General features: G+C 30.0%; 6 protein-coding genes across 9 annotated transcripts; 4 read left to right on the top strand and 2 right to left on the bottom strand.

Moving 5' to 3' along the window:
* Positions 1–17682: 17682 nt before the first annotated feature.
* On the bottom strand, positions 17683–18668 carry Tctp (translationally controlled tumor protein). Its single transcript, XM_040710093.2, has 4 exons — positions 18495–18668; positions 18344–18414; positions 17970–18273; positions 17683–17911 (listed from the first exon to the last, which is right to left on the bottom strand). The coding sequence occupies exons 1-4, from the start codon at positions 18520–18522 to the stop codon at positions 17796–17798; spliced, it is 519 nt and encodes a 172-aa protein (XP_040566027.1). The 5' UTR covers positions 18523–18668; the 3' UTR covers positions 17683–17795.
* Positions 18669–19018: 350 nt separating this feature from the next.
* On the top strand, positions 19019–19666 carry LOC121116604 (uncharacterized). The gene is made up of 2 exons (XM_040710869.1): positions 19019–19376; positions 19500–19666. Exons 1-2 carry the CDS (start codon positions 19019–19021, stop codon positions 19664–19666), a joined length of 525 nt encoding a protein of 174 aa, XP_040566803.1.
* On the top strand, positions 19500–22057 carry LOC121115908 (fanconi-associated nuclease 1). The gene is made up of 2 exons (XM_040710091.2): positions 19500–21398; positions 21457–22057. Exons 1-2 carry the CDS (start codon positions 19700–19702, stop codon positions 22002–22004), a joined length of 2247 nt encoding a protein of 748 aa, XP_040566025.1. The 5' UTR covers positions 19500–19699; the 3' UTR covers positions 22005–22057.
* A 199-nt stretch (positions 22058–22256) lies between these two features.
* eIF4EHP (eukaryotic translation initiation factor 4E homologous protein) lies at positions 22257–23546 on the bottom strand. Its single transcript, XM_040710092.2, has 5 exons — positions 23225–23546; positions 23081–23162; positions 22801–23016; positions 22456–22745; positions 22257–22397 (listed from the first exon to the last, which is right to left on the bottom strand). The coding sequence occupies exons 1-5, from the start codon at positions 23245–23247 to the stop codon at positions 22355–22357; spliced, it is 654 nt and encodes a 217-aa protein (XP_040566026.1). The 5' UTR covers positions 23248–23546; the 3' UTR covers positions 22257–22354.
* Positions 23547–27115: 3569 nt separating this feature from the next.
* On the top strand, positions 27116–35231 carry LOC121115906 (transient receptor potential cation channel subfamily A member 1 homolog). 3 transcript variants are annotated; one of them, XR_011779815.1, is made up of 14 exons: positions 27117–27393; positions 27471–27543; positions 27606–28301; positions 28356–28645; positions 28712–28895; positions 28994–29211; positions 29270–29644; positions 29715–30004; positions 30075–30205; positions 30288–30884; positions 31001–31084; positions 33028–33326; positions 33379–33505; positions 34835–35231. XR_011779815.1 is itself a non-coding variant. In XM_040710086.2 (13 exons), the coding sequence occupies exons 1-13, from the start codon at positions 27230–27232 to the stop codon at positions 35018–35020; spliced, it is 3630 nt and encodes a 1209-aa protein (XP_040566020.1). In that variant the 5' UTR covers positions 27125–27229; the 3' UTR covers positions 35021–35231. The 3 variants fall into 3 exon arrangements, 1 of the variants encoding a protein (XP_040566020.1); XM_040710086.2 differs by lacking the exon at positions 31001–31084 and having other exon boundaries at positions 27125–27393; XR_011779816.1 differs by lacking the exons at positions 33379–33505; positions 34835–35231 and having other exon boundaries at positions 27116–27393; positions 31001–31104; positions 33028–33163.
* Positions 35232–46096: 10865 nt separating this feature from the next.
* Tango9 (transport and golgi organization 9) lies at positions 46097–58075 on the top strand. 2 transcript variants are annotated; one of them, XM_071887903.1, is made up of 8 exons: positions 46097–46154; positions 46846–47134; positions 47199–47337; positions 55141–55446; positions 55525–55665; positions 55740–55968; positions 56024–56202; positions 57531–58075. In XM_071887903.1, exons 2-8 carry the CDS (start codon positions 47058–47060, stop codon positions 57939–57941), a joined length of 1482 nt encoding a protein of 493 aa, XP_071744004.1. In that variant the 5' UTR covers positions 46097–46154; positions 46846–47057; the 3' UTR covers positions 57942–58075. The 2 variants fall into 2 exon arrangements, with proteins under 2 accessions (XP_071744004.1, XP_040566019.1); XM_040710085.2 differs by lacking the exon at positions 46097–46154 and having other exon boundaries at positions 46486–47134.
* The last annotated feature ends 1428 nt before the right edge of the window (positions 58076–59503 follow it).

Genomic DNA, 59503 nt, shown 5'->3' with positions numbered 1-59503 from the left:
TTTTTTTGTGATTTTTACGTTTTTATTAATGGAAGTCTAAGAAAATATTTAAATGTATGTCATTCTTATTTTTGAAAAATTATTTAAAATAAATAGTTGAGTCAAGTTTATAATATTTCGAAAATATTAATACATTTTTTGCCAAAAATGGGTAGATATAACAGAAAATAACGTATACAATTATTGTACTACAGGCCGCACACCAAGATTGATATGCACCTTCATTCTACTGGATAATCTAGAGACTTAGATCATTAGAAAGTATTATTCAAAAATGATTATATTTTAGATAAATGTCGTATTGGCATTTAATGATGTGTTTGATCTATACTTTATTTCCAAAAAACTATGCAAAATCATCATAAAATGCATTTTGGAAAAACTTAAAGGCCGATAAGACATACAATACATAGATCCCTAAAAAAATGATTTTCGAGTTTCTCACATCTTAATGCATGGGAAAAAATGCGGAAACATATCCCTTTCAAAAGTTTATTGAGTAGTACATCGTATTCGTACCAGTCTATCACACAGCTACAGCTACACTACAGCTATCCCATTTATAAAAAACGGTGTTTACTAGAATGTCATATATATTTATAGTTCAAAAAAATATGGCTTAAACTCGTGTGAGATTTTTGTCTAGTTGGCAGCCTCAGGAGTGTTTTTTTATTTTAAAGAGCTATTATCTTTATTGTTAAGAAAAAAACATCTAAGTACAACGAAATCCCTAGTGTTTGTGCTCATTAATGTAATAGTCTTATACATGGGGAAAATATTTAAGTATTTATGTATATTTTTGACCAACAAATAAGAAGATTTTCATCAGCAGGAACGCATTTTGTAAGCTTGAAAGACATTAATCATGATTAAACGATTTGAGAAAAAAATGCATCTAGTTTGTATATCTACTTAAGTATCTTTACCATAGTAGTCTTTTTGTGAAAAGAAGTTAATCATCTGATTTTTCCAACTCTTTGGTTGAGAATGAAGGTACCAATTCGTTATCTCTATGTTTTTATCCATAAATTGAATGGTTTTGTAGATATCATTGTGTATATACAAATTAAGGAATTTTGTTTTAACTAGAAAATTTAATATTTGAAACTAATTTTTCAAAAAATTTAGTTTTCTGTGAATAACTATGTATTTTTGAAATTTTTCTCTAAAATTTAATATATATATTTTTTAAGTCTTATATAAAAAAATTTCTTTTTGGAATCTTATATTTTTGAAGCCCGCTGGGGATTTTTGAATTTTTTTTCCAGAGAAATTTGATGTTTGAAAAAAAAATTACTTTTGGAAAACAGCCGGGAATTTGGGATTTTTTTCTTCAAAAAAACTTTAGAATAAAGTATAAATTTTTTTTTGAGAATAACCATATGTTTTTGAAATTTTTACCAAAAAACTTATTCTTTTGTGAATAGTTGTGAATTACCCCCTGGAAACCTAATAATAGAAAGACTGTTTAGGAGAAGACCAGCTTTGATGTCATGATGTTTTGTTAGACTAACTGCACACAACTATGAGAGCAATAAAATGAACAACAATCCCACACCAAAATCTAGTAAAGACAAGGGGAGAAATTACTCCGATTTCGATCCTCAATTCTGCCTTTCTCCAATAGGACTTACACATACAACTTCCAAACCAATCCTCTGTATTACTCTCCGTCTATCATAATCACACGTACTAGTAATTGCTTTATACTGAAATGTTCTCTTTTCAAAAATTAAGATAATGATAACAACTTTAGAAAATAAAAAACACTCTTCCGAATACCAACTTTTAAAAAATCTCGCAAATGTTACGGTCATATTTTATACAACTCTTTTTCAAATAGAGAATCAACGGAAATTATATTAGATTTTTATGAAATATGACTGGTTGGTATGCGCAAATATTAGAAATTGAAAAATGGCATTGGTAACCCTGTCAATTTGAAGAATATTTGGATAAAGAGCAACTTACCTGTCATGACATTTTATAAGATTAGTTGCAATCAGCTATGAGAGGAAGGAAATAAAAACATATATCACACTGTATTTAGCATAGACTTACCGAAAGAGACGTCCAGGGCGTCAGGGACCTCACGTGACGTCTCATGCGCAGGTCTCATTTTCAAAAGAGAAAAAAAAGGGGGCGGGGAGAGGGAAGAAAGAACAAAATAGTTTTTTGTTCCTGATTTAATCAACAATAAAACGGATTCATATTTAAATGTGGGTGTCTGTAGGAGGTGGGCTGAAGGGGCTATAGCCCCTTCCCTAATTTAAGGATTTTTTCCTTTTTTACTAGATTTTTTTTTTTTTTTACGAAAACTTAAATATTTGGAATTTTTTTACTAAAAAATTAATTTCTTGTCAGTACCTATGGATTTTGGAATTTTTTTCAAAATTAATCTTCGAAATTTTTTTTAAAAATTAAATTTTTTCTGTAAATAACTCAGGGGTTTTGTAATCTTTTTAAAAAATTAAATTTTTTATCCAAAAAGTTATATTTTCTGAAAATAGCTATAAATTTTTTTGGAATTTTTTTTATTTCAAAAATCAAGCCGCCCCCCCTTCCTTAAAAAATTGAAAAAATGTAATCATCCAGACGCCACCTGTTAATTGAGTTGTTTTTTTTGTAATTTGTACACATTCATATACCGGTTGATCAAAAAACTTGTGTTTTGAATCACCCCGTGTATGTATTGTCGCACTTAAAACAGGCTGTGACGGCCCTAACGTGAGAGCTCCAGTACGTATATAGTATTTACTCTAATTTCAATTCTCAAATCTACTCTGAGTCCCACAAGGACTTACAATTATAAATCCCCAACCACTCTCCGTCTTACACACATTAGTGATTACTCTTTATTTAGATGTTTTCTCTTCAAGTTTTACAGAATAATCATAACATCTTTGATAAATAAATACACTGTTCAGATTGCTTATTAAGAAAAAAAACTCCCGTCCGTTTAATGCATACTTTATACAACTCTAATTATAAATATCATGAATAAATGACAGTCTGCTTGGAATGTCTCTAATTTTAACATTTAACACAATAAACATCTCTAAAAAAAACCAATGCAGTAAGAAGGAACTCTGTTAATGTATATAAATAATTAACTAGTGGGAAAAGTATAAACGAAATTGTTCTGCGCAGTGTAATCACCTTTTGAATATGAAATACGAGTTTCCTTAGCTAGACATCTATATATCAATATTATTGTTGTAACAAAGTATACTTTTGGGACTATACCACAAAAATATATCATACATTTCAAACTTCAAACTTTTTCCGTTCATCTGCTCTTTCCTGGAAAATTTCAATCCAGGGCACATTTGTTATACTCTTTAAACGAAATAACGATCATTTTTGAATTCAGTTTGACTTGTCTACAAAAATCTTTTTTTCTTCGGGAAATATCAATTTGAGATACCACAGACTACGTCACATAGTGAGGCTAAAACTTAACAATATTGAGGACTTATGACACTCAAGGTTACAAGTTGTACAGCAACAGAATAAAAACGCTAAAAAAAATATATCGATAATTAAAACAGATTGTGAAATTTCTGATCAAATGAAAATGATATGTGATGAAATTGAAATTTTTTATTCGAAACTGTATGGTTGTTTTGATTTTAGAAAAATGAATAAATCCTGTAGGCTTTGCATACTTTTTATTAGATATTATTATATTATTTTATTTTTAGATATTTCATCACTCTAAGATTTCATCTTCATTTGGCACATTTTGTTCAAAGTTTTTGAAAAAAATGATAATTTTACCTTATTTTGGCTAAATTTTATGATAAACACATATATCAGATTTTTTTAAGATACAGTTGTTAGATGTTAGTACAATCTACATCTAGTATTTACAAAACTTTTTTCTAAAATGATAGTTTATTCCGCGAGAAGGGAGAATACATACGATTTTTTTGATGGCTCACGTATAACGTGCACCTGTTTTAATGTACTTCAATGAATAATTTCAATAGTAATTCATTAAAAAATTAAATTCTTTACATTTGATAGATAAAAAGATAGCAAAATATATAATATTGGTAAATATCTATTTAATGACTTCCACCTAATATATAATATATTTCATACAAATATGAGTTTTTATCATTAGTTCTTCAATAACCTAAGAAATTGAATCTAAGAGCACGATTTACTGATTTTGAAACAGAACAATTGATTTACACACTAATTACTATATAGGAAATGTACACAGTTTTTCTTTGTTCCTTTGTTTGATCTCACAAAAAACTGCGATTAATATGTTTATTCTCAATACTAAACTGAGATTAAGTTAATTTGAAAAGTGTATATTGTTACAATGTCAGAAAAAACCCACCTTACAAGGGGCACAACTGATTGTCCACTTAGAGGTCAACTAAAAGATTTTCCATCAAATGTACTTCAAACCATCGGCGATACATTAAGAAATTATTTGCGGTCTCGAATGCAACTAAGACAATACCGAAGAATCCGTCAAATAAACTCATTTCTAAAACACTTATTTGGAAACTTACAGGTATATGGGAATCATCGTCGATACCTATCATCTCTAAAACAAGAATATTTCAAAAGATTGACAGCCTACATTATCAATATAAAACCCTACTTAAAGTGAGCAAGGATAGAAGAAATTCGGCTAACTATCAAAAAAAAGTTACCACTATACAAAAATGTATTAAACCAATTATTATATATTGCTTCACGCAAATATCATGATTTTGAAGAATGTGAAAAAAGAATAAAAGTACCGAAAGAAGAAAGTAGTTTTATAGTGGATCAACGTGGACTTAGATTGATGTTTATTGGTGGAGTGTACGACAAAAATTATGGATCGATTCAAAGTAGAAAAAAAAGTCACACAATATATAAGATAAATAGTATAATTTAGTAGAAAAGAACATTGAGCTAACTCATCTTATGTTTTAATCTTCTAAAACCTCAAGTTGTACAAGAACAGTCACGTCTGATTAGGAAGAAAGTTTACGAAACAGATATGTAAGGAATTATATAAATAATAATTAAACTAAAAAACTACTAGCCTTATGCGAAATTTGTGACAAAGCAGCAATTTCTAATCATGTTGCTAAGTTGAGAAATAGGAAAACAGTTTGAACAACTTCAAAATTGTAAAATGCAAACCCATCAATTTCAACTTTTTTAATAACTTCCCTAATATTAATGACTTAAGTAATGACAAACAATACCTATTATATATTTGCAAAGCAGTATCTGAAAGTACATGTAACAACTCACTTTCCAATAGAAATTGGTATAATGAATGTATATGGTTTGATGTGGTTCAAAATAATAAGTAACCCATTTGTTATAAACAGATCCAAACACATATTTGCGTCAATAAAAACAACTAAGAAATTTGTGTCCTCAAACCCAAAAAATTGTCAAGCCAATTATACAACGAAATTGTTTACGATTATAATCGAAATTCGAAAAAGTTGGAAATTAAACCGGTCTAGTAGAGAATGCACCTTTTTGATGTATAATAGAGACTATTAATCATTTCTAGTGGGAATGTCCTCTTTTAAATGTAATTTATAGACATTTTCTCTCGATTTTAGATAACTATTTTGGGTGCAAGCTCCAAAGGGATGAATTTTTGACCATTTTTAGCGGGGGGTACAGAATATTTTGTACGCCCTAATGTCACGGAAAGAGAAAGACACTGTAGGGATTTTAAATATTGAAAAGCTGTACGCGAATGTTTTAAAATATTTATAATACCTAGTACTTTTTCATACGTTTTTCTTTTTGTTTGTGTTTTTGTCTTCTTTTTTTTTCTTCTTTTTTTTGTTTAAAATTTGAGAATATATAAGAATGCCAAATAAAGTTCAAAAAAAAAAAATATTGCTTGGGCTATACAACTAAAATATTTTATATATTATCAGAGCCCCTTCAAACTTTTTTTATTAATCATTAATTCCTAGCCAGGGGCTCATTCGTTGATACTTTTTATGATCATGTAATCATTTTGAGTTGTCTACGAAAAATCATTAGTCCTCGGGAAATGTCAGTTTGAGATACCACAAATGACATCATTTTATTATTTTATCTTGTGACGTATACAACTATTCTTCCATTTTCCGAATTTGCCTAGTGAATTCAATTAAAAAGGGTGAATGCATAGTTAGTTACAAATAGAATTGACATGTTTGCAATGAAAAAAAGAGCGCGAGGAGAAGGCGAGAGTGAGATATATGGTAGTTCTGAATTATGACCCTTCTTAATTTCAGATCCCTGTTACAGGATTTTTGGGGGAGAAAAGGAGTTATTCTTATAAAAAGGAGAACCTTCTACATTTAAAAAAAAACTTTTATTCCAGGGAAAATATTTTTATCATAAATAAATTCATATATATTTATTTTACTATACATTTATAAATCAATTTCCGTCAAAGATAGGCCATAATCCTTGATTAAAGGGAGAAGTTAACACCGCGACCAGCAATTAAATAATGAACAAAAAATAAGAAAGAGCACAAACAATAATCGGTTTTCTTTTTGCTTTTCTAATGTTGAAAGGTAGATTTATCATTAAAAATATGTCAATTCTAGTTATTAGTTAAAATAACTCATGGCACCATCAGCGCAGAACCTATTGGACAACAAAGAGACATCGTAGCCAACCAAATTTGAACAAGAATTCATCACGTGGTTGTCGTTTGCTTACACCAGCTATGGTCCTTGTGTAAAAGTTGTCTTTGGGTTAACAATAAGAAAAGATCCAAGAAATAAAGTAAAACCATGAACGATGGTCATTTTTCACTCAATCTGAAAGCCTGTAATTTAAAGTGGACCAACATTTGTAAGCAATTTTCGAGTAACTGGATCTTTTTTTTTTTAAGATAATTTTTTCTATATATAGTAATATCCAAATAGGTATCATTAACCTAATAATGATCATTGTTGCAATTTATAATGGGATCCATGTGACTTTACTTCTCGTAATGAGAAAAACACATTCCAAAACCAAGTAGATAATTTGTATGTATCTACATAAGAACACAGCTCTAAGTCATTACCACAATGCCAAAAGAACCTTTATTTTTTTTAGAAAATACATAATTAATCCGTATGTGTTTAAAAAGCAGAGCACAATATTTACTATCCTTATAAACCTTTACACTAATTAATGAGATAGTTTCTCATTAATGAAATATTAATAGGCATTAATTAGTTTTAATTACATATTATGAATATATATAAAACACATTTATGCATACATAAATACATATGTAGTTATAAAATTAAGATAAACTTCAGAACTAAAGTTAATACATAATTAGAGATGTAATAGCGCGCAAAGAAAATGCATAAACTGAACATATGGTACTACTGAATTAAGACTTTTGTTAATATCAGCTGCCTGTTGTATGATTTTGGAAGGAGAAAATGAATTACTGCTATAAAGAGGAGAACCTTCTACATTTAAAATACCTTTAGTCAAGAGAAAATATTGCCATTATATTTAAATTCATAAATATTTATTTTATTATGCATTTTTGAATCAATTTACAGCAAAGATAGGCCAGAGTCCTTCATTCAGAGGGAGAAGTTAACACACATATTACTACATATTGAATATTAAATAAAAAAGAAGAAAGAGCACACGCATCCACTGTTTTTCCTTTTCCAATCGGTAATTTTAGTTTTTTCTTCACACTGATCTCTTCTTTATAAATAAAATAAACTACAGCCAGTTATGATACTTCATCCATAAAGTTACGTTAATTCAATGTATAATATTATAAGCATTGTTTATTAAAATTATAAGCATTGTTTATTAAAATTATAAAACAAAAATAATAATTAGAGTGCATTGCCAACAGGTGAGATTAATGAGACTATGCATTTGAATGGCCACTAGGACAATGCTGCATTAAACCTACTTACCTTATTTGTTATTGCTAAACTAATAAGATACTAAGTTAAATTATTAATATGATATTATTAGAGTTGTAAATATAAATGCCCTTAGCCGCGTGTAATTTTTTTTAGTTGGCAATTGGAACAGTTTTTTTCGTTTTTTTCTTTTTTCCAGGGGGAGAGAACATCTACAGAGATTCAAAGTATATGGAACACTGATATGATAAAAAAAAAGAAACTAAAAATCAATGTGATCACCCCGACAATTTGTACGCTGTCAGCAAGTTCAAAACGTTGGAGAGGAAGAAAATCTATTTCAAAAGGGTCAAACTGCACCCGGAGGAGTTAAAGTAAACGATTCTCGGAAAATCCCCCCCCCCAGTGAATTCCCCCTATATTAATAAACCAATTTCAATTTCAACTATTACATCTTTTCTTTTCAATAGTTTCGAGGGTAGGTCATTTCTTTCTCTAACTTTTCGGATATTTCTTCTCATCCTTTCAATTGTAGGAAGAGTAGCAGCAACATCATCATTTACGTTTCTTAATTATGTGGATATAATTTGCTGTGAAGTATCCATTGTTACTTGAACCTTTCTCTTAATATTGGTTGTCATAATATTCACTTGTACCTCAGTTTGCGATGGAGCGTGTGTATGATCGTTGATTTGTTCAATAAGTTCATTGTTTTCGTTGATCTTGATTGTTGCCTTACATTGGTACCCTTTTCGTTGCAATATACATTCAAACCAGTAGTCAAATCCTTCTTGTAGACATATAGTGGTAGTCCTAGATTTCTCATCAAATTGTGGAATATGTTCAATCAAACGGACGAAGGATTACCATGGACAAACAAAGATATGGAAGTATGACAGCGTCGGTTTTCCTCGAAAGTTTTTATTATTATGAATTATTAAGTGAGCTCAGACACACATTTATTCATGGTATTAATTTTGTTGAAATTATGCTGTTAATTAATACATTATATTTTGTTCAAGTTTAGATTTTAATGGAACACTTGGTACATTTATAACTGATACATCTCCCAATCTGTCCCATCTTCAGATGGGTGACAATAAAATAACTCTTCCAAATCCCCAAATTGCACCCAAGGTACACAGGATTTGTGTAAGATGACCGTCGAACCTTGAGAAAGGTTAAAACCCACTGTCATCTGTTCAAAGAACCCTCTATAAAATTGCACATTCTACAGGTCAAACGGGATGTGTAGTATAAGGTTGGGACCTCGAGGCAGATTAAAAACTAACATTGCCTTTTCGAGAACCACTCGGTATAATAGGGGCAAAAAAAAGTCCTTCTTTACCGTCGCTGGAATGTATTCGTAAGTGGAGAGGTCAAATTACATAATGGTGTCGTCATCATTTTTGGAATGGATAATATTTAACAAATAACTCTTTTTTTTTTTTTTTCACAAATTGAAAAAAAATCCTGAAATTGTGACATTTTAATTGTTTTAAGCAGGACAAATTCAATTATTTCATTCATTATAAATATTACACAAACGTTTTTTGGCAATAACACCTTGGTCCCTATGGTTTTGTCACGATTTTTTTGTTTGGATCAAAGTATTCTTAAGGATATATATCAGAATAATTCTTCTGTATGTCCTTGCCACATACGATGTGGGATTTATGTTTACTTATTTCCTCTAATAGCTGCTTGTAATTTATTTAGTTAAACATCTAATTTTATATGTTAATACTAGTACTTTTATTAGTTAAATAAGTACTGTTTATTATTAACTTATTGTCTATAACAAGAAGCTCATTGAATGAAACAAAGGAACTAAATAATGAATGTGCTCATTCACCTCAGCAAAATTCGTAACCCAAATTTTTTATAAATGTATAAAATTTAAGCATTTTCTTGTGTGTAACCTTTTTTTATGAAGTTTCTAATCTGAACAGGTTTTTTTTTCTTAATTTTTTGTGGTTATTCTTTAATTATTGAGGAAATAACTATAAAAATACCCATATAATAAAGAAAGTTACAATAAGGATTTATTAGGGAGTTATAATTGTAAGTCCTTGTTGGACTTAGAGTAGAATTGAGGATAAACATCTGAATAATTCCTTCTTACATCCATAATAGATTCAGAGAGGGATTATTTCCTTCGTCACATAGCTGCTTTTGGCTTATATAATAAAAGTCATGACAGCTAGGCTGCTGTTCTCATTCACATTCTTCAAATTGTCAGGATTACCATGTCATTTTTCGGTCTCGATTTTTTAGTAGACCAAAGGGTCATTTTTTAAACAACTCGATCAATAATTATATTTACACTTACAGATGAAACTTGAAAAAAAAAACCATCAAATATTATGGTGATGACCATCGTTAATTCAGGGAAAATATTTGAATAAATAAACGCAAACAAGCTCAAATTTGAATCAAAGAATCGTTTATAATCTATAAGACCAACTTTTTAATTTATTTGAATGTGGGAATTTTATACCACAAAAAAATATCTCTAGGACATACTTTGGAAAATTTGATTTACCAAGTACCTAATATATATATAATAAAAAATATACATCTAAAGGGAATAGTATAATTCACTAGAGGCATCACATCTAGTTCTCTCATCAAAATAATATAATTAAACTCTAATAGTTACATTTATTATATATGTATGATAAATTAAGATGGTGCCATCTTAGTTTGACATGTTTCTTGTTTGATTATTTCATAATATAATATTATTCTGTAATACATTATTGATTTTTAATACATAAATTAATTATTTAGTAAAAAATATATCCACCACTAATGTTACATTTTGATGAAGGTTATTCGAATCAAGCAAAATTATTGAAAAAAATAAATTAATTACTTAGCTTTTAAAAGCTTCAAAGTAATTAAATTGTTTATTTAGATTATTCGTAATTATTAGTAATAAAACACTTATCTAGTGAAAAAGGACAATACCGAGCGTACTGCTAAATAAAACATGTGAAAGACTCTAATTACTTTTTTAATGGTTTTTTTGGATTTTTATTTTTGTATTTTCAATTATCTTCAAAAGGAAAGGCAAAGTTAGAAAACACATAAACTTGTATCCTTTATAATGTTACTATTTATATTTTTGATTTTTTTCTTAGTAGTAAACCTCATAAACAGGCCCGTGATTGATGTGAATGATAGAATAATTCAGAAAATTGAAAATGCAACATCAAGTGTTGACGTTTTCACTGAATTGAAAAAAATGTTTATCCAAATAAAATGTTGCTCGTCGACAAGCAGGTGTAAGACGTGCCGAGAAAAGAAGCAGACAACTGAATGAAATAGAAAATGTAAAAAAAAATTAATACCTGAAAATGTTAAAAAATATATATGTTGGGCCAACTTTATCGAGAAGCAGACCTTTTTCATAGAGTTAAATTGAAAATAACGCGCCTCGATGATTTATCGAAATCAAGATTACAATGTTTACGTTTTGAAAAGAAAAATAACCTTTATAATAACTTATCAATCTTACTTAAAATTATTATGGAATCGAATGATCCTGAATTAGTTTGCAAAGAGATATGGTCTTTTTACTCCAATATGAATAATTGTATCGACTGCAAACATACATCAAAATGTATGAGATGTAATTTAAGAAATACTTCTTTCTGTGAAGACCTCGGAATCAAAGGAAGATATCAACATGGTTGAAGGTCACCTTTCAATAGAAGAAATTATATGTACTATTAAAAAAATGCAAAATTAAATAAAGCTCCTGGTCCATCGGGTTTTACCTTTGAATTTTGTAAGAAATATATTTCCTTCGTTCACCGATTTAATCTTATTTTATGAAAAGGTTCTTAGTGTTGGTTTTTTTCCCTGACTTCGCTTCAGAGGGATACATCGTCTTGCTTCCGAAACAAAAAAAGGATACTAGATATCTTAAAAATTTAAGACCTCTTGTTATGCAAAATTGTTTGTACAACATTTTTTCATTCGTAGTCTCTAATTGTATACAAAAAGTTTTAAGTAAAATTTTACATGGATCACAATATGGTTTTGTAAAAAACAAGATCATGGATAATATCCCTTTTACACCATAGACTCTTGTCGAGCCTAACAGTGACTTAACAGTAATGGCAGTGGATTTTGATAAGGCTTTTGATACCTTGTCTCATGAGTACATAATTAAAATATGACGAATATTGGAAAATTCATTTAGATGAATTCTTAAAGTGAAACCACGTGGAATTTCAGCTAAGCCCAGATTTGGGACTTTTGAATGCTTTTTAAAGTGTTGTCATTATACTCGGAGCGTTTTAAAATTCTTTTTATGGTGCTACTGAAGTAGTCAAAAAGTTTGAATTATCTTTACGATGGGAGATGCCAACTATATGTTGCATTAACCAAAATGCTATTTGTACCATAAACTCCGATATTGCTGCAGATGTTAACTTGACAGATTGTCTAATGAATAAAATTTTATTCATCTATTTTTGGACCAAGCATTTCAGTACAACGTCCTCTCGTCCCTTTTAGACTGAAATTATATTATACAAGTACTTCCATACGTATGTATACGCCAACCTTATCACCATTCAACGCATATTTGGAACGATGCAGCATTAAAAAAGGTAGTCAAGAAAGCCTTAAGGGAAGCACCAATAAGTTGTTTAGTTCGAGCAAAAGATGGTTTAAATACAGAATATTATCCGGGACTCTCGAGGTTGCTTATAAGTACTTTAATGACGAAGGGGGAATTTGCTTCTTCTGTCAACGCTCAAAAGGGACAACCGATCATATTTTGTGGGAATGTAAATCTTTATCTAAAATTTTGGGGACGTTATTAAAATGGTTAGTACATTATTCAATAAACAACTGGGTAAACAATTTTTCCTCTCTACTTCAAATAATGAAAGAGTTGATGCAATTATTATTAAAACGCAATATATAGTCTATAAATTACGGACAGTAAAAGAACACAACCTCGATGGAATTTTACATATTGCTAATCTTTATGCAAATGTTTTACTGAAGTTTTAAACTCTTTTTTTTTTAGTTCATCTTCCAATTAATGTTATTTTTAAATTATTTATTTTAAATACTCTTGATTGTGCCATATTTTATAATAGTCTTTTTTTATTTTCGTTTGCCTACATATTTTAAGGAATTATTTTTCGAATATATTGTGTTATATTATAATAAGATTGTAAATTTTCAAATGCATGCCCATGAAGGCCAATAAAAAAATAAAAACCAGGCCCGTAATTAAGACTAAAACTATGTGGTTAAGTTTGTCAAAAAAACAAAAACTTTTAGTAACAATTTTGAACTTAACAATATTATTTTCTTAAAACAAAATCCGGTTTCATTAAATAAAAATCCTAATAACGGCTCGGTCATAAAAGTTATAAAGAAAATATTTTTGGACCTCAAGGACACTAAATAGGGTGTTGAGTCATAAGTCAAAAAGTGAGTTGGGTGTCAAAAAACAAGATTAAGAAAAAGGAAGTTTTCTAAATTTATTAAATCTTGGGGAAAATTATACTTTCGTTTTTTTCGCTTTGTTTTTTGAGCTGTAAAAAAATGCAAGCAGACGATGAAACATTATTGGATTTGTAAATAAAATAAAGTTTGTAGAAATTTGTCTGCCAATTCATTTGCACATAACGCTGACACATAAAAACAGATGTTAAACTGAAATATCAGCCATTTTCTGAATATATTTTTTAATTTTTCCCTTTTTTTCACAAAACTTCAATTTTTTATTGGGATGTATTTTGGTCATAAAATCTTAAGCCCTTATATTACAATTATTATTATCTTTATTACGGAACATTTTATTGCATTTTTTTTTTCAATATTTGCAAAATGAACCAGTTGTAGAGGGCTGCTTTTTCGACGAAATTATTATCAATTACTATTTAGGATTTGCAAGTAAGAAAGAAATGTTGATAGGTTTGCGTTTCTCTTTACAATACCAATAAATTATATTAACAACTTTTTTTTTTGCAAAATTAATGGAAAAAAAAAAGATGGACTTTTCATCTAGACAAATTTTTTCATGCATATATGTAGTTTTTTTCATGTACTTTAGAGAGTTATTTTAATAGACTCAAACTCAAATTATCTTTTTTTGGACTTTCCCAACTCTACTTTGAAACTCCAGGAAGTGAGCTCCATAATTAATTTCTTTGTTAATTTTTGCTTTTTACTATACTTTTTTTCGTCAATCAGGTAAATTATGTAGCAAAGCAAAAAATATAATATTTTAATTTTTTTTCCAAAAAGTTTATTTTTTTGTTAATAAATATTAATTTTTTGATTTTTTTTCCAAAAAAAATAAAAATCAAACACTCCCCCAAAAAAAATATACAAATATTCCTGCGGACGCATCAATTCAATTGTTGTTGTTTTTTTACCCGATGGAAATTGTAATCTGTATTATGTATTTTATCCAAAGGGAAATGAAAATTTCTCCTGGATTTTATATAAGGTTATTTCTCAAGGAACCAAGAATTGGATGGAATTTCACGCTCTGTAATTTAACCAAAGAAAAGTAATAGAACTTTTATAAAACTTTAATTAAGATTTTATTTCTTTAACTTGGGAGGGGGGTGAAATGTAAAATTTCATTTATAGAAAGGAGCGAATGAAGAAGAATTTTAAGAGGTACAAAAGTCCTTAAGTTTTTAATATCAAGATTTCTTGAAATATTTATAAATAAAATAAAAAGTTATAAAAGATTTATTCATTCTTGTTTTATTTATTTAAATTTTTCTTTTCTTTCGTCATCTTTTTAAAAAAATGTTGATTCTTCAATTGGTTGATTTTTTTTTTTTTCGAACATAATTAAAAAAAAAATGAAACCTCTTAAAAAAAGATCAGAGGAAAGGTTATTAGATATACAAGGTTAGACCATAACGTAATCGGGCTTGTTAGATACACCCATTTGACCCCATATGTGGTGGCCAATGGGTATATCTGACTTTTCTTGCATAGTATTATTTTTTATTATTATTATAGATCATCTACATACATTTAAAGACTCTAATCTACATTTTGATACTAAGGATAATTATGTTGAAGGTAAACGTTTTGTGTTATAGTAGAGCATTAAAAAAAAGGTACTAAATTTATTGTAGGAAGAATTTACTATGTTTTATTTTTATCGAGAAAAAAACAATATCTGTAGGGTGGACTATATATAATCAGGGGTGTCCGCAGGGGATCATTATTTTTCCTAAATATTTAAAATATAATCCTACAATATTTGAAATTGAAAATTTATAAACCGAAGATTAAAATACACACCTTTAACCCAATGTTCTACTAGAAACCGCCATATCCTAGTGAACAAACAATTTAAATAAGTAATTTTGAATTATTACTTTTTGAAAGAAGAAAAATTTTGACAAATTGAGCTATTATAATAATTTAAAGTCATCATCAAGATTTTAAAGTGTTTTTTACTTCCCAAACTCATATAAATTTATAAGTAAAGTTAATACATTTAATGTATTTAAGTATTTCTTGATTAAATCAATCCTAATTTCTTTATAAGTAAATCATGGTTCTGGAACAATTAACAATATCAAATAACCTATAACTAAGGGGGGGATAGTTTGATCAATTAATTATGACTTATAGCTATGACTCAGTTAACAGAGTTGTTACACTAACATTAGTGTTGTTGTTTTTTTTTGGCTTTTTTCAAAAACGAAAAAATTTCTAAGCCAAATCAATCCCTCAAAAACAGCAACATCTCCGGTTATTGTTCTTCAAATTGGGCACTTATTTTAATATCAGTTAAAAAGTCAAAAATCCAAAATTTCAGTCTTTTTGTACTCTGGTTTGGGATTTAGTGGCTTCTAAAGTTTTGGCTTCGACGCCACCTACCTTATTTTGAATGTTTTTGAAGATATCGATCTACTTTAAAAACAATCAAATAGATAATTGTTTTATTCTTTTGTTGTATTTTATTGTATAAGCTATCAAAATGAGTTTTTATCTGTCTATAAGGTCACAAGTTGAATATTTTGACGAAAAAAAATCAAACATGGCAATTTTCAATTTCACTCAAATTTTTTATATGTTTTATATTTTTATTATCTCTAAAAACTTATTGTATATGTTTATGATAGTATTACAAATTGTAATAATATCATAAACATTTACATTAAGTTTTTAGAGGTGCATTTGATTAAATACTGTCAATACTACAGATGAAAATATTTGCGTAAGTGAAGTAGAACATATATATTAGATAATCTACCAAGGTTTTTGCAATATATATGCTCGGTGTTTAGTATGAAGTAAAATAAGGCTGAAATTTCGGATATTTGGAGTTTTTAACTAATGTTATAATATCTGCAAATTTGAAAAAAAAATTGAAGATACTACTGAGAAAAATTTTGTTTTTTTATTGGGTTCACTTGGAATGACACAGACTGAACATCTATTTTGGCCAGGGGTGTCCACATGGATTATTAGAGTCGGAAAAATATAATGTCAGTCGGAAATTAATTTGGATTATTTATGTAATGAGTTGAAAAAAATTCAACGCCGCGGATAATATGAGCTCATATTCGAGCAAGAAAAAATAAAATAAAATTGTCCTAAAAGAAGGTCTTTTCAGAAATAGAAAGAAATATTTGTTTCCAAAAAAGTATCATTTAATAAATTTAATTAAGAAATGCCCTTGATTTTTTTTAATTATTATTGCAATGATAATCTTATTCATTATAAGTAACATAAGTACATCCAGGCACCATAAATTAAATATGCAGATATAAAATGTGGTTTTAATCATTTTTTTTTTTACCACATTTAGAAATTGCAAAGTTGACAACTATGGTTCCTTGCCTGGAATATTTTATTCTCAACAGATTCTGAAAGCCAGATGTCACAGCTTTTAAGTTTGGAGTGTCATTTTGATGGTATATTTTGTTTTGCAAAACTATGCTGCTCATACTCACTGTGCACTAACACCTTCATCTTGTTAGAGCAGCGAGGGGCATAGGTAGCGGGGGAAGGATACATCCTTATGATTTATCATAGACTATGATCCGTATCATCATTCACCGTTAGGCTTCAAAATTAAAAGAGCAAAAAAATATATAATATAAAATGTTCTATTAATTTCAAATATCTTTCAAAGAACTATCTATGATTTCATCAACGAATTGTTATTAATTCAACACAATTTAATTTTTTGTAGTATGAAGTAACGCATATTCCTTTGTAATTACTGAATGTTCCATTTTTTTCAGGAAACCAATCGTAGGAAGAGCTCAGTCAAAGCTGCGTTTGCATGATTTCCTCAAATAAGATTGATTAAAATATTTTACCAAAAAATAGAAATATTCCACCGAAATGAATTATAAGACTTTGATAGATATAAACATTTAAGCCACTACCTCAAAAAATCACTGCTTTAAAACCGGTGTTTCTTATTTATGTTCCTAATGCCACTAAAACACTGCAATTGAGGGATTTTAATAGATAATTATTTCCCTCAGGTCTGAATACATCATTTAAGACTGATGAACATCCCAAATACAACGAATATAGTTATTGCAATATATTTAAATGAAGCGACTACTCAAATAATGAGTTAATCCTAAGCAAAAATACGGTAAGCATTCATGTGTAGTCATACATTTAAAATGAAGAGAAAGCCGCTAAAAGTGTACTAGTCTTACAAGTAAATAACACTTTACATATATTCATATACAGACGTGTACGTTTAAAAATGGAATTTAGTTATGACGAGAAAATTCCCAAAAATCGCATTAGAAATATGAATACAACATAATTTAATTAGGTAGTTCGCATATTATTGTCAACGGAAATTCTTTTTTATCTATATAAAATATATTGTAGATATAAACATTTATAAGAAATTGAGATGAATGATGACACTAATGTTTAAAATTTTTGTTCATTTAATCCATGTTTAAAAAAGTAGAGGACGGGAATATCCTTTCCATCAACTTCCTTGTATTCAAGCATGATGATCATGGCCTCAGGGTCCATCGTTTCTCCTAGAATGTATGTTTAATTTAAGGGATACCCTTTAAATTAGAATGAATTATTAATTACCAGTATAGAATTGAAGATCCTTAAACCGTGGTAAAATTTCCTTCATGACCTTGTTGATGTTGGTCTTGAAGGTATCTACTTCGGCTTGTTTGCCACTTCCTTCTAAATATCTCACTACCTTCTTCATGTAGTCCTTAAGGTATACGGTGTAGTCCTTCTTGGAACCGAATCCAGTTTCGACCAGACGGTGGTTAAGGACAACATCGACACCAGAGGTGGAAGAGGAATCACAGTCATCCATGGCCTCTTCAGCAGATGCGTTGGCTCCATCAAGAACCACATCTCCATCAGTCCGTGTGACATACTACAAAGTATCGAAGTTACGCGAAAATTAATACTATATTTAAAAAAAGAATGACATTAGGAATCCTCACCTTTCCATACACCTCGTACAAGCAATCATCCAACAACTTGAACTTGTAGGTGTCGGAAAATAATTCATCTCCTAAAAAAACAAAAAAAAAACCGCCCATTTATTAGAATTTCATATCTTAAGATATCCCTTGAATCCAAATCCACACTTACCAGAAAATACGTCCATAAAGATCTTCATTTTGTATAAGGCAGGAGTGTTTACGGGAAGAGTCCGGAGTGAAAGTGAATTAGAACTAGGGAGGAATTGAGTGGTCCTTGAAAGCCGACAACCTCACAGAGGAAAAGGAAGACGCGTCGCTCCTGCTACTAAACAAAAGATACTACAAAAATATTTACATAAGAGGAGTTGAATAGATAAAATCACCCAACCTATTTGACTGATTCCAGTTCATAATTATTTATATGCTACAGACTGACAAAGATCTCACGAATTATCCGAACATTTCAAGTAATGACTCTCTATATTCTTATATATTTTATACGATAATTATAATTGATTACCTAAGTATCAATATTTTTTTAGATTTAAGGATTTATAAGTCGTAAGAAGTAGGGAATATTAAACTTAAGCTATTCCTCCGTTTCAAATGCTCCTGTAGTAGTGCCTGATAATTTATCTGACTGCACATTGTAGTGTGTACTTTATTATCAATTCTGTATTTGGGGAAGAGGCAATGTCTAAAAAAGAAAATAAAAGCGGGAATTCTTGTCATTGTGTTTCCAATCACAGCTGGAGCCGAAGTACTCTTGATGAGTTGGATTTCGAGCGTGGAGCATGGAATGACGCACTTTCTGGAGATTTGAACAAACTCAGAGAGCGTATATTAAGAAATCCAGATTTAACAAACGCCCTCGATTCTTCAGGACTAACGGCCCTACATTATGCATCCCGCTCTGGACATTTTAATATCGTGTCCTTTTTAGTTAATGAAGGTGGAGCAAAAGTGAACATTGCCTCGAGGTCTGGAGGAGCAACTCCTCTTCATCGAGCAGCTTACATGGGACATATTCAAATAGTTTCATTTTTAATAGGTCAATTCATAATTAGCGTACAAATCTTTCTTACATATCTACTGTCATTTAATATGTAGGAGTAAATATTTGTTATGCCATATTGATAATTAAGTATCTGACTAGTTTAATATTTGATTTTAGATCACGGTGGTGACCCATTCATTCAAGATTTTGATGGAAACAACTCCTTGCATAAATCATCTGAAAAGAAGAGCAGTGCTAACAAAGAAGTATACAACTTCCTTTCACTTAAATTTTCTTCCTTAGCGAGCATATCCAATAATAGAGGCTTAAAGCCAGTTTTTTAAACTATCATCAGTCATTCAATAAATATATAGACAATGAGTTCCAAACTACAAACCCATGCAAGTTGTCCCGTATGTAACAAAAAGGTTCTCCTTATAAAAATTAATAACCACTTGGATAATGGTGAATGCAAATCCAATTTGTCTTTAGAACTGTTTCCTTCTGATGATGTTTTGTTTGGCAAAAAGGTTGATGAGGAAGATGACAAAGTATCTTCAAGATTTTTATCTCATTTTAAACGAACGAAGAGCAGTTCTGAAAGTGAGATCTTGCCAAATAGTTTACCCCCTACTAAGCGCTCAAAACAAATTGAAGAGTCTATGAGAGATGAAAGAGTGAAGCCCTACTATTTAGCAAATTGGGAAACTATCGTACGTGGGGTATTAGAAGAGTGTCCGGATGATGCCAATCTCTTTACAGTAGATGAAATTTCGCTTGCTACTAAGTGCTTTAAATCGTTATCCTATGATGCTCAAAAGCTTTATGTGAGACTATTTCAAAGAAAGTGGACTTGGATTTCGATCAAAAAAATGTCCTATGCTGAAATTGTAAATGTAGAAAATACTCTTAAGGAGCTTGAAGAGCATTTCTTTATAAATGATCATTCTAGTTTAAAGGATATCTCCTTAATAATCAATTTGCTTCCATCTCCAGAGGTGAAAAAATTGTGTAAAAGTTTCAATATTAACAAATCTACAAAAAAGGATATCATCCTCGCTTTTGATAAACTCATTAAACAAAAGTCATTCTTCAACAAATGTGGTGTAAATGAAGTCCTTCAAAATAAAATAATCAAAAAAGCATTAGATAGTCTAGATCCCTGTTTTATCCTTTCAGAAGAACCAAGGCGTTTATTTAACCGCATTCTATCTCTACATTCCCTTACTCGTTTTTATGAAGATCGTGACAACAACAATGCAGGAAACTCTAATCTTACAGTAATGCTCCTAGCGAACCGAGGAGATCTTTTATTTCCCATCTATGAGATCTCCCGGAAGCAATCAGTTTTTAGGTCAAGAGAAGGTTTATTAGCATATGAGACAGCTCTCAACTTCGAGGCAAAGATTTCAGAGTTATCCGAAATCAAAGAGTTTAGAGAAATATGTGACAACATTTATCCTGAACTTAGGGATCATTTTAAGACTGAAATCCTTGGCAAGTTTTCTAAGGAAGATGCTGAACTCCCTGATTTCCTAAGAAAATTCACCGCTGGAGGAATTATTGTATACTGCTTTAGTAAATGTGCTGAAGCATTTGAAAAAGTCAGGAATTACGAGGCTGCTGTATCTATTTATAAATATTGTCTATCAAAAGAGCAAGTATACAATAAGGAATTGTCCTCTGGACACTGGTTTGAAAGACTGACATTGGATTTAGAGCAATGGCTGAAAAGAAGAGAGGAAGCATTCTTCTATGCAAAGGAAGCTCTCGAAAATCAACACATATCTCCAGCAAGAAAATTAACTTTGTGCCAAAGAATTGTTAAAATGCGAAAACATCTCAAAGAAGATTTAAAAAATTATCATCTTCAAGGGTGGATTGATCCTACAAAGTGTGATGAATTACTTAGGAATGTGGAAATTCAAGGATCCATGCTTGATAAAGATTTATCAGGAAATAATAAGAGTGTCTTTATTTTTGATACGGGCGAGCAGGATCGGGAAAAGTTATATTGCTCAGTTGAGGAATTTACCATTAAGTATTATCAAAATGAATATCCAATGGGTGTTCATGGCAAGTTTGTGATTCAATAATAAATGTTCAAGCTTCTTATTTCTTTTTATTTTTCCAGGTGAGGGCTCTGTCATTAACTCAATAGTTTTCGTTCTTTTTTGGGATGTGGTGTATGATTGTCTTGTTTCTGATGCATTTAGAGGACCTTATCAATCATCTCCTTTGGATATTGGTAGCCTTACTTTTTATGAATCACGCAAAAAAATAATTGAATCAAGATTGGAGAGTATTCTTAAAGAATCATATGAAAAACTACATGCCTTGTTAGAAAAAAACTGGAAATTGGGACAAGGAACTTCCTCACTAGTAAATTGGGATCTTTTTTCAGACTTCTCTTCATTTAAAGAATTGATCGACTGTTTTACCAAGGAACAACTCTGTGAAATATCTCGTCGCCTTCTGACAAGACATCGTTTCTTTCGATCAGGATTCCCAGACTTAACGCTTTGGAATCCTGAGAAAAAGAGTGTTCGTTTTGTAGAAGTAAAAGGACCTGGTGATCGTCTTTCAACCAAGCAAATAATATGGCTCAATTTTTTAAATAGCATCGGTTTGGATGCAATTGTATGTTATGTACAAGCCATTGGAAGCAAAAGTTTGCATTAATTTTTAAGCACATAGATTTACAGGATAGTTCCAAAATAAAAGTATTTAATTTATCTTTATTGAAAAAAAAAATCATTCAATTGTTTCTTAAAACGAAATCTACGAATTTTTCATCCAAAAATTTGAGAGAAAGCGAATGAGACGATTTGAAATAAAATGGAGATGAACATTTCATACTAAGGGCAAAAAAAAAATGTATTACACTTATAAATGTGTGAAATCAGAGTTGAAGGAAACAAAGATTTCATCAAATTTATCTGGACAAAGTTTAATTGCTTAAAAATATAGGTATATATTTTTTAAGTACACCATGTGAACAGGAAATTTTAATTTTATGTGTTTTGTGGTATTCATTCAATTCGATAGAAGTAGTGTCTATTATTTGCATGGTCACTAAAATGAGAAATAGAATAAAATCATAAGTCAATAAAAATTTAAATGTTGTAGTCACCTCATAGCCGTCGCATGTGGCTTATACTCAATGACTGTACCAGAGGGTAGTTCTATAACTTTACAAAAGACATCTCTTATTTTTTCTACTATGGCTGGATCTGTCGAAGTTTTGTTCCAAACGGAAATGATTTCTTCACTTGCACGTAGTGATGCGACGACGCCGCAAACTTCATCATCGATTTGAAACTGCTGCCCCACTAGCGCAAGTAGCGTATTTTCCCAGACTTTGTATCCAAGCCCATGTCTCACTCTTACTAACCATTTTCCACCATATCGATTTGCGTCATCCTATAGAGGGGAAAAGTGCGTAACTCATGGATCATAATATATTCATTTCTCTTACCTCCCACATGGGTTTGATTCCTTCTCGAAATATATACCAATCTGAGGGCTTAGGTAAGTGATGAAAGGGTTTGAAATAGCAATGAAACCTCCAAAAGTCTTCACATGTGTTGAACGAACCCAGAAGCTTGAGGTTTTTGTCGTAGTTGATCCGTGTGTTTCCCTCCGCTTTCTTGTTCTTCCAAAAGCAGAATCTGAATTTTAAAGGATGATCCTCCTACAAATACAAGTAATAAAGCAATCATTTATAACCTACTGCTCAGTACTGAGCCCAACCCTACGTTATTATTTTGATGGTGCCGTGCTGTTCCGTTCATGCCCGGCGGTGAAAACTTATCCGTCTCCTCTTCACCCTCGGAAATTCTGTCAGAAAATACAATATAATTAGTATTCAACTTCAAATAAAAGTACCGGAAGGATCTTACGAATATGACTTGGATTCCAACATCACCGTATTTAATATTATTTTACTATGACTGTTTTTTGTTAATAATTTGTTATTGTTGTGTTATTTTATTTATTCTCTTCTATTAAGTTATATAATATTATATTCTCAGCTCTTTTCTTTCGATAACAATATTCAGCTGCTAGTTACAAATCAGCAGACTACATAATATAGAATATAAGCAAGGGAAGAATGTTTCGACATGTCACGTGAATCCTTTTAAAAAACGTACATAAAACACAATTGCTGGTGCATAAAAAACCCTAGGTACTTTTTATTGTAAAAATGATAATAGGTATACTACATATAATTTTACAACATGTTGAAACAAAAGTGGGAGAGTGAAATCTGAAAAACTTTACTCTTAAAACGGTTTAAAAATAAAGAATCCATTTGCTTATTGTTGCGTACATGTAGATATTCTTTTTATATATATATATTAGCAAGAGGATATATTTTTTTTTTTTTTGAAAGACATCTCAAAACATAGATTACTCTACAAATACAAGTTTAGTCCTTCATGCTCATATAAAAAATAATAATTAATGGAATTTCTTATAAAATTATTCATGTAATTCACAGATAATTTGAATGTTTACCCTTTATATTATCATATATGTATAGAAATCGTCTATTAGTTCTTGTATTAATTATTAAAAATGAAAAAAAGTCCAACATTGAACTATTGAAAACAACGGTGTTTTTTTGTTTTGTTTTTTTGTAATAATTAATTCTATTAACAGACTAATAGACGATTTCTATACATATATAATAATATAAAGGGTCAAATTATCTGTGAATTAAATAAATAATTTTATATTTTAAGGGCGTCCGCAGTATTATATTTTAGGCTAAGCTTGGTTTTTCAATTATTTTTGAAATAAAGATTCCTAAATTAAATTTTTTAGTGGGAAAAAAATTCAAAAATTAAATTTCAAATGTTCAATTTAAAAAAAACTAAGTTTTATTGAAAAAGATTTTAAAAATGAATTTTTGGGAAAAAAAAAATTAAATATCATATATACAATTTTTTGAAAATAAAATTTAAGAATCCTTGGTTATTCGCAAAAACTAAATTTTTTTGTCAAAAAGTTAGAATTTTTTTTTTTTTTTTTTAATTTCAAAAATTAATTTTTTTGAAGTTTGGATATTAGGAGGGGGGTGCTACAGCCCCTCCAGCCAATCCCTAACGGGCGCCCCTGCATTTTTATAATTAAGCCTATTATACTTTCATACCCCCCCAATCGAAGATACTCAACAAACAAAGAAAACGGGTTATTCTTTAAAAAGAAACATGCTTAAATCTTAAGAAAGTATTTTTGATGAGCAACTTTTGTTAGTGAATTCAATGTACAAGCACTTTTTTACATCTTTTGTATAATTTTGAATGTTTGTATTAAAATTTAAATAAATATAGTCTTAGTTTGTATTCATATTTTGATCGGCATTGATATATATAGAAAATGGTTAATTTGATATCTCTTAACAACCATGCCCTTTATCCTACGTTTGATGAATAATGTTTTTGTGCCGTTCATTTCATACGATATTTTTTTTCACAATTTCTATATAGTTACTTTTACAAAGTATATTTAGTGCAAGTTCTTAAATCCTGTTATTATTATTACTTTTTTTCAAATAATATATAATTTACGTCTTGAAACTTATTCACGAATTATGCCTTACATGATACGATATTAATAATCCCAAAGAGATCTCTGAAGTCCATCATCACCAATCATCATTCTTATTGATAGGATTTTTTTTCCGTCAAACGATCGCTAATAGTAGAAATATTGCTAATGGAATACACTTTACATCAATAACCCAACAATATTTGTAAGGAAATAGTACTTAAATTCCTTGATTGTAGGTAAAATTCCGTATTCCGTATTTCTCTTAAATATTACTGGCCAACAAAATTTGAACTAACATATTGGGCCCAGACGAATCAAAAGATTCTGCTTTAAATAGATTAAACTCAATCTCAAATGTAGTTTTGGGGATTCAGATGACTATGTTTAAAATTTTGAAAACTCTGAGAAGAAAATTGGAGAGGATGTATATGGATATCGATAGGCTATAAGATACCAAAAGTATATTTTATTAGAATGACTTCAAATTGTTTAGTATTAATACTATTCTTATCCCATATCAACTCTACCTATGAGAATGAACTTTTTAGAAGGTTCAATGAAAAGGATATTACAAAAGTACAAGAGCAGTATAGTCGGTATCCATACCCTTTTGTGGATCCTAAACTTGAGAAAACGAAGAAAAGTATACCGATTAATGATGGTCCTTTTATGTTGGAGATAAATCATTTCCTCTATAATGGAAATGGGGACCTAGGAAGAAACAAAATATTCCGAATTCTTATAGCTGGTGGTGGTACTGGATACAGTCTTTTACACTATGCTTATGTATTTAAAGCCTACAAAACTGAAATAGTGTATTTGGACTTTTCGAAAAAATCCCTAGAGATAGCTCGTGAAAGAGCAAAAAACTTTGGTTATCAAAATATTTTATTCTATCATGATTCTATATACAATATACCAAATTTGAAGTTAGGACTATTTGACTTCATAGACTGTTATGGAGTTTTACACCATTTAGCAGAACCCGATGAAGGTTTGAGAATTTTAAAGAATAGTCTGGCTCCAGATGGAGGAATATTTCTAATGTTATACGCGTATTATGGACGACAAGGTCTATATTTAATGCAAGAGTTACTTAAAATCCTAAATGAGAATAGAAATCTATCATACCATGAAGAAGTTCAGCGCAGCAGATTGTGCTACAACAATCATTTAGAAAATAGTTGGATTCACATGCAAGGCATCTTTAAGGAAGCAGAATTAGATGTGGGATTCTATGACATGTATCTACATAAACAAGATCTACCTTTTACATTATCAGAACTTTACGAATATATTGAGCAATCCGAGAAGAATGAGCTTAAAGTTGTTGACTTTTATTATCCAGTTCAGCGAAATTGGATGAATCAACGTCCAGCATATTTAAATAAGCTGAGCAAAAGAAAACTACAAATTGTAAATGAAATTATATATGGGTATGAGAACAAACATATTTTTTTTGTAAGCAAGAAAAATGACTCTGTTGCCTCCTTGAATAACATGGATAACATACCCATTTTTCAAGTGGAAAAAATCAGCCCCATCATTAGCGTACTTACATCTCATGAAAATATAAATAAGCTACATATCAGAATAACTAAGCATAACCAAATGAAGGATGTATTCTCACTACCCGTATCAAAATACACCTATCGTTTCTTCAAACTATTATCACAAAGGAAATTTACAATACAAGAAATTATAGAAGACACTGTGAAGCTCTATCAAAAGAAGGGAAAGGACGCAATGAAGCTTCAAACGAAGATATTTAACGATTTTAAAAAAACATTAAAAGTCCTTATTTTAAATGGATTGATTCTTCTCAGACATAAACATTATTCAAACTCAGAATTTGTTCACCATGATTTTTCAATATTCGATGTTGAATATGAATGAATGCAAATTAATTTTATGTATTTGTATTCATTGTCTATTATACTATTGTATGTACCATTTATAATCATTTGAAAGAATCATGATAAAATAAACATGACATTTATTTCCTGTCGAAATCAAATCTCTTTAATAATTATACGGATATTAAGTAATTAATTTGGATCCAACAAGAAATCAATAACTTTTATATTATTCGATATATCTTTTACAACATTGGGTAAACATACAAAATGCATATTTATATTATTGTAAGTTCTCTTGGTGGTGATAATAAATAGTATGTTAAATTAAATTTCTCGCATTAAAAAAAAAAAAAAGAAGCGGAACAATTTCATATAACTTTTGAACAACCTCTTATTACTCTATCATAATAAACCTGGGGGAAGTTTCTTTAAATCTAATGAATGAATTACACCAGAACAAGTCAACTAATGAATCATAATAGATAAACGATGGAGGATGATACCAATGGTCATGTAGGTGAGGAAATCGAACTCCCCACTTGTTATGTTATGGGTCCAGATGATGTTGATGGTGAAGCTACTCAGAATGATGATGAAGATGGAGAACAAGATGAGGATGAAAGTACATTTCGACTGTCTGTGGATCAAGTCAAGTAATATTAAATATTTATATAATATAATTAAGCTTTTTCACAACAAATATACGAACCACTTTTTACTAAAATTCTAGTGTTCCTCTCTTGGAAGTAACGTCGATTTCAAGTATAGTATCCAGAGAACAAAAGTACAAATCCCTTCATCAAGTAAAAATAATTTTCCTAAAATTATCGAACTTATTTGTTGCCAATTGGCAATTTATCCCCAGATTTGTAGAGAAGGATACATTGAGATCCTTGAGAAATTTGCTACTCAATATAAAGAGGAATTATTGAATACATTCAATAACTTGGATGAAAAGGATGTGTCGCCACTTCATTACGCTGTTCGTTATACCAATATTGATATTGCTCAGTTTCTATTGGATATGGGAGCAAATCCTAATGTTCAGGGTCCAGATAAAATGACCCCACTCCAATATGCAGCTCGCTATGGTGGAAAAAAGAGGAGTCGACATTGGAAAAAGGGATCGTATCGTTCATTTGATGAAGAAGAGGACGAAGCAGAGATGTTTGAATGTGAAAAAGTCATTAATGTTGGAGAGACTGTTGCTTTATTGATTAATTATTATGCTGATGTGAATGCTCAAGATAGATATAATCTTACCGCACTTCATCATGCTGCTATTCGGGGTAACAACGATGCAGCGTCAGTTCTTCTTAGTACATCAGGTATAGAAAAGGAACCTCGAGACTTACAGGGATCAACTCCTCTGCACTTGGCTTCTACATATAATCGCTTGGATACTGTAAAATTGTTACTTGCTAATAAAGCGAATCCAAAATGTATTGATATTGATGAAAGAACACCTCTTCATGAAGCATGTCAGGAGGGGAATGTTGAAGTTGTCAATGCTATTATTTCTGAGAGTGAGGCTAATTTTTCTACAGACTTTGTTAAGGAAGTGAGTCATTAATTTATTTTACACGTTTGTCATATTTTTCATGAGTACTTTTAGTTAATTCAAAAAAAGGATGGTGAGGGAAATACATCATTATCTATTGCTGTGAGCTCTGGATCCATTAAGATTGTGGAGCTCTTACTTGAATATGGAGCAAATGTTAATTCGAAAAATAAACACTCTGTATCAGTACTTCATTGTGCTGCTCGAACTGGACAAATTGAATCCGTTGAACTATTAGTTGAACACAGTGCAGAAGTAAATGTTGTTAACAGTTTAATACAAACTCCGGTCTACATTGCAGCCTCTAATAATAATGTAAAAGTTATTGAGTACTTAGTAAATAAGTATGCATAAAAAAAAAGTGTAATATTTGATTATTGTAATTATACACATATTTGTTTACTTTATAGTGGTTGTAATCCCAATATTCAAGATTCGAATGGTTTTACGCCTCTTCATATTGCTTGTAAGGAAGGTAACGTTGAGGCTGTAGAAGTTTTAATTGCTTTTAAGACTAATGTTGATCTTCTGGACTATGATGATCGAAGTTGTCTTTATATTGCTGCGTTGTATAATAAGCCGGAGGTTTTAAAAGTACGATTGAAATCATTGTTATTTATAAAAACTTAGATACTGTTTCTGATTTTAAGACTAACACTAATGTGTCATTCAATCTGCTTATTTAACATTAGGTACTTCTGGAAAATGATAAATGCAATGGATTGATAAGTGTAAATGATTTATTTGATAATTTACCGTTGCACGTTGCATCCAAGGAAGGTAATGTGGAGATTGTTCACTTACTTATCAATGCTGGATCCGATATCGATAAAAAGAATGAAGATGAAATGACTGCTCTTCATTTGGCCTCGTTGAATGGAAGAGTCAAAGTTGTTGAAGAAATATTGAAGTAATAACCGTTGAGTTTTAAGGTTTATATCCCTGTGTAATGTTTTCCTTCCTTGCAGAAGCGATCGCTGTGCTATTTCGGATATTGATGAAGACTCTAATACAGCTTTGCACATTGCCTGTACCAACAGAAGGTTTTTGGTGTCTAAAAAGCTCCTTGAATATGGAGCTGATATACAGAGTCGTAATGTCAAGAAATGGACTCCTTTAGACTGTGCTGCAAGTGTTGGAGCATACAAATGTGTTGAACTTCTATTAGAATCTGGAGCTCAAATAGATCCCTTAGATAGAAGCAAAACTACTCCTCTTCACTTGGCATCAGAATTTGGTCATGAAAAAACCGTACGATTGCTTTTATCTAATGGCGCAAGTCTCAAAATGGAGGATGCCTTTGGAAGGAATGCATTGGAAATTGCTCTTCTTAAAAAAAATAAGTATTGTGATTCTCATTCATTTATATGAACTTACTATTACTGATTAATTATAATTAACATAATATTTTAGATCTGTTGTCAAAGCTTTAATTGAGTATCCAGATTGGAAGAACGCATTTAGAACGTGCCTTACTCCTCTTCATAAGCTAAGACATAAAGTTCCTGAAACCCCGCTTAGATTATTGATAAAAACATATCCGGATTTAGTGGAAACAGTTCTTGATTCATGTATTACAACAGTAGAAAATCCTGAAAAGTGTGGTGAAAAGAAAGTGATCATGAATTATGAATTTTTAGATGATGCTTATCTTTGGCAACCTGTGGAAAAAGAAGTAAAAAATGTACATGGAATAACATATGGTACATATCCCCTTGTGTCTCGATTGAACTAACATAATCTATTAAAAATTATTTTTTTAAATGATTATAGATGTTGTCTTCGAATATTGCCAAGTAGACGAAAATGCCCAATGTGAGCCATTTCTAAGTACATACCATAAAAATAGAAGAATAGTAAATCAGAACCATCCTTTTATGATCATGGCTGAAGAGAAAAATAGAGTAGGCCTATTATATTATCAAATTATTATATATCGAAGTCATACAACGGAATGTATGTGATTTTTATTTATTTTTGCTTCAGGACCTCTTACGGCATCCTCTTTGTCTAGCTTTAGTTAGACATAAATGGCGAAAATTTGGTCGTTACGTATTTTATGGAAGAGTATTTTTATATAGCCTATTCCTTGTCTTTTTAACCTCATACTTACTCCTTGAAGTTAAACATTCCCAATGCTTTGGAAGTGATATTGACCCAAAAACCGACCCGAATGAACTTCTACCGCCTCAAAATATGTTCAAAACTTTTTGTCATGTCGGTGTTCTGATAGGAGTTATTTTGAATATTTTAGCTGAAATAACTGAGATTATTAGAACAGGGATTCGATATTTTAGTTTCGACAATTTAATGGACTGGGTTGTTTGTATCTTATCCCTATACATTATTTCAGTGGACACAATTTTTGTTCCAGAGAAAGATTGTTCAAGGTGGGACGTGGCTGCCATTTTAATTACATTGGCTTGGTTGAATCTTTTAGCGGATATTCGACAGCTTCCATACCTTGGAATATACGTAATCATGTTTTTTGACATTCTGTTGACCTTTATCAAATTCGCTTTGATATTTATGGTGTTTGTAATCGCTTTTGGACTTGGATTTCATTTTCTTCACACCTCGCACGTAAGTTAAATAATTTTTTACATTATTGAACTAATATGTACAAAAGAATTGGGACTAAAGTAATTTTATCAGGAAGCTCAATTATGTACTTTACTTATAATATTCTTGAATTACAGTATGGTATTCTGCATCAAAAATACATCATAAGTCATTTTCATCATACAAATTGAATGGTTAAAAAAAGTTGACCATTCTCGCAGGTTGAGTGATTTTTATGCAAGTATGACTTGACAGCACAAATAACACATACCTCAAACTCATTTTACATTTTACTTATATTAAATTCATAACTATTTATTCATGTTTCTATTTATAACTTGCACTAATTTAAAACCAGTGGCAGGGGGCGCGGTGGGGGACCCTTCACAGCGATGAATGTTTTATATAACATTAAATTTTAGAAGGGACACCAAATTAGGTTAAAAAAAAGTAATTTAGTACAGAAAAAAGGTAATAAAAACTAAGATTCTCAATTTTTTCTTTAAAAAAAGTTAGATAGTGACGTCAGAACTATTTTCAGAAAAGGGCCGGGTATTAACAAAGATGGGTATTTTTTTAATAAGAGTACTGTTGTGGATGGAAGGGATGCAGGGGCATCCCCTTTCCGCAGTTTCGGCGTCCTGATATGTAGACCAGTTATTCAAACGCGGTACCCTTTTTAGTTAGGACAATTTGATTTAAGATTTTCCCCCCTGAAATATTTTTCTAAAAATTTATTTATCGAAAAAATATGACTGTTTTCCAATATTATTTTAGATTGACAACCTCTGCATTAGGTTTATTATTTATCAATAGTCTAAGGATTGCTCGTGTCTAAATAAACAATCCTGTAAAAAAAAGAGATATTTATAATGTAATTAATAATTAATTAGTGTTGGGGTTCGGTCTGGAAATTATAGACTAATCTACGACCGTTATAACTTTTGTAAAACTGAATTTATTCGGTCTGAATCGTTCTCGTAGTAAAATTTGATCCATATTGGTATGATAAAAAAATCGGTAAAAATTACGGTTTGTTTTTTTATAGAAATAAATGTGGTAAATTTCCCTTTTTTTTAAAGAAAATTTCTTTTATAAAAAAAATATTTCTAGAACCGAGTTTCATTACTACTAATAATATATATTTAGCTAATTTAATAAGTAATTTATTTTATTTACAATTTTTTCGTCTCATAACGTCTTGTTTAATTATAATGGTAGTCAATTTAATCACCCAACTATTGTTTTATTTAGATTTGAAATATATTATTATCTACGAATGACATGATTGCATTATCCTTATTTAAGATAATCATCTAATTTACTGTAGAATACATATCAATTAGTAATTTTCATCAGAAAAGTCAAAATTACACCCTTCATATATTGGTAATCGAATGAAAATTCCATGACTGCATTAACCTCAACAAAATTATTATAAAATTTAAATATAAAATGTGTAATCTCATTTCTTAATACTTTTATAATATGTACAAGTTACATCTTGTACACACTATCAATAATCATGAATATACTTTCATTGAAATATTTAATCTACAATATTTGAACAAGTGATCTAAAAATGATTTCACTCATTATGTTTTTGTTTGTTTTTTAAATTGTTAAATGGTCAGTACCTTGCTAAAATTGATTGAGAGGCTTGAAACTTTTCCAACATTGGATTATGATTGTTAACACGGGTAATATATTAGCGTAGTCACGTACCCTTCATCCACCTTCATGTCCTTTCTTTCCTCCGATCGAGGGAGCGAAAAATAGAGGCCTCTTAAGATCTTATTCTTTTTTTAAAAATTCCAAATTGAAAGGAAAAAAAAACCCTGTATACATAGAAAATCCTTTTCTGGGACGTAGTTTAATTTAATGTTTATAAGAACTCAATGTTAATTTTATAATCTATATATATTTTATACTTTAGTAAATAAAGCTGCACTAAAAACTGAAAACTAAGGTACTCAAATATTTTGTCTTTCAAATAAAAAATCACCTTTACACAAAGAGACTTAAATTGAAATTTAATAAACATTTTATAACCCACTTTTTGTATTTAGACGTTGGCACCAAAATTTCTAATAACACATTTTAATAATTATTGTTATATTAGTATTTAGATTTTGAGTGATTTTGTATTCTTTTTTTAATAAAGGACCCTTTTCAAACACCTGGAGATTCTTTTCTAAAAACAACCGTGATGATGATTGGAGAATACGAGTATGTGGATATATTTTTTCCAGGTAACGAGAATGATCCTAAGCCTGGAGGAATGAGCAAAGTCTTTTTTGGAATATTTGTCGTTGTTATGAGTTTGATTGTAATGAATCTCCTCGTGGGTTTGGCAGTAGAGGATATCAAAGCGGTTCAGGATCAAGCTGTTTTAAAAAGACTTGTCATGCAGGCAGAGTTGGTTTTGAATGTGGAAAGGCATTTACCCAATTTCTTAAGAAGGTTGTTCATTAAGTACAATTTTAACTATTATTACTTATTGGTCAATTTATAGGATGTTAAGTACTACCCAAGAGGAAATTAGACAAAAATCTACCTCCGAAAATTGTTTAAGTTGGTTGCTGTCAGATATCATGTCATCTTCTAATATTATACGAAATGTCTTCGAATTTGATGAAGAGGTATTCATTTCTCATATAAGATTTAAAGAGTCTTAATGACACTAGTATTAAAACCAGCAATTTGTTAATTGCTGTCCTTACTTTGAGATTGATCCCCTGATATTGCTTTTTGTCTCGAGAAACATGGAAATATATTTTATAACCCGAAATGTCTGCCTTAGTAACCGACAGGGTGCAACATTGCATATACTGTCAACAAAACTCGGTAGTGTAATATGAATAAAAATAATTTTTTAAATGAAGTTGTATATTAATACTAAGATTTTAACTTTTCTTTTCTCTTCCATTTTTTTAAAAAGTAATGTAGGATAATTATGAAATGAAAGAGTGAATTGAATTAAAACAATCTTGGAATGAATGTCTTAAGGAATTAAAATAATTGTTTTCGTTGATATATTTATTTTATGTCCTCAGAATAATAATTAATAGAAAAAGTTATTTTAATTCCTTAAAATACTCATAGTGCGGTTGTTTAATTCATATTTTTCTTGCATTTTATAACTCTAAAGCGTTTTCATATGACGTAAGCATGATTATGTTGGCCATTTTGGGGTCTGAACAAACAATTTGTATGAGAATAAAGCCCAATTTTTCATTAATATTAAGGAAAATAGTAATCTATTGGATGTCAAAATAGTACCAACAAATAAAAAGACTAGAATCTATACCCTTTATTAAAAATATATCCCTCTATTCCCTAGTTGTATTATATATCAGACCCTAATATGTATTAAAAGTATGTATAATTCAATTCATATAAAGACTTTTTTTAATTCTTCGAGTCACTTATAGAAAAATTAAAAAAATAGATTTTAGTTGGTCAAAAAAAAAAAAAAGAAGAGAAAAGTGTTTTTAATATACAAAATATTCCTTGCATAAATATATATAATTACCTCCGCAACAAAGTTGAATGGAGGTTAAGTTTTTGCCTCTATATGTTTGTCTGTTGGTCACCAGGATTATGGTAAAAGTTACAGATCGATTTTGATCTAACTTGTACCAAGATTATATGTTATATGGTCACAGTAAGAGGTCATTAAATTTGAAGAGGTAGTCAAAGTAGCACAAAGCGTTAAAATGCATAATCGATTAGAACTTTAGAATATTTTGAGTTCAGAGCTAGAATTGTTTTTTTTATGTAATTTTAATAAAGATGCTGCATATAGCAGGAGAAACGACAATAGGTGGAGGTTTGCGCTTTATTAAGTGCCCGCCCATTCTAGTTTACTTTTGTTTTGAATATTTTGTTCATGTTTTATATGCAATTCTTGCAAAAAAAAAAAAACAATGTCATAAATCGAAACATAAATATACTACTTTATTTTACAGCCTGATATATCTGATATCTTAACACAACAAAGACAGACTCAAGAGAAAATCAGCAAGATTGAGAAAGATATCAAAACGTTATCGTCAGCCGCTGAGGATATCAAGAATATTTTAATAGCCATTGTCGAACATAATGAAATAATACTGCCAGATGAGGAATATGGTTTCAACACTAGCGTCTCTTAAATCCTATCTCTCTCATATTATAATTGTTTCCTCCGCTTGTGCTTAAAAATACTTAATTGCTATTGTTATTATATATAAATGAAGTTTATGTCATAAATTTTTGATTTAAAAAATATTTATTTGTTACTCAATTTTTGATTGCTTTCATAGTTTATAGAACATTTGATAATTATTTAATAACATTGTTTTTATTAAAATTCTGCTTTTCAAATTCGTATGAACTAATTAATTCTTCAAATATATTTTGGGGGGCGTTAGGGGGTGGGCTGGAGAGACTGTACCCCCTTCCCTTAAAACAAGTTAAGAAATTTTTTGTGAATAGCTGTTAATTTTTTGAAATTTTTTTCAAAAAATATTATTTTTCTTTGAAAAACTATGGAGTTTCGATTTTTCTCAATAGCCATGGATTTTTGAAATCTTTTCTATTTTTATTTCTTTAAATTAAAAAAACCAAGGAAAATTTGGCAGACAAGTATAATACGTGCAATCTGATTGGTTGTTATGTAATCTGAATTCAACCTCTCTCTTCTTATATAAAAAGAGAAGACCATTAAAGTTTTTTTTATAAGTCAGGAATATCACAGTAGATGCACGGATGAAACTGATTCAAAGAAGTAAAACGTTATTAGAACGGTTTAATAGTCGATCCCTTTTGGTTTGAGTAGGGATTCAAGTGAAGGAGATAAGCTTCTCTTTGTTTTTATTCCGGAGGGCTTCCGAATGAAGACTATATTTCATATGTTTTGGAGCCTGTGGTTTTTCCGTGGTTTAAAGCCAATTCATCTAAAACGATTAAAGTGACCTTTCAGCAAGATGAAGCTCCAATACATACCAGCGTTTATTGTCAAGAGTGGCTTAAAACAAATATTCCTTTTTGGGACAACTCTATGTAGTCCACTTCGAGAGCAGATCTTAAACCCCTCGACTACTTTGTATAAGGTTATCTCGTGTCGAATGTAAAAACTCGTCAATATTTAAATTTGGAAGATCCTTAATTCAGATGGAATGGATTAAACTTCCCAAATCTATGGTGTGTGCATCATGTGAATCATTTCAATCACGTCTAAAGGAGGTAGTCGATAAAGGAGGCAGTTATATTGAATCATTTATAAAATATTTAGAAAGAGTGTTTTTCCTCTACGATCAATCTATCACTCAAAAAACTTAAAAAGGTTTAAAACTTATTGTCACCTCTGTATATATATTTATCTCCTCGTGAATCCTCGGGGAAGGGGGTTGCGGAATTGCCATGCATATGTAAATCACATTTTTTACACTTTGTATAATTGATTTTAGGATATTGAATGTTAGAAACATTCTATAAGATATTATGGATGAAATCATTTTTGGTCTTGAGTTTAATTAAATTTTCTTTATTAATAATTGAATCAAGAGTAAACTTAATTAATTTGTTGTGAACCACTCAAAAGTGTAATCAAATTTAGGTCCTTGTGCAATACTGTTACACAGTATTAATATGTAACAACAAAAGCATGTTATAAGAAATTTAGCTCCACCAAAATACTTAATTTGTCATTCCTAAGTATTAATAATAAACATCAACTTTTCCTTCCTTCAATCTAACAGGATGATCTTTAAGGGAATTAAGGCATTTCATCATGTGACCATGAGATACAATTTGAGGGGTCAGTGAGTTGATACAATTTCAATAAATTCAGTGAACCATCTGTTCTTTTGCAGAAAAGCTTACTAATTGTCGTGAAAAAGTCTTTAATAAGTAATATTGATTCAACTTAAGATCCATCCAGCGAGTAAAAAAATAATTTATAATTATTTGAAAACACGTAACCGAGTGCGCTACACGTATATGACGTATATCATATTCATATACCAATACAGTAAAAAGAACAATAAGGGAGTATAATATGCAGGCAGCACTATATTAAATAAATTAAATCTTAGTTCAACTCATTTAAAAACTAAAAAAAACAACTTTTTTAAACATGAAGCAAAAGCTTTGTAATATTTTAAATTAATACGGTATGGTTATAGGGTCATAGTAAAGGTCACAAAAGATCAACTTCTTTTCAAATTTTTATCTAAGTGTGTGTACTAGGGTGTCCCATTTTTAGGGTGAGCTGTTAGTTAGCTTTTCTGAAATAAAAATTACTTTATTTTGGGTGGGGGGTACTACAGCCCACCCCCTACGGAAGCCCCTGTGACCCCCTGTTGTAATATCATCTTGATCAATTATGAGTATTTTAATGACTACTTAAAGGAAGGTCCCAACACTTTCTCTACACCCGGTATCATTAGATTCAAGTGCATTTGAACTCAAGTTTGTATGGGCTTTATGCTCTTGATATAACAAACCAGTTCCAAAAAAGGCAAGAAAAAAAATAAATTCTTTGTAACAGTTTCCAACTTTTTTAACAATATATTATTCAAAAAATATCTAAAGGGCATGAGTCTTCGGAAAACCTTTATACTAAGGTTGGGTGATTTAAATCAAGTTTTTATTAGCAGTAAAAATTGATACAAAAACAAAACTTATCTAATGAACATTCTTTAAATTGATGATAAATTGCCATCAGTAATAGCTTCCAAAACTTATTTGGAACCAAAAAGCAGAGGATTCCAAATTTCTGCAAGTATATCAATAAATTTAAACTCTCAAATTATACTCCAGGGATTTACATACTGAGGCCCCAGAAGCAAACACAGTCAAACTTGTATTAAGCGGCTAGGCACGGGAAACATAAATCTCTTAAACCAAGTTTCCTATTTGGAGCAATTCCAAATTTGAAAACTACATATGAACGGTTAGTGCGGCGACATGTTTAAGAGAGGTGGTCGTTAGACCAGGTTTGGCCGATCTTTTTTTATGAAATAACTGTAAAAAGGGTTATAATATGGAAAAATTCAATATTGCACCTTCACATTGACAAGCTCCGAATTTACTCAGTTTGTTCCCATAAACGTGTGGGAACATTCTTTTTATCCTACCAATAAACTTTAATTTTTTAATATTTTTACTTTCCACTGTTCAAAAAGTAAAAAAATGAACCACGAACATATACTTTTCAGACAAAATTGTGAACGGGTCCAAACTTGCATCTATAAAAGTGGCGGAGTGGCACAACTTTAACAGGGAAAGCCGTATGTAAATTTTACAACAAAATATGTATTTACATAAGTATTTTGAAAAAATAAAAATATATATCTTTTTTTTTTAGATCCTATATACTTTTTTTTTTTTTGATTAACTTTATTTCATATATTTTTTTCGATTGGTCACAATTACCAATATACAATACACAATAGTTCACAATATACTAATCGTATACCATAGAAATGGAAACATTTAGTAAAATTTTGGGATACATACATACATGATTATATTCGTACCAATTGCAAGTAACGTGTTCTTGAGATTAGTCTTGATCTCACATGGGCGTCCGCAGAGGGCGGGCTGGAGGGACTGTTGTTCCCCTCCCAAGTAAAGGGTTTTTTCCTTTTTATGAATCAATTTAATTTTTGAGTTTTTTTTCTAAAAAAATTAATAGTCTGATATTAACGGTAGATTTTTGAAAAAATTTTATATTAGAAATTTTTCTCCAATAATTTTATATTTCAAATTTTTCTCCTATAAATTTTAAATTTCAAATTTTTCTCCAAAAAATTTAATTTATTGTAAATAACTCTAGATTTTTGAATTTTTTTTTTTCCAAAAAATCTCATTTTTAAAATGTTTTGCCAAAACAAATTAATTTTTGGACTAATGTATTTTTAAAAAAATTCCAAAAATCAAGAAGAATATATATAATCTTACGGACGCCCCTGTCTCGAGAACAATTTTTGACAGTCTTGTTCTCTTTATCAAGATCAATACCAAGGCAACTACATTTAAAATCTTTCCTTTTCCAATATACCACATTTGTCTATCCCCTTGGTATTTGAAAATGTGTTATGAACAACATTTAGGCTCTAGTACTAAAAAGCTATTCGACTATTATATGAATCTTTTAGACTTACCTATTGCCTAGCACAAGAAAATCTAGGACTTGTTGATCCACATCAACGATGACAAGGGGTTCACAGCACAACTTCAAATATCGCCAATCTTACTTTGTACGACGCTCCATAATAAGACTGTGTGATAACTTTTAATTCTACCATTGATGTCTTTGTTGATTATCTTCATGTTCAGATTTTAAATGGAGCCATATCAGCGGACAAGAAAACATCGAATCGAATTTAATCAAAACAATGATATTGTTTGGAGTATCAAATAGTAGTAGTTTTTCTGATAATATTAAGTGTTTGGATTTGGCTTTGTCGAATACCAAAGCTCTTATTGCAAACAAATCATGAGCCTGTCAACTACTGGATGCTAAAGAATTGCAAAAAATTTATATTTTCTGCTACTGCGAGATGCTCGTCCTTCTCTTTGAGGATTCCAGATGTGTTGGGATAATGATAGCAATATGGAACTGATTTGCTATGATACTACCCGAACATATCAACAAAATATTTTGAATACATACTTTCAAAGGAATTATTAAATTATATAAAACTTTTGAGAAGTAAATGTTTTAAATGTGAACTTAATACTCTTTACTCGTTGTTTTTTTTAATGTTTTATTATTTATACTTGTTTTACTTATCATATTTTATTTTTAATAATTTTACTATATTCTTCAATTCATATATTTGATCATGTTTGATTAATTTTTCGAATTTTTTTATAGCTGTATATCAGCACGCATTGAAAGGTACTTCGGGAGGGAAATAGTTTTAAACTAAAATGTTTATTTATGTGTTCTTTAACACAATTCCTCTACCTACATATTTTATTTAAAAAAGTATTTATGAGCCTTTAAAAAAAAAAATGGGCTAGTGACGTGTTCTCAAGATTAGTCTTGGGTGCTGGGTAAGGTAGTCTTGGCTCTTTACCATTCTTTACTTTATAACAGGACTAGTTTTACTGTGAGTGGGCCTGAGGAAAAGATAAATGACCGTGGTCAATTCTTTCTCACCTTGTATTTAATTTTGAATTTGTTTTTTTGGCAATGAATTTATAATCTTTTAGCATGAGAAAAGACTGAAAGTGTGATGAGCTTTACAGATTGCCAATATGTCTATGGTTGATTAATATTTCTAACAAAATGTTGTGCTCTAATGAATTTTTTTTTCAAATGACCTTTTTTATTTTTGATGACTTTTTTTTATAAAATTGAATATTTTTTTCATCTTAAATTTATATTATTCAACAAATATAAAATATGCAGGGCCTTTATTTTTTATAATCAAGTTTTCTTTGTCCTTTGCTCTTAAGATTTAAAATTCGGAAATACCCCTCAAAATCCTAATCTAAGAAATAACTTAAATTTGAAAATGTAGTATGAATTATAATTCACTTTTGCATCTAATCAGATTATAGAAGCTTTAATTATAAAAATAGAACAATTTTTAATAAACATACAGTCAAATCCAGATATTAGAAATCCAGAGATATAGTCAACGTTCTCTCAGATACCAATTGTTTAGTACATAGAAGAAACATGAATGATCTTCCTTGTTTTGGTATCAACTTCATAGGAATTCATGAGAATGAAAAATTAATTTTTTTACAGGTACAAATCGTATCTGGCTTCAACTTTTTTTTACTGCATATTTCTTTTTAAATTTTTCACATGGGGTTTCAGTCAATACGAATACATAAGTATCATGAGTGCCCCCCAAAAAACACTTTTGCTTAATGATAAGCTAAAAAGCCTTGATGATCTGTCAAAAACGGAATTAAATCAAATGCAAGTTGCCCCGAAATAAGAAGTTTCAAAATTATTATTTTACATAACTATCCAAAGATTCTAGTATATTTATATACTTTGTATATGAGAAAAATTCGGATATAGTAAACTTTTCCTCTGAAAAATAGTAGCTTATTTCATCCAAATTTGACTGCAGGTATACATATTGTAAATGGTAAATAGTTTTTAAAGGTTTTTTGTGGGGTTTCCCCCCTCCCCTCCCATTTTTTTCTATTTTATAATTAAAATATGTTGCATAAACTATGTTACATTAGACTTATTCAAAAAAAAAAACTTTTTTGAATTTTTCTATATATTTCCGCATTTTTCCCCCATTTAAGATGTGAAAAGCTCGAAAATTATTTTTTAGGGATCTAAGTATGTCCTATATAAGTTTTTTCAAAATGCCTGTTTTGATGATTTTGCGTGGTATACATAAAACACAAAATTGAATGGCATTCAACTAAAATATAACCATTTTTGAATATTACTTTTTATTTATCTTATACTCTAATTATCAATATTATCCAGTGAAATGAAGGTAAAGTGAAACTTCTAGGTACACGGACTGTTGTACTAAAATTGTATACTCCTATTTATTAATGTTCTTATCTCTTATATCTACCCAATTTTTGCGGAAAAGATATTAACATTTTGAAAGATTATACCATTTCTTATTTAAGAATAATATTCATTTGAAAATCAGAAGGACATACGTTTTATTTTATTTTATATATTTTCTATACTTCTATAACTAAAAGCATAAAAATCACAACAAAGTTATTATTACCCATTTATTTATTGAAGACATTTTTTCCAAACAATCAAATCATTGCCTATTATATTCTACGGCTTGAAGGGTTCTCTCTGCTCGGGATTTTTATATATTATGTTCGTATAGTCAGTCATCATTTTTATTCCTCTCTCTGGAATACCCAAATATTATGTATATAATTTTTTGCTTTCATGTAGTCTTCATTTCCTGACCATGGTACAATAGGCTCTTGAAGCTAATCTGACCCTATATTCAGTTTGGCTAAAAAGAGATCAATTCCGGATCAATAAGATTATCTAATTCAGTTTTTTTAAGTTATAATCTAAAATATAGGTTTGCCTCTTCTAAAGCTGTCAGGTGTTTTAGTCGAATGTAATTTCAGGGCTATATTCCTCTTTAAATCATCATCTAAAACATTGCTGAATGGAGCGAACGGAATCAACTCCTCTGTCAAATACCACATGTGATTATGAAGCTTCTTCAAGACGACCACAGCTAAATCATTGTCAATTCTTCTAAACAATAACATGTCTGGGAAAATTTAAATTCATTTATAGGAACATCAGCTGCAAGTGCTGAAGTAATCCCCATTGGCGTATAAAACAAAGTTAGGAATTTTTTTCATCCTATCCAGCTTTTTCATTGTACTTTTATCATATTATTTCCTTTCCTTAATGAATAAAAATATCTTTTGGGAGTATATATTTATCGCCATCCATCGTACTTAATGAATTGCTCCGGGTTTCTTCCAGTGAGAACCTAGAGGACAAATGAAATTATAGTAAGTGCAGCCATTTTATGATAATCAGCTCTTGGAGACATGTCAGATTTCAAAATGTTATCCATGTTCTTTAAAAAATTTGCCTATTTTCCTTTCAGACATATTTTTTTAATAATGATGCTTTTTGTGTGTTCTTTATTCAAGTTAACCCCATTTGTCCTTATAGTATTTAAACCAAGGATTTTATAAAGACTGAACTTTCCTAAGCAACTTTTACGATACTGAGCCTACAACTACCTTCAGTGCATGCTAGATAAAATAACTTGATGTCTAATTGGTTTATATGAATTCCACTATTACTTGTCAAAAACCAGCGCAGTAATCATATACGTGAATTTTTATGTCTCTAATAGATTTATTGGTGTATTGGCTTGGCATTCTCCGATTTGAGCTGCAAATCACTAGCACTCCCAACAGATGTCCTTCAGGATATCCGGGTTGGATCCATGAAAATTTCTCAGCATTTTGATATCCCTGTGTAGTGCAGCATAGAAGGAGGATATCCAAAAAATAATGACCTATATGGTAAATTAATTTTATGTCTTGAGATCATCCTATTTCCACGAGTAGTTGATGTAGATACAATGAAAATATCAAAGTCAGCCCTACCAGATTTTTAACGTGGCAAAAACAACGACTCTTAATGTGTTATCAGATAGTTCTAAATGTTCAGCAATATTGCATATTATTCCACATTCCATAATTTTTTGTGGGGTAAGTCATCCGGAGTATAAATCATTTTTTCCAAATCATTGAAATAATAAAAACAAACAAGTTGCTAAACTAGTTTATTATTAACTTAATTCAATAACTATTTGTCCTAACTTTACGTTTTTAGTAATAGAAGTTTAAGAATATATGTAAAATAATATAAAATGTAGGTCATTCTGATTTTTAAATTGTTATAAAAAATTATTCTTAAATAAGAAATAAACGCAAGTGTATTATTTTTCGAAAATATTTATTTCTTTTTCGCAAAAAATGGCAAAATATAAGTAAAAATAACATTAATAGATGGTAGTGTACAATTTTAGTACTGCGGACGGCGTACCTAGATGTTTCACTTAAAATCCATTGTAATGGGCAATTTTGATACTTATATAATAAAATATACAAAAAGTATTATTCAAAAATGGTTATATTTTAGTTTAATGCCTTTTTGGGATTCAATGGTGTGTTTACCTACCCTTTTTGTCCAAAAACTACGCAAAATTATAAAAAAAGGCATTTTGGTAAACTTTAAGGGCAATGAGGCACGATATTTGATCACTAGGGGGGAAGTGGCCGAAACCCTCCCTCCCACAAAAAATTGAGAAAAAAAAAAATTCTCCCCCGCCCCCAAATCAATTTAAGGATTTTTTTGTAAAAAATGAAATATGATTTTTTTTAAAAAATCCTGTGGACCCCCGTATACATATATATTAAACTAGCAAAGGGTTACCCGGCGTTGTTCCGCAAAGGAGTGAGTAGGAAAACACATTGACAATTGTCAAAACAATTGAAAAAAAAGGATAAATTATACAGAAAATACTTTTATGTACTAATAATTATAATATGAATGTTTCGTTGCTGTCGAGAAAGATACTGATAATTATAATTCTCATACTCATATTCTCTATGTTTATAACAATAGAGCGGGAAATTGACTAAACATTAGACTACATATATTAATCACACTATGTCAATCCAGTTAAGTATGGTCAACCCACAAAGTCTCATCATGGCACAAGTTTATCTTTTATTATTGGTAAAAAATTGACAGATTAAAATTCTCAAAGAAAATAGAGGAGGGGGTTAGAGACTCAGAATAAGGTTAACATTTCGAAATGCATATACTGGTATAATACATATATATCAAATATCCATTTGTCGATGTTCGTTAATCTTATCTCCGTTTATATTGTATTACAATATATTAAAGGCTTGTACTTAGGTAAGTATTATAGGGAGAGTGTACAAACAGTTTTGTTCGATGAAATGAATTACCAACATATTATTTATTATAGAAAATGGAGCGGAAACAGTAAAGAGAGGAGATAATTTCTTGTTTATAATATATTTAGATTTACATAATTAACCTTGACTCATTTTTGATGTCCTTTTAATTTAGTAGAAGCCAAAATAAAATTAAAATAATTATGCATAGAGTTGTAAAAAATATAAGCTGCCGGTATGAAAAAAAACCCCCGAAAATTAATGTGGTAACCCTGGCTTGAAGAGCACATTAGGAAAATAAACACAAATCTCATTCCATATCTCGCAAGGAATTACTCCGATATTGATCCTCTATTCAACTCTAAGCCATGGAATTATAGATACCAGGGGCGTCCGCAGGGGTTGGGCTGGAGTTCAAAATTAATTTAGATTTTTTGAGAATAGCTTTTTTCCAAAAACCAAGCCCTCCCCTCCCCAATATATACATATATATATATTTATATAATCCTGCGGACGTCCCTGGATACTTTTTATAAACTTACAATTCTTAGTGCATAATTTGTATTTAGATACATTGCTTATTGGTGAATGGTGATTCCTTGGAAATAAACATATTAAACGATATTTGGGGTAAGTAATGAGTTTTTTGTTTAAAATTTTAAAAATTCCGAAACGTTGGCCCTGTCAAAAAAGCCAACTAGAAGTGAAGGAGCTAAAAAAAACAGCCAAAGAAAATCCCCTCAACTCCAAGAGGGCCGATATAAGAGGTCTCGGGGATTCACATCAGACTGTCAAGAGAACTATCAAAAAGGGGCTTGAAAGAGCCTTGTGAGGGTGGAGAGGCCACTTTTGACACCAGCAATGAAAGAATCCCCTCTCCTCCGTTGCAAAACTTTTTTGAATAAGTCTTTTGAACTCTTTTTTTCCCCCACACTTTTGGACCCCCTATAGCCCTGATGCCAACCCTCTGGACTACACCCTTAGGATGCATGTCGAGGGAAGGCCTGCAGTGTCCGTCATGCAAGCACCTAGGCCATCAAAGCCATTGCCAGCCAGTACTGGGATACCATGACTGCGTACTACACCTGCAGTGGGTGCCAGGCCTTCCAACGTCGCCTTGAACCCATAATTGCAGCTATATTAATGATTAAGAGAGCTCAAACACACATATACATTCTCATAGTATTAATTTTGTTGAAATTCTATTTTTAATTAATAAATTATTTCTTGTTGAAGTTTAAAATTCAAAGTGTTCAGATTTTAATGGACGACTTTGTTGTTTATACTTACGTAGTAACTTCAAAAATTAAGGAATATTGATAGCAGCTTAAGAAAATGAAAATAAAAACACATATCAAGTTTATTCAACAAAAAGTATCGTGCTTGTTTATGGACATATTTTTACAAATCTAACTGTGTATTATACTTTTATATTTATTGAAAATAAACATTTTGAAAAAATTGTACTTTGTAATTTAGTTATTTCAAATTAATAATGATTAATTAGATGGCCAATATATATATATACGACAAAGGATCAACAAGAAATTGTATTCCTGTCATTTCTGAAACGGAGCTTTAGTATAAAAAACTTATTACTTCGTTTATTTATGAAAAAGAATAACTTTTGAAATAGCCATGTGAGGTGAGTGAATCGACAATTAACGAAAAATAAACAGAAAAAATCCCCGAAATTATATGGTAGTAAGCAAAACACCGGATTTACATGTATATGTATTTATGTTCTTTTGGAAATGGAGCATAAGTATTAGAATAACCTTTTACTAGCCATGACGTATCATGTGAGAGGAGGGAATCGACATCTGACAATAAAATACATAGTCCATAGGGTATTTTTGTGTTAGCGAGGTGAGTCCGTGTTTTCTCTCTTATGTATGCATTATTGTATATTTTTGGAGTAATTTGGCTAACAAAATAAATATATATAAATTTAAATATTATATAATTACAATATTTACCCTGCACTAATGATATTTTAAATGTATAAGGATCTCCAAAATCATATAAAAGGTAGCCGATATTAACAAGGTTTTTAAATCATGTGTACCATATGTCTCGCCTTCTCTTTGCAATCTTTTTTTTTATTTATAATCTACTCAACTCTAACGTTTGGCCACTCTATGCATGAATTTTCTAGTTGAGAAATCCATTGGATAAAACTTTTTTCTACTTAATACCCACTAATTAAGATGTTTAGTTAGAAATTCTTTACCAATAATAATTACAAAGGAATGCAAATTCATGTCCTGTCTGTCGTTACACAAGTGTAAACAGACCATTGAACCAGAGTATGCCGCATCAGTGTCTGTATCTGTAATAGAACAAATGATAAATTTAAAATTAATAGCTATTTTTTTTGTGCTGATCTTATATGTAGTCCCTTTGTATCTTTATCTAAAACCTTACGAATATAGTATTAATATCAAATGGGACTGAAGATAAAAAAATTTGCCCTTCTGTTTGATTGAATAAAAAGTTATCTCCTTGTGCTAGTGGGTGTGTGTTTGTTTCCCTTTCGTCTATCTCTCTCATTCTCTAGCTGCTATTTTGGGAATTGGAGATGAAGTGTCAAACGTTCAGATAACCTTATTTCTTCTCTACCTCACACTCCTTCCTCTAGGATATGCTAAATGTGAAAAGTTAGTTACCTTCAAAGGATCAGTGTTGCTGCTAATCTCAAAGACGACTCCTAATTTTCTCCAATAGGAAATAGTTATATTCATCATTATTTATTAAATAAAGTTTTTAAAAATGGCTTGGACAGTCTATCAATCTTCTTTGGCCCTATTGATGGTCGTTACAGGATCCATCAATACTCTTTCTGTCAAGTAAGTAAAATGATATTTTTAATTTTAATGATGGATTACGTGAACATCTGACCTTAAATTATAGATGGGCTAATCAAATTAAGTCGGTGAATTCCGTTGGAGTTCGAACAGAGTTTAATCATCCATTCTTACAAGCGGTGACAATGTTCCTTGGAGAAATGCTCTGTATGGTAGCTTACTTCGGAACTGTGGTTTACAATAGGGTAAGGAGACGATTTTACAATCATTAATCTTAATGGGTATATAAAGTTCGTATTTTTTCTCGAAGATATCAAAATTGAATAAGGAACAAAATTGAATCTCTCTTCACTATTATGATATACAATATTATGTCAGTCTTTAAACCATTTGCAAAAATACGAATGAATTCCTCTTTCATTTTATAATAATTTGTCAAATTATATAGATATACTTAATACAGTGGTTTTTTTCTGTTATTTATTGACTTATAATTTATATTTTGCCCAAGATGAAATCTTCTGATACAAGAATCAGAATATTCTTCTTTCTATACACGTCCTCTGAATAGAAAATAACACTGAATGAATACCTACTCATACATATTTCTATTGTTCTGATCTAGAAATACAATTGATAATATTATATTATAGTTTAAGACCCACATGTCTGTCTATATTATTAATATAGACCAGTGGGTCATAAACTTTAGAATGGGGCTAATTGCATTGTTGAAGGGGTATTTGTGTAATTTGTAACAAAAAAGAAGAATTTATATCCAATGTGACATATTGTGATAAAATTAGATATAGTATATATATATATATATTAGTAATTTCTATCCATTTATTATGAGTTTAAAATTGAAAGGCTTATTGCAAATCTTTTCACAAGTATGAATCATTTGCATTTTATCTCCATTATTAATAAAAAATATTCATTTTACAAAAGAGAGAGTATTTTTTCACCATTTTTTTAGTGACACAATATATATGTACATTGAAATTACTAATTTTTGAACTTTGCATTGTCTTAAGTAAATTTCAATGATTTTTTTTTTTAAACAACGTAACTATTCTGATGAATAAACATATAATTGATGGATGTATTTATGTTCTTAATAGGATATAGAGGTAGTTTAAATTACCTTCTCTTATAATTAATATGTGTACTAACAAAATACCACATACTGATTTAGTAGTTACATATTTATATATATTATATTCTACTCCATCTAAATCTTTAACAAAGCAAAACTTCAGAATATCTGAGCCACGTCAGAATAGTTATTTTTATAAATCTTTGAGCCTTTGCGCTCAAGTCCAAGTTAAAACTTCAGTCAGTGATTCCCAAACATTTCATTACTGCAGAGATCCTAGACGTAATTTTTTTCGAGGTTAGGAATAGTAACTAATGTTGTCCGAATATTTGGGCTTCGAAGTTTTAAAAAATACATTTCTAGATTATCTGGATAACCTCGTGGAGTCCCAGTTGGGAATCACGGATATCATTGATGTTGAATCAAGAGCAAATAAAATGATACCCCTATTTTTGAAAAATAATGTTAATAAGTTACTTATTATATATTGGTATAATTATTCAAACATAGCTAGTAATCAATAAATACAATTAATTTATGTTTAAATTCATTTTCCTGTTAATAATTTAATTGAAACAATTTTTATCATCTCTAAATATATATTTATTATCTTTTGAACTTTGACATTTGATATGATCAGTCGTGTGAGGAGTTAAAATATGTAGTTAAAACATCACACTTTCACATCTTAGTCTACCTCATGGAATGGAAATTATATTTAACAAAAAAATTTTTGATACAATATTTTATAGGCAAATTTAGCCATATGAAACGTCTTTGTAACTATAAGGGGTATTTTTACTTCAAAAAACTTAAAATCAGATAAAAAATAAAAGATTCTTTAGAAGCAAATATTCATTTGAAAGTGAAAAATTCATTAGATACCCACGCTTTCAAAAGAATCTGCTTTGCCCATTATAATATACAATGAAAAACTAAAGCTTAATTCTTCGTTAAACAAAACCCTAAAAAAGAGCATTGTTTTTCTTTAATTATTGGGTTTTTTTCTCCGTGTTAGATCGTCCCACATAAAATACTATTATAATTAACACATTTCTGAAATTAAAATTTAATTTTACAGGGAATTGGTTTATTTGTGTGGATTTTGTAAAATAAAAAATAACCCAAAAATTGGTTCTAACCCTTATATATTCTAAAAATAATGTTCGAAAGCCTAATTTGAGACAAAAATGCTCATTACGGATTCGTAGTGAACACATAAATTACTAATGGATATAGATAGAGCCTTTTATTATTTTCAAAAAAGTGAAATTTGATGTGATCAAATATTTAATTAGGATACTACTGACACTCTATATGATGTGTAATTATTTGCTCATACAAATAGATTTTAAACTTAATGATTCTGTGTCAATATTAGGCCAATTTTTGAGATAAAACTATATAATATGTTACTATCGTAGATAAGTATACATTGCTTGAGGGCACTAGTGTCGCTTAAGATTACGTCAACTCTTGTGTGCTTCCGCAGTATAATATACTTATTAGTTTTCGATCGGTCTAAAAAAACTAAAAAGACTGCAATCTTCCTAATAAAATTTGTCCTTTCAGCTGTTCAACTTAACCTCTTTAAAGATAACTGAAATTTAAAGTAGGATGTGTGTGGCTAGAACTTATTATTATATGTTCTCGATATCATTTATTATTTTTTTAGCTATTATATTATTCAATCCTAGATATGAGTGGAGAATAGCTATAAAGAAAGCTAGGACTGAAGGAACGAAGTTTGGTCCATAGGACAGTTTAATGGTAAAAAAGATCGGGCCGATTAAAAAAGATTGCAATGAGAAAAAAAACTGATTAGAGAATCAGTCATAGGACCGATTCAACATTAATCTATACATATATATATAAAATAGAGTTTTTTTCTGTCTGTCTGTGTGTCTTTTATATGTGCTCACAACGTTGGACCTAGGACCCTGAAATTTTGCATGGGTGCCTCTTTTGAACCTAATCAGGATAAGATAGGGGGGTGAGTTATACTAGGGGGCTTATTCTATACCCAAAACTGGTGCTGAGACTTGGTCCGGGACCGATTTTTTTTCGGTTCGGTCTTAAGTGATTTTTTCTAGACCAATTTTTCGGTCAGTGGACCGATTTTTTTCAGTCTCACATTGTAGACCAATTTTGATTCGGTATCTCTTTATGGACCGATTTTTTGGGTCCCATATATTATGAAAGACCGTTTTTCTCTCTAGATCAACTGTCATTCATTTTTTTCAAAAAATTATCAAAAGTACATGATAAGTTCTAGAACAAATACTGTGTCATGTTATAAAGAATCTATTTGTAAAATCGGTCTAGACCGATTTTTTTTGGCACGAATTTTTCCTTCGGACCGATCTAGACCGAATTTTTATATGAGTATGGTCCAGAGTGAGTTTTTTTGTTGGACCGAACTAGTTCGGTCCAATATATACATATAGTGGTCTAATACAGGTCTAGGGTTTCCAGACAGAAACCCAACACTACCCAAAACACAAAAACCGTTTTTTGGAGGTCAAGGAGACTAGATGGGGATTTGAGTTATAAGTTAAAAAGTGACAGACGTCTCAAAAAAACAACTAAACGAATAACTATGTTTGCTAAATTTATTCAAAATCCAAAAAAAGTATGGGCAAAAAAGAAATCGATGAAAATTGCAATTTGGTTTTTTCAGGTGCAAAAAATGAACTTCCAATGAAGTAATGGCTTCGTAAATTAAATAAAGTTTTTATTTATTTGTCTGAAGATTCGTTTGCATTTAAATTTAAAAAATAAAATTCGATGTTTAATTGAAATACCTGTCATTTTCTGAATATTTTTTTTATTTTGCTTTTTCTTATCAAATCCCAATTTTCGATTTTTAAGAAGAAATGACACAAAAAGATGCATTTTGTGCATAAATGTTATACTCTTATCTTTCACTGCTGTTTTATCAATTTCCAGAAAATTTTATTACATAATTTTGGCAATATTTGCAAAAATCAACCAGTTATCGAGGGTTCGACGACATTATTATCAATAACTTTTTTTGTTTTTAAAGTAAGAAAAAAACATTGTTAGGTTGTATTTCTCTTTACAATAACAATAAATGTTATTTTCTACTTTCTTGCAAAATTAGTGCAAACAAATTTTTTGCAATTTTATTCGCGAATTTCTTTTTGGCAATTTTTCACAAAAATAAAAGATAGATTTCTCTTCTAGACCAAGGTTAATAGAAATACATCATGTAATAGGGGTTGCTAGACTTTACAATTTCATGTATCGTACCGACTGCTCGGCAAGACAAGCAGATTTTGCCAAAACACTCAACCACTCATGGTGCATGACGTCGCGATTGCTGGAACTTTCAATTTAATATATCGTACCGACTGCGAGGCAAGAAAAACATATTTTGACAAAATATGCAACCCCTCATTTACTATGACGTCAATATTAAAAGGGTGGTGGAAGTCAAACATCAGTCGTGCATGCCTTAGGGTATATCCTTGTATTTCTATTAACCTTGATCTAGACAATTTATTGATGCATATATGTTGGTATCTTATTTAAAGTTTATAACACAATTTTCTCTTTTTTAAATTCATAATAGTAGTACAAAGGTTACAATAGCCAATAGTAATAGTATAGGGTGGCTATAATGAAATTTTGTGGTTTACCTTGCTTAACCCAACTTATATAGTGTAATAAGTATATGCACTATAAAGTAAAGTCGATTTCCAGCTCCATCGTTATCATTATAGTAAGAGAATTAGAATTATCAGGATCTTTCTTGACAGCAAAGAAACATTCCTGTATCATTATTAGTAGTGATGTGCCACGTGAAAAACTCGTAAATTTTTACTCAAGTTTTATTAAATAAATAAATAAAGACACAAAAACTCGACTTGTATGCATAAAAAGCTGAGTGTTACTCGGAACTCGTCAAAACTCTGTTTTTCTTTTTCGAACCCATTATAACAAGTAAAACTTCCTTAACTGACTTCCTTTCTATGCTAAATTTAGAATTTATGTTTTTCTGGAGGCCTACGCAGTTTTCTTTAGACATTTGTATATCATATACAGATGGGAGCACTATATACCTATGACTTTTTGTATCCATTCACACAAATAAACTTTCCTTCATTAATATAGGAGAGGAAATAATGAAATATGATGTGGTTTTATCAAATTTCCTATAGAAGTCAAATTAGATTGAATGTTGTTGGTCGGATCGGATTAAAGAATTAAAGAAATGTGGTATCCACGGGTAGTATTGTTTCCGTCCTTATTTAGTATCAAGGACCGCAGTCCAGTCTGGTCCAATCCAATTCAGTCCCACTTGTTAGTCCTTAAAGAAGGTAACTCCAAGGTGACTATATATAGGTTGTGTCGATTAGAGATTTATTTGCTTTTGTTTATAATTGTACTGGCTATTTTGATGACGTCACAGATGAGTCAATTGAGGAGGAAATTCAAATTTATATAACTAATTGTGTTAATACGTCATATAATAGTATTTTATTTTCTTATCAGACAATTCTATTAAGTGTAAATTTTTAATCCTCGGACGATTACGCTACTAAAAGTAATTTAAGAAAAAAATAGATTAAAAGTTGTTTTGAATAAATAAAAAATAGTTCAGATTTTCAAATAAATATAATATAGCGAAGAAATCAATAATATATTCAGAATAAGTGAATATTAAGCACTAAATATGAAATGCTCATTTGAAAAACATAGACTAACAATAAGATCTTAATTTGTCATTTATCTTGAATATAATAAAAATAGAGTTCAATGTAATTATCTTACTAACAACTGAATATGATGCCTTGAATAAGCCTTTTTTGCCTTGTGATTTTGACTCTTCTCTCTAATAATACTAGGGAAATTAAGTTTTCTATAGCATCCCCACTTTTATATAGCATGGAATTGTTAGTAATACAAATCAATACTAGTTATTTAACTAATAAAAGGAATGATTTTGAAGTTTCTATTCGCCCGACAAGAATATCAATAATGAAATAGCATTTGCTAGTCCAAAATAAAACTGAATGAGTCAAATAATCGTAATATAATTTTGATACATTTTAAATATTGTCTTCAATCAAACAACTTATAATTAGCTCTTATGGCACACACATAGTAATTTATTTATTTTTGTAAAGATCTCAGATTTTCGAGAGAGTAATATTCTAATAAGCTAACAAGCAATTTAGCTGCTTAAAATAGAATTCCTGAGTTAATAAGTTTGGAAATTTCAGCGACGTTCAAATTTTCCAATAAAAGTTAAGAAATCACTACCATTTTTAACACATAATCACTTAATAGTTCCCAATAACCATTTATAAGCAATAGCAGAATAGAATAATCTTTGTAGACAAAACTATCAAGAAAAGAGAGGTACATTATTTTTAAAGTCTAAAAAAATCTTCCGCTTGTTTTTTGATCACAAAAAGGACTCACAAGTAATAAAAAATTACTAATCAGGAGTCAGGCTTAAAGTGTTTAGTTTATATAATTATCCATATATACCTTACATTTCTGCATTATGCAGGACAAACAACTGAAAGATTATTTATCAATGAAATAGTAAGAAAGAACTATTCATGTTCCTCACTGGATATTTCAGCCGATTATTCTGTCGTTTTATGAGGCTCCATAGTTTTATATCCAGAAGTATATGATGATCTCGAATAAGATCTGGAAGAATTTATGTATTCTTGAGCATAAAGGCACTGATTCACGAGCTCAGAAGTCACTATCATAGACCTTGATGTGAAGTGCATTTGCGCAATGCAGGATTCTTCCATTAAATAAGATGATATCCTCCGTGTAAGTCACAAAGACTAAGAGGCGAGATTCCTTTAACATGAACTTGAAGAGAGAATCAGAAGACGTATTGGATATTCAAATGGAAAAATATGAATTCCTAAGAACGGAAAGGATAGGTGGATGCGGATAAATATATCTGAATCATTCGTACGAAAGATCCATCCACATGACTATGAATTAAATGCATTTTTCACGCAGTTCACAGTCCTAAGGACTGATAGGATCGATCCTAAGACTGGACTGATCGAATAATATTTACCAACACAGCACTAAAAAAAGCCAACCTGCACATCGATACTATGTATGTAGGTATAGATAAAAAGAAATGAAAATGCAAGTAAAGTAATCAATGAATTATAATGATTACTTCGATATTCATATACTAAATATTTATGTCCAATGATGTTTGAAGAGAGTAGCGAACATGCAGTATAAACAATTTCTGAATATTTCGGTTCAATCTATCAACATAGTTGCTTTGAATTGAGTCATCCATATTTTTTATTATTATGTAACTGTTTTTAATATACTTTTCTGATTATGAAGCCAGTATAACTATTGACATGTACATTGTGACAACGATTGCACTATGTGCATACATATTCCCTTCACTTATAAATCCCAGTCCAATGGAAGAAGCAGCCATTTAAAATTTTCTGAATAACTTTAATCTGAAAAGAGTTTTTTTTTTTAAATGAGAAAATAATTCATTGAATTAATATGACATCATCAAATAAGATACTGCTATCTAAATCAAATAATAATTGTGTCAATATCATTTTTAGCACAAAGTTCGTTCATTGAATTTTTATAGATAAGGCTTAAACAAATAGGAAGTTAGGTTTTTTTTTAAACTTTGTATTTTGATTCAAAAATATGTTTGTCAAAACAAGACTCCTCAAAATGATGTTCCAGATGCAGTGCCGTAATCACCCAGGGTTAAGGGAGTCAGACCCGAATAAATTTTTATCTGCCTTATTAAAGATGAGTCATCCATAGTTACTCAAATCAGGTTCGCCTATAACAAATCCGTGAGTACGGCACTGAATTGTATGTTCAATAAAATTATTTTGTTTTAACAAGAGCAATATTAATAAAATATGTATATAATTTTCTCAATGCTTTACAGAACAAAGCCAGAGAAGAGGCGCCTTCATCTGATAAGTTAGAGTTCACTTGGAGACAAGCATGGATATTTTTTATTCCAGCCATGCTCGACATGTCAGCTACATCCATTATGTATGTAGGATTAACACTCACAAGTGCTTCCTCCTTTCAAATGTTAAGAGGAGCTGTTATTATTTTTACTGGGATTGCATCCATGATCTTTCTTAAGAAAAAACTAAGATGGTTTCAGTGGTTGGGAATGGTTGTTGTTTGTGTAGGCTTGGTGCTTGTAGCTGTGGCAGATCTTTTAAATCCTACAAATGTCAAGGTATGTCTTAGTTATTATTATTTTTTTTTTCACAAATAATATGTAGTGGATTGTATGCTGGTTAACTTTTCTTTTTAGAACTGCATTGATAAAGGTGACGAAGTCCATACAGTTACGGATGATGCTGCCTACCTTATACCTTATTGCGACGGGGACAGTAATGACGGAGGTGGATCATCAAATGAGATCCTTGGAGATGCACTCATTATTGCTGCACAAGTAAGTTGACTTAAATTATCACATGGAGGGACTTGTATTGTACAATGTACCTACCTATTATATTAATTAAACAGATCATTGTTGCGAGTCAAATGGTTTATGAAGAAAAGTATTTGGGTAAGTATAATGTACCAGCTCTGATGGCAGTAGGATGGGAAGGTTTTTTTGGATTTATTGTCCTTTCTATTCTCCTTATTCCCATGGCATTCATTGGAACGGATAGTCGCCTATGGGGTCATTCTCCTGTTCCCCCCTATGTGATTGAAAATTCATGGGATGGACTGGTTCAAATCTTCAACGAAAGTAGGAAAAAAAACTCAAATTACACTATTCCTAAATGATAACTTGTCTTTCTTAGATTTCCTTCTTCTCTCCATCTGTGGTACAATCATTTCTATTGCTTTCTTCAACTTTGCCGGAATATCTGTTACAAAAGAATTGAGTGCAACAACACGAATGGTTTTAGACTCTGTCAGAACTTTAGTAATTTGGTTAGTGAGTCTGGCTCTTCTATGGCAGTCCTTTCACATTCTACAGGTAAATAATAGAAAGTAACTATCAAAATCAAATTATTTGAAGAGCTTTGGCTATTTTATTTAGTCAAAGTGTCACTTTTCTTTGATGATATTAAAAGGTTCTTTACTGGTAAGGACTCTAAATATGTGAGGTGCCCATTTTTTCTCTGAAGTAGCACTGTGCAAAAAAATACTTAATACTAATTTCGTATAAATATAGATTAATGGGATAATCTTATTTTTAGTACATAGTTTCCTAATATACATACGCGACGTGAGTTAGCACAAAATAATATTCAACAAAAATTGTGAAAGGAAAAAATGTCCAATTAATTTTCTTGTCATATATGAATACATACTGTCTAGTATTTCATAGACATATTTCTGTCAATTATGGGATTTGTATTCAAAATTTAACATACTTTAGTTTAGAAGCTTTATTTGATCCTTGAAAATTAATCAGGCCCGATATGGTCCTACAAATATAAGCTATTCTTTTCTAATTCTGACATTGTGACGATGAACGGTGCTACTTTAAGTGGAAATTGCGGCCCCTCCAAAGGATTGATCAAAATAATTTGTTGATAGAAATGGATCATAATTTGTTGATAGAAATGGATCATAATTTGTTGATAGAAATGGATCATAATTTGTTGATAGAAATGGATCATAATTTGTCAAAAAATACAAATTTAATCCAGACTCAATTTTGATAAAGATTATTCTACCTTTCTTTTGTGTTGACGGAGCGCACATAAACTAATGAATTTGATATTCTAATGATTTAAAATATTTAATTATATCTACAGCTTTGCTTCCATATGCGGTATGGACCATAGGTTTACTTAAATCATTCAACCCACAGGTTGTACTATTATATAATAATGTTCATTTTACCATGACTAAACACTTTATAACAGTGTAATTATTATTCAAAATAAAGCATCGCATGGAACTCTATATGGAAGTATAGAATGTACTTTCTTTCCTTCTCATGTATGTATTCCATTCAAACGCTATTAATTATTAATTACAATATTGCTATGATGAAAGAAATTTCATTTAGTCATACTGAATTTCTTACATCATATTTTCTTGAAATGCTTTATATAGTCGATCATGTGACTGCTATAACCTTTGATTGTTTAACTCCTCATTAAAGGAAAAATAAAATGTTCCATTAAAAAAAAAAAAACTTTAGAGTACTATTTTTGTTGAATTATTATTGTGATTAGGTACTTTTAATAGAATCAAGGTTATTACTTAGTTATTTCCTTTTTTCTATGTGTGTATTGTATTTGTAAGGAAATATTCTTCTAATGTCTCAGCTCATACTTTCACCTTTTTCAGGTCTTCGGTTTTATTGTTCTACTCTCCGGAATGTCGCTATATAATGACATTATCATCATGCCTTTAATACGAAAGTTATGTTTGAAAAATGACAATGCAGAAGATGAAGTGTCCATTGTTGGAGTAGAAGAGGGTGATGATAATGAAAGGGATCAAAATAATGAGGGATTTAAGGAAGATGAAGAAGACCGACGAAGTAATGAAGTATTTAGAAAAAACGAAGGAAGTCAAAATAACGAAAATGACCCAAGTAATGGATTAAGTAACAAAAATGAAGAGGATCGACGAAGCAATGGATCAAGTAACAAAAATGAAGAGGACCGACGAAGTAATGGATCAAGTAACGAAAATGAAGAGGACCAACGAAGTAATGGATCAAGTAACGAAAATGAAGAGAACCGACAAAAATAATGGATCAGGAAAATAAACGAAGGGAATTCGAAAAATAAATGAAAAGCGAAAAGAATTATAATAATATTGAAAGTACTCATTCTTCAACTAAATAAATTGTAAAGTCAGAATAAATTTCCAAATGTATAGAATAAGTTTCTAGGTATATATATTTATTTTTGTTTCTCATTATTCAACTTTGACGAAGAAATATAAAATTATAGTCTAAATTAAAGCCTCACAATTATTATGGCTATGTTAGTTGCAATAGCCATGTTGTTAGTTGCTAGATCAAAATATAACACAGTATTGTCCTCTACTCAATAATTCATAATGATGATAATTAAAGATGTTGCAAACTATGTTTATGTATTGTTTATTCAGAGCTGTTTTACCTCTATGCATAAAAACTCTTTAATAAAGGAATAAAATAGCTAGACAAGATACTTAAGTAAAAACATATTTATTAAACGCTATTAATCTATGTAACATGGAATGTTTCTTTCAATTCCAAACCAATTTAGTCCTTGAATATGGAATATAAGGAAATGCTCCATATTTATCAATATTTCATTTATGAGTGGCTGTTTTAACTGTAATTGAAATTTTAAAAACAAATCAGATTTATTCTTGATTGTAGTAATCCATATAATTAGTACGAAGCTGAGAATTTAAAGAAACTAAGAAAAATAATCATATTGAATGTGTGAGATTTATTTTTACTGTTAAATAATCTTGGCTGACGACACTGACATCTGTCATAAAAATATATCAGTTCTCTCATTTAATTATATTGAAGTGGACCGTTAAGCCACAACGTACACATAAGTTAATATCAGAATCATTTTTAGAGGGTCCTATTGTGGGAATTAGTTGAAAATATTTATAACACCTGATAAGCTCTTGAGATAAACGACACACGTACGATAACGACAGTTCACTTCATCATTGATAATGGTGATTCATCATGTTGCTAACTATGTTTTTTGAATTTTTCATTCAGAACTGTTTTATCTCTATGCATGAAACCCCTTTAATAAAGAAATAAAATACTTAAGTACAATTAGATTATATTGCAAGATCTCCTCCACATAGATTAGTTGATAAGTGATAATTTAATAATGTAGGGAGATCTTATGTTATATCAATGAATACTAAAGCAACAAAAAGTTGTTAAGATATTATTGGTTATATGTATATTATGTAACATAGCATAACTAGTGACAGCCTGGCAACTGGGTCATCTGGAGGGTACGTCCCTTAACCCTCCTTTTGGGCAGAACATTTTCATAACATTATTTTTTTTAAATAGGACAGCAAATTTAATATTAAATCTGTAGTTTAGAAGCGATAATGTCATATAAACTAAAGGACTCAGGGAATCCCTTGAGTCCTTTATTCTAAACTAGCAAACTACTGTCAAGTCGAGTTTTTTCGAGTTATTTTTCAAAAATATATATATTTTCTTTCAAATGTAATTTTTTGGGAATTACTTTGGATTTTTGAATTTTTTTTCGAAAAAATTTAATTTTTGAAATTTAGAAAAAAAAATTAATTTTTGAAATTTTTTTCATAGAATCTAA

This window comes from Lepeophtheirus salmonis, chromosome 4, assembly GCF_016086655.4.
Source record: "Lepeophtheirus salmonis chromosome 4, UVic_Lsal_1.4, whole genome shotgun sequence".
In the NCBI taxonomy this organism is placed as follows: Eukaryota; Metazoa; Arthropoda; class Copepoda; order Siphonostomatoida; family Caligidae; genus Lepeophtheirus; species Lepeophtheirus salmonis.
Note: the sequence above shows the minus strand (reverse complement) of the source record. Positions and strands in the feature narration are given on the sequence as shown.

What these genes read in the sequence shown, in the direction of transcription:
- Tctp (XM_040710093.2), bottom strand. Translation starts at nt 18,522, where the DNA reads ATGAAGATCTTTATGGACGTATTTTCTG. An exon ending in TGTACGAGGTGTATGGAAAG is followed by an intron (nt 18,274 to 18,343) that starts GTGAGGATTCCT and finishes GATACTTTGTAG; the next exon opens with TATGTCACACGGACTGATGG. An exon ending in GGATCTTCAATTCTATACTG is followed by an intron (nt 17,912 to 17,969) that starts GTAATTAATAAT and finishes CATACATTCTAG; the next exon opens with GAGAAACGATGGACCCTGAG.
- Tango9 (XM_071887903.1), top strand. Translation starts at nt 47,058, where the DNA reads ATGGCTTGGACAGTCTATCAATCTTCTTTGGCCCTATTGATGGTCGTT. An exon ending in TAAATCCTACAAATGTCAAG is followed by an intron (nt 55,447 to 55,524) that starts GTATGTCTTAGT and finishes TTTTCTTTTTAG; the next exon opens with AACTGCATTGATAAAGGTGA. An exon ending in GGTTCAAATCTTCAACGAAA is followed by an intron (nt 55,969 to 56,023) that starts GTAGGAAAAAAA and finishes TGTCTTTCTTAG; the next exon opens with ATTTCCTTCTTCTCTCCATC.
- LOC121115908 (XM_040710091.2), top strand. Translation starts at nt 19,700, where the DNA reads ATGAGTTCCAAACTACAAACCCATGCAAGTTGTCCCGTATGTAACAAA. An exon ending in ATATCCAATGGGTGTTCATG is followed by an intron (nt 21,399 to 21,456) that starts GCAAGTTTGTGA and finishes TTATTTTTCCAG; the next exon opens with GTGAGGGCTCTGTCATTAAC.
- LOC121116604 (XM_040710869.1), top strand. Translation starts at nt 19,019, where the DNA reads ATGTCTAAAAAAGAAAATAAAAGCGGGAATTCTTGTCATTGTGTTTCC. An exon ending in AATAGTTTCATTTTTAATAG is followed by an intron (nt 19,377 to 19,499) that starts GTCAATTCATAA and finishes ATTTGATTTTAG; the next exon opens with ATCACGGTGGTGACCCATTC.
- eIF4EHP (XM_040710092.2), bottom strand. Translation starts at nt 23,247, where the DNA reads ATGTTGGAATCCAAGTCATATTC. An exon ending in TTGGAATCCAAGTCATATTC is followed by an intron (nt 23,163 to 23,224) that starts GTAAGATCCTTC and finishes ATTTTCTGACAG; the next exon opens with AATTTCCGAGGGTGAAGAGG. An exon ending in GGCACCATCAAAATAATAAC is followed by an intron (nt 23,017 to 23,080) that starts GTAGGGTTGGGC and finishes TTGTATTTGTAG; the next exon opens with GAGGATCATCCTTTAAAATT.
- LOC121115906 (XM_040710086.2), top strand. Translation starts at nt 27,230, where the DNA reads ATGGAGGATGATACCAATGGTCATGTAGGTGAGGAAATCGAACTCCCC. An exon ending in ATTGAGTACTTAGTAAATAA is followed by an intron (nt 28,646 to 28,711) that starts GTATGCATAAAA and finishes TTTACTTTATAG; the next exon opens with TGGTTGTAATCCCAATATTC. An exon ending in ATAAGCCGGAGGTTTTAAAA is followed by an intron (nt 28,896 to 28,993) that starts GTACGATTGAAA and finishes ATTTAACATTAG; the next exon opens with GTACTTCTGGAAAATGATAA.